The 72,089-nt window shown below is 35.4% G+C and overlaps 2 protein-coding genes, 1 long non-coding RNA gene, 3 other non-coding genes and 1 pseudogene across 7 annotated transcripts; 3 read left to right on the plus strand and 4 right to left on the minus strand.

The window, feature by feature from the left end:
* Positions 1–7,926: 7,926 nt before the first annotated feature.
* LOC140037354 (uncharacterized) lies at positions 7,927–9,916 on the plus strand. Its single transcript, XR_011841283.1, has 2 exons — positions 7,927–7,956; positions 9,746–9,916. It is a non-coding gene; the product is annotated as an uncharacterized lncRNA (long non-coding RNA).
* A 5,378-nt stretch (positions 9,917–15,294) lies between these two features.
* On the minus strand, positions 15,295–15,400 carry LOC113733520 (small nucleolar RNA R71). Its single transcript, XR_003459032.1, has one exon. It is a non-coding gene; the product is annotated as a small nucleolar RNA R71 (small nucleolar RNA).
* Positions 15,401–18,855: 3,455 nt separating this feature from the next.
* On the minus strand, positions 18,856–24,721 carry LOC113732732 (mediator of RNA polymerase II transcription subunit 15a-like). Of its 2 annotated transcripts, XM_027258669.2 has the most exons (5): positions 24,470–24,721; positions 23,302–23,413; positions 23,015–23,135; positions 19,782–19,841; positions 18,856–19,056 (listed from the first exon to the last, which is right to left on the minus strand). In XM_027258669.2, the coding sequence occupies exons 1-4, from the start codon at positions 24,652–24,654 to the stop codon at positions 19,789–19,791; spliced, it is 471 nt and encodes a 156-aa protein (XP_027114470.2). In that variant the 5' UTR covers positions 24,655–24,721; the 3' UTR covers positions 18,856–19,056; positions 19,782–19,788. The 2 variants fall into 2 exon arrangements, with proteins under 2 accessions (XP_027114470.2, XP_027114472.2); XM_027258671.2 differs by lacking the exon at positions 19,782–19,841 and having other exon boundaries at positions 24,470–24,719.
* Positions 24,722–25,190: 469 nt separating this feature from the next.
* On the minus strand, positions 25,191–26,761 carry LOC113729354 (large ribosomal subunit protein uL16-like; annotated as a pseudogene).
* A 128-nt stretch (positions 26,762–26,889) lies between these two features.
* Positions 26,890–26,996, minus strand: LOC113733508 (small nucleolar RNA R71). The gene has a single exon (XR_003459021.1). It is a non-coding gene; the product is annotated as a small nucleolar RNA R71 (small nucleolar RNA).
* A 32,264-nt stretch (positions 26,997–59,260) lies between these two features.
* LOC140037414 (small nucleolar RNA R71) lies at positions 59,261–59,367 on the plus strand. Its single transcript, XR_011841319.1, has one exon. It is a non-coding gene; the product is annotated as a small nucleolar RNA R71 (small nucleolar RNA).
* A 5,037-nt stretch (positions 59,368–64,404) lies between these two features.
* On the plus strand, positions 64,405–66,577 carry LOC113732733 (GDSL lipase). The gene is given in 5 exon segments (XM_027258672.2): positions 64,405–64,745; positions 64,862–64,986; positions 65,077–65,304; positions 65,388–65,649; positions 65,933–66,577. Coding segments are annotated over 5 exon segments (1,167 nt in total). The 5' UTR covers positions 64,405–64,441; the 3' UTR covers positions 66,181–66,577.
* The last annotated feature ends 5,512 nt before the right edge of the window (positions 66,578–72,089 follow it).

Raw genomic sequence — 72,089 nt, forward strand, 5'->3', positions numbered from 1 at the left:
ACTGCTTAATCACCACAGTCAGTTGAGGAGGAAGAGTCACTACAAGAAAATTGGTCATCAGTGACAACTTTTCTCTGTGACGAAACAAAGTTGTCACAAAAGGGGATCCTTTATTGACGACTTTCTAACTCGTCACAAACCTCTAATGGGAGCCAACTCATTTGTGACGACTTAGAAAAGTCGTCACTAGTAAATTCCCGCCAAGATTTAACAAGAGCGCGGGAGTGTTTAGAACACACAATAGTGACGACATTAGGAACATCATCACTATTGCTTGGCCTATTTACGGACGACTTTTTGTTGTCGTCACTGATCACCAAAAAAAAGAGTTATTAGTGACAACATTTTTTAGTGATGACAATAAGTCGTCACAAAAGGAGCTTCTTTAGTCGCGACACTTAAAGTTGTCACAATTACATCAAAGCAACTAAATATTTAGTGACGACCCGTTATTTTCGTCACAAACTACACTGCAAGAAATATGGTCATTAGTGACAACATTTTCTAGTGACGACAAAAGTCATCACAAAACGTGGTTTTTTAGTGACGACAAGTATAGTTGTCATAATTGATCAAAGCAACTAAGTCTTCAGTGACGACCTTGAAAAACGTTGTCACTAAAATGATCTATATAGTGACAACTTGTAATATCGTCACTGTCACTCTACCGATTCGGATTTAGTGACAAGAATTAATCGTCACTGTTTAAAGTACTTATTTCTAAGTCACTTTCAATAATTCTACTGTGCCACCCTAACTTTTGCGATGTAGTCCCAAATGTTGTAAAAAATTCCATTCATTCCATTGTGATATCTTAACTTTTACAATTTAGCCCCATATGTAGTACACCGATCTCTTTAATTCTATTATTACTCCCTAACTTTTGTAATTTAGCCTCATATGTAATTCACCAATTTCATTAATTCTACTATGGCACTCTAACTTTTGCAATTTAACCCCTATATGTAATACACCAATTTTATTATTTCTATTATGGCACCCTAGCTTTTACAATTTAGCCCCTATTTTTTATTAGGAAATTGCGAATGGTATCTTGATAAACTATGCATAAATATTTTATAATTTTCTCAAACTTAAGTAATAATTTGTTATAAACTCTAAAGATATATCTTTCATTACAATAGTTATAAGGCAGCCAGGTCTTTTTATCAATTGAATAAGAAATTTATGCCAGATTTATCCTTTGTACTACGTGCCAAGTAGTATTAGCAAAGGAATAACAAAGTACTACAAAGTAATTAACAAAATAGCCTTCAGGGAGTGTAGTTTATGGGCAAATGAGCATTATCTATTCAAAGTACCAACTTTTTATGGGCATTTTACTCTCAAACATATAATTTATGATAAATTTATAAATGTTTGTAAGTAAAATTCAAAAAGTGTTACATTGATTTCTTACAAAACGAAAACTGGCAGGTTATCTTTTCAACATAAATTAAATTTTTTTAAAAAAAGAAATGGCCCATAAAGTACCAACTCTTTGTGGGTTTCCTCCATTACATGAACAAATATTCTGCTCTTTATGGGCATTTCACTCTGAATCATTTAATTTATGTTAAATACATAAATGTTTGTAAGTAAATTTCAAAAAGTGTTGCACTAATATTTTTATGAAAGGGAAACTAGTAGGTTTTGTATTTAACATAAATTAAATATGTGAAAGCAAAAAAAAAAAAAAGAAATTACCCATAAATCTATGTCTTGCAAATCTATACTAGTAAAATAGTTTCAAACAAAATTAAACATTAAAATAAACTGTAATTTATACACATTAAAATATCTGTAATTTATACACATTTTGCAACTACTATTTTGTGTTTTCTCTGTAATGAATTTTTTAACTATTGAGAACTTAAGTTTTGTCATGCAAATCTATACTAGTACAATAGTTTTAAACAAAATTAAACATTAAAATAAATGTTTGAAAAAGAACAAAAGTACATTTATCACTTGTAGTAATGTAACAAAAATTTCTCAACCATTATCAATATTTTCACAAAAGGATTAAAAACTAGCAATTGACAATATTAAAAACTAGCAATTTAATTAGTGCATCTTTTCTTGTCATTATAATCTTGAATAAATTAGTGATAACATTATGTCATCACTAAATTTTCTTTGATTTTGACTTAACAATAATGTCTTATTAATAGCATTTGATTATTTTTAATGAAAGTCTGTTATAACCATAGAATTTGACTTTCGTTATTTTCAATTAATGATGTACTTTAGTGCTGGAATTATAAAAAATTGCAGGGCTAAAATATTTGCAAATTATAAAAGTATATTTTCACTTATATGTAATTAACAAATTTTGCCACCTATATTGATGAAAATTTGTGTTTTTGTAATAAAAAATAAAGAATAATACTATAGCAATAAAATCTATGCTTCAAACCAAATTAAAAATAAAAAAAAAGCATGATGATTGGTTTCAAATGTTGGGAAAATGATTATTTTTATTGAAACTATGTTATAACCATATAATTTGAGTTTAATTATTTTCAATTACAAGATGTTCTTTAGTGCTGCAATTATAAGAAATTAGTATAAAATATTAGCAAATTATAAAAGTACATTTTCAATTATATGAAATTAACAATTTTTGCCACCTATGTTGATGAAAATTTTTATTTTTTGCTAAAAAATAAAGAATAATACTATAGCATTAAAATCTATGGTTCAAACCATATTACAAATCTAGAAAAAAAAATGATTTTTGGTATCAAATGGAGGGAAAATGAGTGAAGTCAAAATTTTGATCAAATCATAGTGAAAGTGCCGCGCAACAAAAACAATATCCAAAGCAAAGCAAAGACCAAAGCAAGGATAGAGGTTCAGAAAACAAAAGCAACGGAACACTTGAGACAAACTTTCACCGAGCTGAAGTAAACAAAAGCTTCTGCACTAAGCACCAAAACAGAGCTTCCGCACGGCCTGATACTTTCACCCACACAACAAATCCGTTCTCTGGCTTCTCACTAGCATCACCATGGCTGTCCAGCATTAAAGTACAAGGTTTTCATTGGAAAGGTTCGTTTTTCTCTCTCCTATACATTTTCCCCAATTTTTCCAAATCCCTAATATGTAAGATCCTTTTTGTTATCGCTACTGAGTCGCCTGGATTAAGCTGTGTAGCTACTTGTTTTAGCTTCAATATTTCGGGTTATCTGACCACATGTTAGGGTAGTTTAGGATGGTCCGAGGAGCCAGTGCTCCTTATTTTCTGGAATGCATTAAAGAGGGAGGAGACAGAATTGTTGAAAATTGGAATGGAAGCCTATGTTGGGCATTCCGAGAGAAGGGATCGAGTTTTGTTTAAATAACTGGCCAATTAGGTGAGTAGTTCAAGGTTATTTCATTGACAGCGCAATTAATTTTTGTAGGCTTACCCAGTAAGCGAAGTTTTGAGCTTCCATGGTTTTGGTTTGCTGTCGTTGGAAATACTGATATATTAAATTTTTGTGGCCCTATTGCTAATTACGTAATACATGTCTTGGTTGAGAGTTAGGTGTAACCGTGACCAAAATCTTTTTCGTTTTCTTGGGTATATATCCCCTTATCCGATAAGGTTGCCATGAAAGGGGACAGAAATTGAGGGAATGGACGAAGGAATCATTTATGTCCACTGCCCAGTTCTTGTGAATTAGCAGCAACCAAGACTCTAGTCTCAGTGGGTCTATTTTGTCTAATATTTTCAGTTGCATTGCAATAAATTCTGGTATTGTTTTTTTAAAAAGAAAATTCTGGTTTAATGCCCTACTCGGTGCTTTAACCTTACCTCAACTGAGATAAAATGCCATGCCCAAAACCCCTAAAGATGGCTTTCAGGTGTTCTACTATTTTTTAATTCCCCTAAAGATGGCTATCAGATGTTATATCATTTTGTCTTATTAGTAATTTCTAGTCTTATGAATCAGGTTCATCCCTGCATCTTTGTGTCAAACCTCTTTTATATGGCTCTGCCCTTTTTTGAATTGTTCTCCATTTAACTCTCTGCAAATCACTTTCTAACTCACTGCCAGAACTATAACTCTTTGGAAATCACTTTCTAACTCACTGCCAGAACTAGTTCTTTGGCAACTCCGTTACCTCAGAATATCCAGTTCCATTTCAAAGTAAGGGCCAGCCCTTGCCTTTTTAAAACCCTATTAGCTACATAACTGCCTTTACGCCTCAGGTCCAGATGAATCTGAGGACAGACATCTACCTAAGTTAGTCATCTCTAATGAAAGTTTTCCATGCTTTGATGCTTGGTTAACCGCAAACCTTCTTAGACAAGTATTGGTTTAGCCATGAATTGTTTCTTGGAAAATTTTTGATCAAATACTAAAAGTTAGAATTGTTTTTGGAGCATTTTACTGGACATGTTCGTGGAAGTTAAATAACCAGTGGACAACCAGAATGAGGCCAAATATGCACCTTACATTGCACGAGCATAAATTTAACTTTGATAAAACATTGTTATGATGAGTGTTGCTGAATACCTAAGACACAATAATTTTCTGTTGCTCCTAAGATGCTTTTGCCTTAAGACCTGAGCCATTGTTTGAGTCCCCAGGCCGAAGGAGCTGTCTGATTCATGTGTTTCAAGCTATGTAAGCCACTGCAGTTAGTATCAGGAATCTTATTGCAATGCTTAAAAATGAAGCTCTCTGTGGAATAGTTGATATAATATAGTCTTTAACATTTGTTAGTAGTAAATTGATGTGAACTAATGGCAAAAATAATGTAACTTCCATTATAGAAGGGCACGGAGAGTTTTTGCAGAAATGCTACTTAATTTCAGGTTTTTTGTTTCAAGCATATCTGCTTGGGACTGGTTTCTTATTGCTGCTAGATGAGATTTCTAAGTTTTCCCTTAATCTGCATTTTGACAGTTCTTGCGAGCTTCAGGATTACCTTAAGTTTACTTCCCTTTCTTGATTGTATTGGCTGCCTCGCAGAAGAAAAGAGAAAGGGTACAATGGGTGGGATAGATTTTCTAAGGCACCAAATATAATAGGGAAGAGTTCAGTCATTACTGCCATTAACAAAATCACATACTAAGGCTCTTCCAATGAAAATTCGCAACAGTCATGGCCATTCTAATTTATTTTTGAGTTGATAATATACTTCTAGATTATATAGTAGTGAATATACTTCCAGATTATATAGTAGTGAATATACTTCTCTCATGCGCACATAATGTGTGGACCTAATTTCTTCCCTTGTACTTATATTTTTTGGCTGTTGGCTGATGGATGATGGCTAGTCAAATAGTAACATTTGACAAAGCTAGACTATAACAGGTTGCTTATAGTTTCTAAAAGGAGAGAAATGGTGGTTATGTTTCTTCTTACTCATTTGAAGAATTGAAAACCTGAATCTGGATATGAGAGCAGGTGGATGATAATGTTCAATTTGGCGAACAAATTGTTCCTTCAACTTTTGTAACTTTATGATAGTTATTCTGCTTTAAAATAGTGATTCTATGATACTTATGTTTCTTAAGTGTACAAACATGTAATGACTGCTAAAACATCTTGTTGGTCGTTTAGATCCTCAGTTATCTGTATGAGGTTTCATGGGTTGAGTTGTTCATTCATTTTCATTGCTGAATTATGGTACCATTCGACTTCATTACCAGCTACTAGTTCCTTATTTCCTGCCAGTTGTCAGTGCATGAATCAATGTTAATGAGTTTTTTTTTCTGTTACTTTCTTTTCTGGGCCAGTAGATTACAGGCGATACTTCCCATTATGATGCTGTAGCAAATTCAGCTGCATCTGGAGTACAGTCTGCAGGCCTTAATTCTGGTTAGTCGATGTTAATGCAGGCAAGCACAATAAGAAATGATGAAATACTATTTGCATATTTAACCGAAGGGTTAAATTAACACCCTATATCTGAAATCTGCACTTTTGATGGCTTAATAAGTAGCATAGTTATATTGATTATGTACAGCACTTTTGTCTGTTATGATTTACTATATATATCACAAGCTCGTTTTACTTGTAAAGATGGTGAATGTCATTATAATCATGGATAAAAGAACAAAAAAATCCAAAAAAAAAAAAGAGGAAAGAATCCAAAATGTCGTACAAGAATTAGACTTGCCTGTTTAGAGAAAGCAACCCTCAGTCAATACTCGTTTTGAGGGAGGGCAAGCTCAGCCACTTTGAATCCTTAATACTATTAAAGTCTGGCTGCCTTCTAGGCTCTTTTTTTTTTTTTTTTTTTTTGAGCAATAGTCTGCCTTCTAGATTAATTTGCTACAATTCCAAAGCATTCTTGTGCTACATATACCATCAATCACACAAATCTATATGTATATACAGATTGACATAGCATATGTTCAGCAGTTTAATCAACCATAAAAAACAATGTTAATTTGATCCTAAGATTCCAGTGGCTCTACAGCATGTTAAGAGCAGAACAGGAGTTAATAACAAGCTAAAATTCCAAGTCTTTGTTACATTGAGGGTTTTCTTTTCATGAACTTTAGTATTATAGGCTACAAGTCCCATTTCAGTTTTATGGAATTTAGTATGCAGTAGCACCCAAACTAACCTTAATTTTCAAAAATCGAAAAAAAGAAGAAGAAGAAAGATACAGAACTGGGTAATCTTGGCTTGTAGTGGTGTATTAACTTCTTGTGCAGATATTGTCCGGCCGCAAGATTTCATGATATCATAAAAATGAATGAGCACAAGAAGGAAGGCTCAACATATTAAGATCCAATTTCCAAAAAATATACTTAAATTGAGTAGATATTAACAGCACTTTGACATATATAGTTTTCTGTATATATATATATACATATATACATACATACACACACATATATATATATATAGCTTCAAAGGACATGTAACTTGCATCATAAGTGAACCTAGCTATGACAAGTTTAAAGAATATGTAATAACTAGAAAGGCAGACATGAACCAAAAAATGCTTTGTACATAGAATAATGATGTGGACAAAATTTTTTAAAACTTATTTGGTAACCAAAACAGCATAGAATTGATATGGTGTTGTGACATGAAATATAGGAGCCAATTTTACAGATTCGGGTTTGAAGACATGACACCATTTATGTTGGGCGCTAGCTAGCTAATGGAGTGGAGATACTTTGACAATATTCTATGCTCCTCTTAAGCTAGAGTACATTATTTAGTGTACAATGAAGCAAAATTTGAGGACTGGTTTTCTATTGCACAACTTCAAACATGTCTGTTATGGCTTTATCTTTTGTTTGCCAAACTTTTGCATGTATACTGTGGCTGCAGATTCTATTTAGTTTGTTGCCTTACTAATGCATTTGTACTTGAGATGGTTGATTTTTGCTAAAAATGTGTTTTACACCTTGGATCCCATTGCTGGTATTTGAGGAGTTTAAATTTAGTTCATATTACATTGCATTTGTTTTCTATATAATGTGGCGGTCATATTCTTTATGGTAGGATAAAGGGCTGCAACAATATGGACAGGAGTTGGATGTCTATTAAGAACTACCTAGACCCCAAGTATTTAGATGGAGTTGATGAATTTATTAAGTTTGCTTTTCTAGGCAAGGATCCTAATTGTAAACTGCCATGTCCTTGCAAAGTATGCAATAATTTTGAGGATCAAACTAAGGAAGTCATGGCCAATCACTTGTGTCGAGGAATTGTTGATAGTTATACTAGGTGGATATATCATGGCGAAGGGTTTGAATCTGATGATGAGGATGATGACATAGAAATAAATGACAACGATAGTGACTTTGACAGTATGGAGGAGCTGTTAAATGATGTAGGAGTTGCTAACTTTGGTGAGAGTTGGAGACATTCACCGGAACTTGATACGGGTGCTTGTACCGAGAAAGAAGGAGAAGCAAGTAGGTTTCTCAGATTATTATCGAAGGCTGAAAAATCTCTATACCAATGGAAATGCATCTGGTAGTAATAGCTGGTAATGCATTCTTCTCATACGAATAATTGAATTACAATACTAATGTGAACTGTTGCTATTCTGATCCTTTAACTTATTGATTTTGGGGCTGATGTTATGCATCATTGTGGACTGTTTTTGATAATAACATTTTTTGGGGCTGATGTGACCTGTTTTTGGGTAACTTGTGGTCACTGTGGACTGTTTTTTGGTAATAGCTGGTAATAGCATTTTTTGGGGCTGATGTTATGCATCATTGTGGACTATTTTTTGTTATAGTTGTGTAGTTTATGGTTATGGTTATGGCTGATCTGTAGTTTTTGGTAACTTGTGGTCACTGTGGACTGTTTTTTGGTAATAGCTAGTAATAGCATTTTTTGGGGCTGATGTTATGCAGCATTGTGGACTGTTTTTTGTTATGATTGTGTAGTTTATGGTTATGGTTATGGCTGATGTGTAGTTTTTGGTAACTTGTGGTCATTGTGGACTGTTTTTAGAGAGCTCTTAGTTGAGCTTATTGTTTTTGCTGTTGCTGTTGCTGTTGGAAACAAAAGACTAAGTCGCACTTTTTCAGTGGGGCTATAGCACACCTCTTCCTTTTCTTCCGTACTCCGTCCACTGACTCGTCTGTTTGGAACTCCAAATTAATTTTTTTTCTGTGATGAAGGAGATGAGAAATCTCTTTTAGTCAGGAGAAAGTCAAATATAGAGGGAACACTTGGGATCGGATTCCTAGTCAATTGAAAATTCTTTAATAGAACTGTCAACCAGCTGCCAATTCGTGACCTGTTTGGGCAGCGCAATATTATAATACTCGTGGACTAAAACATTTAGCTAACTTCATAAATTTGATGGAACCTCACTTTGGGACTGGGGAGGATTGAGAGAGACGTTGGAAAGAGTGGAGCCAATCAAGTGGATTCCACTGCCTCTTTGCCTCCATGGGATGGGATGGCGGATACCAAATGCTGAGGCTGTTAATTTGTGGTCCGAATCTGTTTGCTACTGGGATAGGCAGTTTTGCGAAAATGGTGGTACGTTGGCTATTATTTAGTGCAGTTTTGAAACCCCTTTGGTCCCCTCCTCTACTCTACCTGGGGTGGTGCAGTCAGTGGCCCAAAAGCTTGCTTTTGCGTACCTGATATGCAAAATGTGACCTATTTAAAACGAGTACCAGCCGTAGCTTAGATCGAGAGGTGGTTGAATTATTGAATACTCCTATCATTTTTTGGGCTGGCTAGCTTTCTATTTTCCTGCACCCTTTCTCTAATCCACATCATGGAGTTGCTGGCACTCTGTTTTGTCCAGCACCAACCGATCATTATTGGAGGATTCCACATCATGGAGTTGTCTTGATTCAATTTGGTACTGACCATTTGTTTCCTCTCGGAGAAGGCATTAGAAAGATTTTTTTTTTTTTTTTACAAAAACACACCAGTAGTAATTTGTGTTCAAATTCCTATGCGATCTGATGTCTGCCGCTCGTAATTAGAAGCCATTGTGCTCCACAAATTTAAAGGCATTGTACTGAAGAAAGTTTCGATCAAGTTACATTTAGCCTAAAGGTAGAATACGGACAAGAGGACTTATGCAGTGTTGTAGAGAGCTCTTTAGTTGAGCTTATGCAGTGTTGTATTTGTATAGATTGGACTGTGATTTCTAATTTCTTGTTGGTGTTGTAATATGTGGGCCCAAATTATATGAGGTTCTTAATGAATTGTAATTTTTGTCTTAATAATCTAAGTCTCATTACTTGTTCTTTATTATTGTACTCCTCCCCTTACCTACTTCTTTTACTCTTTTATGACAGATAAATGCTATTCATACTAGCTTTTGGAAGATATCTATGGTTATGGTTGAAGAACGTTGAAGACAAAATTGCCTTTTGCTCATGGAGTGGTTCATTTAGATGTTTTTCAATTTCTTAAACTGTGATTGCTTTTGTACTTGTACCTTATGTATAAGTGATATTTTGGACAAATGTTATTTTTGTAGGCATTAGTTGGGTAATGTACACTTGAATTTGGCATTTGAGAATGCTATATTATTACCATGTAATCTAATGCAAATACTTTTGGTTATCAATCGTTCATGTTTATTTGTATGGTTTGTTTAAAATCAATGATTTAGCAATGATTACAGGCCAAATTATGACTATTAAGCTATTGAGAAATTATCTAATGACAAAAAAAAGTTGTCACAAAATAGAAAATAAAAACTCCTTGTCACAACAGAGACTGTCACTAAATCTAATCTACATTTGTGACGACAATTGTTATCAGTAAAATAGTTATATACAATGGCTTTCGGTGCTTTTTAGTGACGACTTTAAGTAGAGCATTTTTGACAAAAGGTCAAGTCGTCAATAAAACACTTCCGGATTGTTGTCACTAATGACAACTATTTAGTGACGACATTTCAGGTCGTCACAAAAGAGTTGTCATTAGTGACAACAATCCGGAAGTGTTTTATTGACGACTTGACCTTTTGTCAAAAATGCTCTACTTAAAGTCGTCACTAATGAGAACTATTTAGTGACGAAATTTTAGGTCGTCACTGTTTACTTTTACCGACGGGGATTTAGTGACGACTTTGTGACGATCAAAAAGTCGTCAATAAAAGGTATTTGTGACGATATTTGTATGTTCTGTGATGACTTTGTGTTGTCACTGATGAACAATTTTCTTGTAGTGAGTATATGATATGGGTTCCCTATTTCTAATGCAGTCAGCAGTGTTATGTATGCAATAGTTTGTACTTGTCCAGATATCGCACAAGAGTTAGTGTGAGTAGTAGATATACGTCTTACCCTAGAAAAACACATTGATAGACTGTAAAGTTGATTCTCATATACTTGCGAGGAACTTCAAACTATTGTTTGGAATTTGGAAGAAATAATAACAATTTGGTTGATTTTGTAGACTCTGATTATGCCGGAGATCTTGACAGGAGAATATCACTTTCAGATTATGTATTCTATATTGGTGGTTATGCAATTAATTAAAAAAGTACTTTACAATCTGTTGTAACTTTATCTACTATGGAGGTAGAATATATGGTTGTGACCGAGGCAATCAAAAAAATGTTGTGGTTGAAGAGTTTGTTTGGCGCATTCAATTTGCATCAAGGTGTTACTACTATTTACTATGATAGTCAAAGTGCTATTCATTTGACTAAAGACCAGATGTATCATGAGAGGGCGAAACACATTGATGTGAAATTTCATTTCATTCGAGATATTATTGTTGAGAGAAAAACCCTTGTTCAGAAAATCAGTACTAAGGAGAATTCTGCTGACATTTCACGAAACCTCTTCCAGTTTGCATGTTCAAACAATGCTTAGGTTTGGTTGTTGTTCATTGTTATGTAGAAAAAGGTGGAGCAGATTCGCTATTATCGATGTTAGGCACACGCCAAGGTAGAGATTTGTTAAAATGGTTTTGTCCCACATTGTCTTTTGTATAAGGAAATTTTTCTCTTAGTTGTCTATACATATAGTGGGCCTGTGATGGAATTAAGTGCACCAAACCACGAGAGTTTTAGTAAATTATATGGATCTTTTGGTCATTAAACCTTTTGTTTAGTAAGATATATTTGGATTCTCTTATGTTTCAAGTATTAGGTATTTTAGGTCTAGAAACACCTTCCTAAAACATTTTGAATTCTCTTCTTTATAGTGAAATTTTACTTCTCCTCCGTTCGTGGATGTAGGTCAATTTGACCAAATCACGTAAATTGTTATATTCCTATTTTATTTATTTTTATTTTGTTATTTGTCTTTTGGAGTTACCAAAAATCCTTTTGTCAATTTCTTAGGGTTAGACCTAACATGAAAGAAACCATACATAGTGAAATACAAAAATTTCATCCTCCAATAATGGTTAAGATAATGGAATAAATTCTACATAATAGAATCTTGGTTCTCTTGGATCCTTAAATTATCAAACTTAGCTTACTCAACTACATTGCAGCCCATTATGAAACGTGGATTACCCAAAGATAAAATAGTCATCCTCTACTACATGGCCATGACTAAGTACTTTCAGTTTCGTAGTTCTATTATGTTCTTTTACTAAAATATGTTTCTATCTTAGTGAAGATAAAGTAGTCATAGTCATCTTCTATTGCATGCCATTATAAGATCTTTTTGCCACTAAGTACCTTCACTTTTTTTTTCTTTTTTTTCATTACATTAATTACTTTTAGTTTTCATAATTTCTTTATGTAATTTGCATAAAGTAGTCATCTTCCTTTGCATAGCTATGACAATATTTCTTTAGTACAATGCTTCTTTCAATAAAAAAAAATTTCTTTCATTAAAATAGTTGTTGCAGTTACATGTAGTTATCTATCAGTTTTTCATGTAGGTTAAGATATCTCATTACTTAAGCATTTTTCATACAATAATTAATTCAAGTTTATTATATACCCTTTAGACTTCTAAAGGTTTTATGAAGCACTTAAGTAAATCGGTATAATTTCCTTTTACTTATAAAATATATGAATATTTGGATTTAGATAATTCTAAACTCAGTGTAAATGAACTAATAGACAAGTATTTGCTAACAAGAGTTAGCTATATTTGTTGAACTAATTTTGATTATTTCATTTGCATTTAGTCCTTGGAATCAATTTTAATGTTGCACATTATGCGCCAGTAGACAAATTTTCCTTTTGACGCTCATACATCAAGAGTCAAGACTGACTAAGCTGAATTTCGTTTAGTAAAATTAATACTCACATGCAATGCATATGGACATAACTAGTGTTATATATGTGTATATATATATACATATATGTATGTATGTATATGTATGATATTGGTCACCAAAAACAGAACATAAATGTGCTTATTTCATCATATCGTTTCACAAGTAAATCAAAATAAACTATTTGATTGAGGAGGATCTTTGTTTTTTGTTTCAATCTTTACACAATAGTTGTAACTATAATCCCCCTATTTTCTTCAATTTTATCTTCTTAGAATATTTTTAGGCACATAATTAATAAGTGATAGGGCATAAATTCTAGTGCATTTATATGTATAAGTTACTAGTTAACTATGTTATTTGAGCTTTAATTCAAAGAAAACTACTTAATTTTTCTCTTATATTGTTCTAATAGGTGAAGAACTCAATTGAAGAGAAAGCAGACAAAAAATGTGGCATGATGAAGAAATGGAAGAAGAAAACGTGAAGATGAAGGGGTTTGGTAGAGTTTACTTGTTTCAGAGTTTCGACAATAACTTTAACTACAAAATTTGGATTGAGATGGTTCTTGATTAATTCTGAAACTAAGAGAATGTTGTACAATTCTTATGAGACATTAAAGTTTAGTTATCATGTTTTCATAGTCAAAAATCCAAATTATTGAAATATAGTTTCGCTACAATACTTTTCTTACCAGTTCTCAGTATTTTGAGTATATCTCAGCATCTAAACCTCCAAATGATATGATTCTTGTAGCATTAAAAACCTAATGCAAAGGCTACAATTTTCATGTTTCGAATAGGAGTTTATTCGACCTTGCTGATAGAGTTTTTTTGCTTTAAATAGGATCGGCGTGCAGATATGCGGATCCATAGTGATCCGCTCATGGATCCGTAATGACTAGCACCATTTATCAATTTGGTCCCCACGTCAGAGGGTTAATAACTAGTATCAAAGTTTGGGTCGGTCTTTGGGCTAATCGCCATGCATAGAAACACTCTTTTTCATTTCCAATGAGCTCAATCTAACCCCATTTAGGATACTATTTTAAGAAACTACAAATAGGGGGTGTTCTGGGTCATTTTTAAAGGGGAAAAAACATTATCCTAGTTTGGTTTTGACATCTTTTCTTAGTTTATTTTTGAGAAATCAGTATCCAATGTAAGAGAATCAAGGAGTGCGCAAGGAGAGGACTGGAGCAAGTAATTGAGAAGTTTTCTTACTCTTTTTCTTACTTTTGGAGCAACTCATTGAATTCGTAGTTTTAATTTTCAAATTATGTTGAACTAAATTTATTTCTAGAGTTTGGGTTTTTATAAAGGAATTTGATTAATTTTTCTAGTTTAATTTCTTGTCTTTTGCTATGATTTATCTATCTTGATTTTAGTTACGTGTTTATGTCTAATTACGATAGACATGATCTTTGGATTTGTATCAAACTGAGAAGCAAGATACAGCCATGCACTAGATAGATAAATATAGTTAACCTAATTACGAGAGTAGGTTAGTGTTTGTATGATGCACTTATATCGCCAAAGTTCTTAAAAAGTTTAATTAAATACTTGTGATCTCGAGAGAGATGTAGAATTTAATTAAACACATTTTAGATGTATCGAGAGAAAATCTAAAATATAATTGTGTGATACGTTCATGATTTGTTAAGAAATTAACTAAATAGCTAACTCAAATTCTAGGTAAAACCTAGAACCCTAGACTTGCATTTATTGTTTTCTCACAATTACTTTATTTGATTTGATTATTATTTTACTGCTTAGTTAGAAATTACAACTCCTTCGAATTTAATTTGTTATTTTTGTTAGGATAATAAAAGTAGAAAATTAACTCATCCCAGTAGGTTTAACTCCTAGAATACTCCTAGTGAATTATTACTATGGCCGACCCTGTACAGTTGCAAGAATTCGTTAATCGAGTTTTTGACACCGTTACGAGGGACGATGCTTAATTTTTCTACTTTAGTTACTTTTGTTTTATTTTATATCTTATTTTACTTTTAGTTCTTCACTTTTAGTATTGATTTTTTTTTTCTTAAGTGCTTGGTGTATCACTCAATCTCAAAAAGGTGACTTGGAATTTGACTTGGAAGTTGAGAGAATAGCAAATTATTTGAGGAAGCAAATTTGTCTGCAAAAACAGACTTTGCGACCATCGTCACTAGATTTCATATTGCCTTAGAGATAGCTGAGTTTGGTAGTTTAGATGAATCCGAGATGACAGAAGAAATAGAAGTAATAGCAATAATCAACAGGAGGTATCACCATAGGCTCCAACTATAGGACTTCATCTTCGAGACATTCAACGTCCTGCTATTGCAACGTCCCTGCACTGTATCAAGCTAAGTGAAGAAGTAAGAAATTATGAGCTTAAAATAGTACATTTTAGCATCCTGCCTATTTTCCATGGCTTAGCTAATGAAAACTCACTCTCTTTCGTATGGAAATTTTATTCAATGGTGCAAACTTTTCCATTAAATTGTGTGTTAGAATTCGATCGAAGAATGAGGTGCTTCTCTTATTGTCTCAAGGATCATGCAAAGTCTTAGCTACTTCATCTACCTGAAGGATCTTTGAGGACATGGAAAGATGTTTATAACATCTTTATGACCAAATACTATTCATCTTAGAAGATCATTGACTTAACAAACAAGATTGCACATTTTCATAGATGGAAGGTGAACCAATTCATGAAGCATGGGAGTCCTTTAAGCTACTTCTCTCTTAATGTCCTCACCATCAATATTCTCTGCACCGCAAGCTCAATTTTTTATGATAGATTGACCTTAACAACCCAGAATATGATAGATATTGTAGCTTGAGGATACATTAGGGATAAGATTCTAAAGGAATTGGTTGGACTTTATGAGCTACTCTCTAGTAACTCTCAGCAAAAGGCAATCCAGGGTAAAAGAGTAGGAGTACATGAAATGAATATGCCACGGGATTTGGATTCACAGGTTGCTGAGATGAGTCATCAAATACAATTGCTATTACATTGGGTAACTCAATCTCCAGAACCATGTGCTTATTGTCCTATGTATGGGCATTCTGTTGTTGATTACTATAATAGAGAGCCTCTTAACTTGATTGAAGATGTCAATTTCATTGGAGCATGTGGTGGACAGAAATTTAGCCAAAGAATAATCCTTTTTCCAATACATATAGTGAAAGATGGAGAAGCCATCCTAATCTTTCTTGGAAGAATCAAGGGGTCAATTCTTTGGAACCAACTAGATTCCAACATCAACAGCCGACCTCTCAATATCCTCCCCAACCTACTCAAGAAAAGAAGCCCAACCCTAAAGAGTTGATGTAGCAATATATGCAAAAGGTGGACCAAAAGATGGATCAAACTGATCATCTTGTACAATCTCAACAAACATCAATTCAAAATCTTAAGAGGCAAGTTGATCAGCTAGCAAAGGTAGTAGCTGAGAAGGAACCAGGTAAATTGCTCAGCAATACTGAAGTGAACCTTAAGGAAACTACTATGGTTGTGACTCTTTGTTCGGGCAAAGTATTGGATGATCCCATCATTAAGTCTAAGGCTAAACCAAATGAAAAGCAAGATGAGAGTGGAATTGCTAATGAAAGTGAAAGAGCTAGAGATGCGAGAAATGGTTCTAGTAGAAGGAGTTTAGAAGATAATCAACATATGAAGGTGCCTAAAGTGAAACCTTATGTGGCCCATCTCCTTCCCTCAAAGGCTACAAAAAAAGGCAATTAACGAGCAATATCAAAATTTGGTGGAAATGCTCGAGAAATTTCAAGTGATTTTCCAAAGTTCTTGCTAATATACCTGTGTTTGCAAAGTTCTTGAACAGAGTGGTGTCTACTAAGAAGTTGGAGGACTTTGCAATGATGTCACTCACTGAAGAGTGTAGTACGGTGGTTCAAAATCATCTTCCTGTTAAGATAACGGATCCAGGGAGTTTTATTGTGTCTTGTCAATTTGAAAATATTTTTGTTGATAAATGTTTATGTAATCTTGGGTCAGTGTTAATCTAATACCTATACCGGCTTTTGGGGTTCCCTCGGGGTTTAGGTTTGTAAAAATTGACGTAAGCTCTTTGGACTTCGAAAGAAAGTTTGCCAACCTTATGCCTACACGTGTGATGCTACAACTGGTTTATCATTCAGTGTCTCATCCTGTTGGCATTGTAGATGATCTGTTGGTTAAAGCCGATAAATTTTATTTTCCTTTAGATTTTCTTATTTTTGAAATGGAAGAAGATATTTCTATGTCTATTATTCTTGTTAGAGGATTTTTATCCATGGAAGGGGCTAATATAAATTTATTAGAAGGAAAATTGACTCTAAGGGTCGGTAAGAAAAAGAATAATTTAATATTTTTGAACTCCTAAATTACCCTTCTTATGAATCTTATTCGTATCTTGATGCTATTGACAATTTAACTGGTGAAAAGTATGTTACAAAGAAAGACTTGGAGTTGATGCCCAGGCCAAATATTCCTCTTCAGCTGTTCGAAAGCGATCTTTTAAGGATCAATGGTATAAAAAATCCCATGTGCATGCGCTAAATGGAATGAAATTATTTGAGACACTTCATCCGTCATAATTGCATTTGCCCCATCTAGCCGAAAATGTTAAACTTTGCACTTCTCGGGAGGCAATCCGACTTTTTTTTAATTTTATTTAATATTTTCTTTATTTTAGGGGATTAGTGGTGGTGTTTGTTTCATTAAAATTTTATTCCTTTCCAGTTTGGCCTATTGGGTGGTGTGTTTAACTCCTATTTATAGTGTTTATTCTTTTATTTTGGCAAGATGTCACTACGGGTTTAACTATTTGATGGTAACTGGCAATTTCCCTCTTACTCCACTTCATCTTTGGTACTTCATGTTATCAGGGAAGTTTTACTTTCATCTCTCTTTATGCTTATAGTTTTTTTTTTTATTTTTTTTCTTCTCCAATATTGAGGACAATGTTGTTTTAAATGTGGGGGAGTTAGTTAGGGGTAAATAGATGAAGTGAGATTTTTGAATTTTTGGTTAAAATTTTTCAAACTTTTGTTGATTCTCCGATGGGCAATGGCTTATATTTCGAGTATTATTATTGTTAAAGCATTATATTTATGAATATGTTTAAGTCAAATAGTATTGTCTCAAAAAAAATTTTGGTGAATATTTGGTATTTTGAAACTTTTTCAATTTTCGGATAACTTTTTTAGGTATTGTAAATGTTTTTCTAACAATTTTCTTGTGGATTGGGACTAATTATTAATCTTAATTCTCTATATTATTGAGATATGAAACAGGATTTTGTATTCTAATTTGTTTGTGCTTATATGCTTATTTTGTTGAGTTGAGCTATACTCCCCTGGTTGTCGTTGCCGAATAACGGGGGTCTTTATTTAGTAAATTTCAACTTTCGCATCACAAGGTGGTGATAGTGATGATTATGTGATTTTTAAATAGTGAAAAATTGAGTAATCGAGCCCCTTCATTTAGGAGATGTTGGGAGCAGAGAAACTCCGGTGTGAAGACCAAATGCGTAGAAATATTGGTTTTCAACTCCAATAAACCTAATCCAACCTCGTTTGAGATACTACTTTAAGAAACTATAAATAAGGGTGTTCTAGATCATTTTTAAGGAGCAGAAAAATATTAGCCTAACTTAGTTCTAACATCTTTTGATAGTTTATTTTTGAGAAATCAAGATCAAACATAGAGAATCAAGGAGTGCGCAAGGAGAGGACTGGAATGAGCAATTAAGAGGTTTCTTACTCTTTTTTGTCTAATCTTTGTAGCAACTCTTGAATTCATGGTTTTAATTTTTGAATTATGTTGAACTAAATATATTTCTAAGGTTAACATTTTTATGAAGGAATTTTGATTAGTTTTTTGAGTTTAATTTCTTGTCTTTTGTTATGATTTATCTATCATGATTTAGTTACGTGTTTGTGTTTGATCACCATATACATGATCTTTGGATTTGTATCAAATTGAGAAGCGTGCATTTGATAAATAAACATATTTAGCCTAATTGAGAAAGTATGTTAAGAGTTTATATTATGCACTTATATAGGTAAAGTTCTTAAAGAGTTTAATTGAATACTTGCAATTTCGAGAGATGTGACGACCCCACCTCTCCCCTAGGGCGTACCCTAATGTTTGGCAGACCATCCACCAACTCTCGCTAGGTCTCACGTACAAGTCCCAACACAATACAAGAATCGCGATAATAAAAGCAATAGCAAATTCGAAATTTAGATATATACATTCGTGGTCATCAAATTCCCATATAGACCCATAATATAATAAGAGATTCAAGTTCAAGTCAAACCGCTAAAACTAGAAGAGAACACTAGAACAAAAGACGAGGGACCTAGACCAAAGCGCCAACCTTCTCCAACTCACACGCCCATGTTCTTGCCCCCTATAAAGAAAACAAACTAATGGGGTGAGTTATCACCAAGCAAGATATCAAGACAACATGCAAATGAAATAGCAAGTTGGTAGTTACATATATCACAATCTTAAAACAAAGAAAGTAAACATTCACAAGATAAGTCATTAACATTTCAAATAAACAATTCAGATAAGCAATTAACACTTTCACGCATAAGGATACAATTTGCTCTTGCGAACTAGATCGACAGTAGTTTGAACAGGATCCGTTGACACTCCGTCAACCATGGGAATATAGTAACAAATCTAGTAGAGCACTGCTTATCTCCCATCTCCATCCACCGATCAACCCCCTACTGGGCTCGAACTCCAAAAATAATAGTAGTAGCACTCGAGTATACCGAGTCCAATGGATCGAATTCAGTGAAATAAACAACAAACAGTATCCATGGTTCGTCAATCTCCTCGACTAAGTCCTTACTGGTTCGATTCAACTAACTAACCCAGGGATTTGAGATCCCAGGCAGTTACTTTCAAGTTATGCACATGAACATCAATTCATTTGCAAATAGTGCACAACAGTTTAGTCCAATTAGGGCAAGTGCGATAAGTACACACTCGCCTAACCAAAACAAGTTAAAAGCATAGTAATAACATTCACTCAATCACAATTTCATTTCAAGTATTGCTCATTCATATCAAAAGAGCATTTCAAGCAAGTAGCAAGTTTTACCATGCAATTGGTACACTCACCAACTAATTAAGGCCTATCAATGACAAGCTCAGACTCTACTTCCTGGCCACTCTCAAAATCTGTGATTAGATAAAATATAACAAGAAATCAAACTTCCACCATAGCTATTCAAAAATCACACCTTGTACTTGTGAAAATCAATGGAAAAAGTACGTAAGTGTAGCTCGCTACCATAGGCACAGCATATATGGACCAAAAATATATTAAGTGTAGACACAACTTTTTGAAGAAAAGTGATAAAAATCTCGAGTTTAAAACTGGACACTTACAACTATAAAACATTTTTAGGGCAAACAACATTTTCCGCCTCTTAAATCGTTTTGCTTTAGCTCAAAACCAACTATATGTGAAAATCAAGGTGTTTGCAAGTAACTCAAGAAAAGTAGGTCAAAATCACCCTTAACTTACACCGCAACTCTCACTCTTTCACTTGACCAACCAAGAAAGAATTTGCAGCAACATAGCCCCAAATTCCTCAAGTTAACCATCAAAGTTTCAACCCTATTTGCATGGCAAAACCACTATCAATCAAGATAACATCTCATTAGGTGTATGAAACATCTTTTTGGCAACCAAATCCATTAATATTTCACATATATAAAGTTCTAAACTAAACTAAATATATCTTGAACCAAAACTAGAAATTTCAATAAAACTTGACAAAAACATGAAATCTTCCATAAACATCCTCCTTTTAGCTTTTATCACTACATATATCGGATAAATTTCAAGATAAAAGAAGAAAGATATGGTTCCTAGCACTTTTACCTCAAACCCTAAGATGGAAAGCAAATCAAGAGCTTCCTTTTTTCAAAAGCTTCACCAAAGGCTTCCTTCCGCACTTGCTTCAAAGATCTATGGAGTAGATTAGGATTTCTCATTGGGGTTCTCACTAATCAAGCAACAATCAAGCTAGAACTTGAGGTGTTTTTTCTCTCCCTTTTCTCTCTCTATTTTCGGCCAACAAGAAGAAAAAAGAAGGGTTTTGGTGCTAAATTGGAAGATAAATACAAAACTTCTCTTGGTCAAATGGTTTATTAGATTGTCAACACTTGGCAAAGCATGGTTTCATGCCTATCTCGGTGTCTCTCTTTTGTCTCTAGTCACTAACATATCTTGTGCTCCTCCAATTAACTATTAACACTTTTTGTCACACAATCCCCTTTGCACAAAACTCCTTGTCTACCAAATTTATTACACACACTTTACAAGTTGGTCACACTAGCATAATACACTACGAAACTCAACATGCACCAAATTAAATAAGGAAAAGGATAAATATCATGACTCAACCATTAAAGCAACCAAGAAATTAAGGCAGGCCTAGAAAGATACTGACAAATCCAAGCAAGCTTAATTAGTGGGTGTAAAGTGAGTGGATTTTGAATCACCCATTTAGATCCAATTAAGACAATAAGATCATATGAGAGAGAGAGATTAGTATGCCACTGGATTTTTGGCAATACTCTCTGAAGATCAGGATGTGCAAAAACAGCAATTAAACATTGATTGTGTGGACATCAGATAAAACAGTATTCTGGATAAAAGAAGATATTGATAACAAAACTCCAGGTACCACTGCTAACTATTTGGCATCATAAGAAAGCTAGATTGCATTTCATAAACTTCAAAAGACACTAAAGAACAGATGAGCTTACGTGAAGTTGAGTCAGTAATATGTTGACTAGATTTAACTCTTATTTCTCATATGGGATAATATCCTTCAATCATACAATTAATTAGGGTCAAATCTTACAAGATTTCCCAATCTGACTCTAAGACAAGATGCTGAAGTACTAAACACAAAATATAAAATCCTACGGAAAAAGGGCTAACTTACGAAAATGCCTATCAAAAACAAAAAAGGAACAACTGAACGCATGATACCAAAATTCCTGCTAAACATGCTTGGCTGGAGACTCCTAATTAAGATACTATTGTGTTGGTTACCTGGAATCTTCATTCACCCCGGGCAGGACGGGATGTGCACCTGACACAGTCAAAAGCTTTTGGGTATGTCAACTGTTGTGATGCGATGTTGATGGCCAAGGAGGAGAGATGGGCAAGAAGTCTCATGAGATGGGAAGAGAATGGAAGAGGAAGAAGGGTGGTTCTGTGGAGGGAGGAGAAAAGAGGGGAAAGCCAAAGCCACTCAAGTTTCCAAAGAAAAATACGCACATCCCGTGGTGTATTTTCACTTCAGACATAAGGGCGGCTTCTTTCGTTGGAGGACGATGTGAAATCGTGGCATCTGAGAGTAAGAGAGGCTATAATAAATTGAAAAGAGGCGCTCTGTTTTGATGTGACGGCAGTACAGAATGACTAAGATAGAGATAGGGTTTGACAACAATATCTACTTTGCCCCACTATTTCAACTTTAATTAATGAATAAGTAACTCAAAGCTTCTGCAATTTTTCCCTTTTCAATAATAATTCATCCCCTCCTACTTAAATATGTTGTTGCTTATGTTTCCTTTCAATTTAATCGCACATCTAATTGATCTTTTTCTTAGCATATACTTTAAACAAGTTTTGGATATTTTAGAATGATTTGTGTTTAAATATCTTATGTAAATGAGTATAAGAGATGCAACCACACACCTGTACCCAAAATTGGGCAAATATCCCTGGATCCTGTAATTTTCAAATACGGAAATCTGACACTTCAACATGCAACCGCACCCAGACACCACCCAAGTCCATGTAACGTAACTCTAAAAAAGTCTTCCTATTTTCCAAAGTGAGCTGATTAAAGCCTGAGAGAAATTCTGGAAATCATTTACTGTTGTTTTGATAGACCACATGACAATTTTATATGGCTAGTCAAGCTAGCAACCTTTTGCAGGACCAAAACATAGATGCACTTGGACCGCATGGCACGTTGGGTTTTGTTAATACAGGTAAGATACCTATTCATATAGTTCTGTCAGTTCCTCACAAATATCCATGCCTGCCCACTGAAGACAACATCTTTTAAACTTCGTAGAAACAACAATGCCACTGGATCCAAAGGTTCATAATTAATTCATCTAAGTATGGCACAAAAACATCATAGGTCATGAAAGCTACTGATTAGCCATGAAGCAAAAAGTAAGAAGGCATCAGCACAGGCAAATATCAGAGAACATTAGCAGCACCAACTCCTATTACATTCAAAAAAGAAAGATGACAGATCAAAAAGTTGAGGGGATCAATACCACAATCCAAGAAAGTGAATATGCCATCCAAATACCTTGGTCTGGAGGATTTTTGCTTGCATTGGCAGCATTAGCTTGTAGAGGATTAGCCATGGGATTTTGGGATTTAGTGTCAATTGTCAGCATCTTCAATGATATCTTTCTCAAATAATCTGACTGCAAAAAATAAATCATGTCCAGAAGAAAAAATTAATAACCAAATAACGAGAAACAAGAGTAAGTTAATAAAATGGACCAACAGCAAAATTCCGTGCAGGATCAATGGAAAAAGGATGCAAGTGATACATTAAGACCATAACATGCTGCAGAATTGCATGGCTACCTGGCTAGTTGCTGCACTATAAATCTTTTCCTCAAACCTCACAGCAATTTTCTTAAGTTCTCGCAGTCCCTCTTCTCCAGCGAATGGCAGATGCCTCTTCAAAATCTCCATTCTGCACATGTGAGCACATCTGAACATTAAACTAAAAGCTGCTTACGACCTTACAGAAGTACGTCAACAACAGGAAACAAAATCATAAACCAGCTCCACAGTTGCATACTACCATGCAAAATCAACTTCGGAAAAAAAGCATCTTAAAGTCAATAAAGGAAAGCCAATAGCATGTAAACCTACAAGAGTTTAGAAACAATATTAAATGCACAGTCTTCTAAATTTCAGTTTTCAACATCATGGCTACCCAAAAAAAAAATTGTGTTAATCAGGAAAGGCATAAAAGTACTGTAGAAGTAGCGTGTGAATTAAAAGAGGAAGTGTAACAAGAAGTGGAAGAAGTGAAGGAGGAAAGGCAGAAGAGAGCTTGGTCTTGAAACACAAAGACATGAGGATTTCATTCTTGAAACTTTTTTCAACTCCATGTATATAACTTGAAACACAAAGACACGAGGATTTCATTCTTCATCATATTAACTCTCTCAAGTCGGTATTTTCTAATCTCACCAAGGAGTCCTTCAACGGAATCCATGCATTTGAAAAATCAGAAGAGGAAAATTCTGGCAAAGATAAGTTCAAAGCTACACATTCTCGGTAAAAGATGTAGTAGTGCAACAAATATAAGAATTCCACACATACAACACATTATCCAAACGACATATTGCAGTAAAATACACTTCCTCTGGAATAAGACAGAGCCCATGAAGCATTGGAAGCTCCAAGAAGCTTCCAATTCTTCCTCAACTCCATTCCCAATAATACCATAAAATCATCCAGAATCTCAAACATATTAGTCTCCCACATCCAATGAAATTAATTATTCATACTGTAAAAAAAAATTATCAACACCAACTAAACAAATAATACATTTTTCTAGTATTACATTAAATAAGAAAAATCACAATTTTAACCCAGGTAAGAGCCTTCAAGAAAGTCCAGAAAAAAATTTTTTTTTACCAGTTTCCAAACCAGATATCAATCTAAAAAATTTTTAAAAAATTGCATACATATATAATCCAAAGTAAAGAGACAAAGCAAAAAGAAAACGAGGGGTTACATCTTATTAACGATTCCTTGACGATAATCAGCTTGGAGTTGAGTCCTCCAATCGCCGCTGTCAATAGTAGCCGGCGGAGCTGCATTTGGGACAGCCGATACTTGTCCACTGCCGCCTACTTGACCACCTTGAGGCGGACCCTGAGCCATCTGGCTTTGAGGCGCCCTCCAACTGTTGCTGTCCATTGCCTGATCAAACACAATTGGTCGACAGAAATAAATCGAAAACCTTGAAACCCAATAAAACAATTCAGAAATTTACCCGTGAGCATTAAATCTAGGGATAATTTTCAGAAACCTCCCTGAGGTTTCTAACAATTTCATTGATCTCCCCTGAGGTTTCCACAATTACTTGACCTCCTTGAAGTTTAGGATTTTGTAACAAAATCAGCCCATGATATCAAAAGTGAACATAAAAAAGTGTTTTTAGCAAAGAGAGGGAAATTTGTTCACATAAATGCCCCTGAGTTAAGTGTGCAAGTTATATTAGTGAAATAATGAAAACTAATACGAGAAATAAATTAGAAAAAGTGAGGGAATGTTAGTGAAATAAGGAAAAATAGTCACTGACCATTTACTTGCACAAAGTTATAGTAACGACTACTGCTATCTTTTGCAATGTTGAAGAATTGTTGAAGAATTATTATGAACTATCTAAGTTATGCTATCCAATAGGTGTACATGATCCAACAGTGCTAGAGATAAAATGCTAATGAAGTAAACTAAAAAGTTGCTTGTAAAAACGCTCTTCCAAATTGACGGTTAGCCAATGGTTCATGGCAACCAAGGAGCTGCAAGATTTGAACAAAATCAAGTTAGCACTAGCCTTACAACCAAAAGCCAAGAGTACAATCAAAGAATAGCAATACAACCAAAGACAGCTCTAAATCAAACAAAGATAACAGCAACAAACCTTGGCATTAACACCATCTGGAGCAATACGATTCTCTTGCTTCCATTTGACATAGTCTATGCTGCTAAATTTGGTGAATCCCCTGAAATTCCGGCCAAAAAAATGTGACAAGACCAAAAACAAACAAAACTTCATGTAAAGAGCAACAGAGCAGCCTCAAGTGCTTCATTGGATACATTCTCCCTTCTTTTCTCAACTAACCAAGTGGACACAGAATGGGAACTCAGTAGAGTAAGTTATGAATTATTCTTTATATGTATCATGTTCATGCCAAAATACTAATTATGATCCGTAATTGTTATGTTTTAGTATTTCATATGACAAATAGGCTAGTAATTGGTTGTCCCCTTTTATGAATCCTTAGGGGGAATTGTAGTGTTAATTAGATGATTGTCATCAATTTCAGTTGATTCTTAGTTTCTAAAACTATTATCAAATTAATTTGAAATTGCGTCAATACCTAGATATTTGATAATATGAATACAACTAGAGTACGTCATTCTAATTATTAAATTTAGAGAATTTGTCAGTTACTACAGACGTCCAAGGTAACTTAGGCCGAATGATTAATTAAGAGATAAACCTTTAAGAGTTAATGATCAATCAACGTAGAACCCTTCATGTTCTTGGCTTGACTTTCATTTATTGATTATATTATTTACTTTTAACATTGCTTTCTTAATTTTGTTTCCTTTTTATTTCTTTCACTACATTTCATTGATTCAAGTTTGAAAAATAAAAAGTTTCATTGTTCCCTGTGGGTTCAATCTAGACTCCCAATACTATAGCTCTAGCAATTCAGTAAATAATTTTTGACACTTACGAAAAGTGCCTAAAATTTTGGCACAGTTGCTCGGGAATGGTCTTATCCTTTTTTTTATTTGTTAGTTTTTGTTAAATTTTGTTGCTGATTTAAATACTTTGGTTATTTACAGTTTTTTCAGGTTTATGACCCAGTCTTCTAACTCAGGAGATTTGAAATTTGATCTAAAATAGAGAAGGCAGCGAAAAGGCAAAGGAAGCAAAAGATAATTCAATCTCAGTTATCCAAGGATTCATCATCAGGTATCCATATAGTTGTGGAATTAGAGATTAACAATTGGAACAGTGAGACAGAAGAAATAATGGCTAATGCTAACCCGACTCTGAAGGAATTATCAACTCCCGATATTAATCATCAATCATTGTGTATTGAGTATCCACCTTTGGATGCTAATACAACATTTGAGTTGAAGTCTGGATTTATTCAGCTATTGCCTACCTACCATGGATTATTTGGAGAGGATCCTCATAAGCACCTGAAGGAGTTTCACATAATTTGTGCAATTTTCAGACCTCAAGGAGTGTCTGAAGATCAAGTGAAGTTGAGGGTGTTTCCATTTTTCATTGAGAGATGCAACAAAGGATTAGTTGTATGATTTACCTTTCAAGTCAATCACTCAATCACCACTTGGAATACCATGAAGAAGCAGTTCTTACAGAAGTACTTTCCAACATCAAGAACAGTAAATATAAGAAACGAAATTTGTGGTATTCGTCAATTTGATGGAAAAACTCTCTATGATTAATGGAAGCATTTTAAAAAGTTGTGTAACAATTGCCCTTACCATCAAATAAGTAAACAAATATTGATTCAGTATTTCTACGAAGGATTATTGGAAGTGCAAAGGAATATAATTAATGCTACAAGTGGTGGAACTTTGGTAGATAAGACACCGCAAGAGGTTAGAATATTAATTTCTAATATCACTGAAAATTCTTGACAATTTGGAGGTCGAGCAATCCACCGAGTAGGGCATGTTAATGAAATTAGTACTTTAGAGTTACAAAGACAAATTTTGAAACTGGCATCAATGTTCCATCAATTCGGTGTCGGGAATACACAATTGACAAGGATTTGTGGAGTCTATTCTTCAGCAACACATCCTACATACATGTGTCTAACACTTCATGAGGACAAGCTAGAGCAAGTTCAAGTAATTAGGGGATGCAAGGTCCATCTCAAAGGAGATTCAATCCATACTCAAATACTTATAATTTGGGGTGGAGAGATCACCCCAATTTTAGTTATAGTGGTCGACAAACTTAAGGTTCATACAGGCTCCCACAACCACAGCATCAACAAACAATTTAGCCATGAATTTTGAATAATCTAGCTCCTAGTGCAAGCTTGTCTTTGGAGGATATGGTGAAGACTATAGCTAATTCAACTGCAGAATTTAAGAAAGAAATGATGCAATTTAAGCATGAAACAATACAATTCCAACGTTCAAACTAGGCAAGCATTCAAGGTTTGAAGACTCAAATAAACTAATTGGCCACATCTGTAGCTGAATTGAGAGCTCAAAATTCTAGAAATTTTTGGTCTCAACTCATTTTGAATCTAAGGGAAAACGCAAGTATTGTGACTTTAAGAAGTGGAAAGCAGTTAGAGCCATTAGATGAATCAAATTCACATCAAAGGTTAAGTAAATTGAGTTGAATGAGAAAATGGAGGTTTGAAAAGCAAGCAACAAAAGAAAGGTTGAGGTTTTTAAACCTAACGTCATTATTCCTCCACTCTTTCTCAGTAGATTGGCAAAGTCTAATAATGATGTGAAGGAGCAAGAAGTTTTAGATATCATTTGCAAGGTGAAATTGGACATCCAATTACTTGAGGCGATTAAGCAAATTTCAAGGTATACAAAATTTTTCAAAGAGTTGTGTACTACAAAGAGGAAGTTCAAGGGGAATGAATAGGTGATTGTCAACAATAATGTCTCTGCCATGATCCAAAAGAAGTTGCCTCCAAAGTGCAAGGACTCAAGTATATTCACAATTTCTTGTACTATTGGTAATGCTTGAATTTTTTTTTTTTTTTGATAGAGGAGTGTAAAAGTTTTTATTAAGATGGAATGAGGTCCGCCTGTAGTGCGGATAATACAAAAGACGGGGGTGAAAGATTCCACAAATAGTCATTCAAGGCAGTACAAGCATTCCTAGCAAAGCTATGAGCTGCGCTGTTCAAAGAACGCGGTATCCATGTGGTTTCCCACTTGGCGAAACTTCTCAGGAGCTGCAGGACATCTTCGACCAATACGCCACATGCCGAATCATCAGAGTCACAAAGCTGGAGCATTTTGATAACCTTGAGGTTGTCACCTTCAAGAGCCACGTGACTATAGCCCAGCTCAACCAGCAGTTTCGTTCCAAATTTTGCAGCATACGCTTCAATCACGTCAGGGGCCAAAACACCGGGGATCTTCTTGGTCAACCCCGCTATGAAATTGCCTGCGTCATCACGCACTACCACCCCAATACCAGAGAAACCTTCTGACGGAAAGATGGCCCCGTCAAAGTTTGCTTTGACAAAACCCATCCGAGGCTTAGTCCAATGCGTTCGAGTGGCTTGGTAGTGGGTAGAGGTTATTGACCCGTGTGTTGGGTTTGAAATAGCATCACGATATTGATGCAAAAAATTCATTGAAAGTGAAGCCAGGCTAAGGGGGTCTCTATAGGAACCAGCAAAGGTAGCTCCATTACGATTATTCCAGAGATTCCACAGTATGATAGCCACCAGTTCCATGTCTTCTCGTGGTAGATGATGTAGGAGATTCGGAAGCCAAATTGTGACTTGCTGGGCCTTATTCAATCGAACTTTTGTAGATAAATGGCTGAGTGCCCACGATTGAATAGCCACTGGACAAGAAAGGAAGGTGTGATTCATGTCATCAGATGGGGCGCTACAAATAACACAGGATGTCTCCAGCAATACTCCTCGTGTGTGAAGCTTGACTTTGGTTGGCAAAGTGTCCGTGCAACATCTCCATAGAAAAATTTTAATTTTGGTTGGCAGACTCAACTTCCATAATCTCCCCCATGTATTCGTCCCCATACTATTGCTGCACGAAGCTACATTCTGCCAGTCCTGGGATTGTTGTTTGATCAGGTGGTAGGCCAATTTGACAGTGAAGAAACCATTTGTTGTGTAATGCCAGATAAGTTTATCTGGGTTATGAGAGTCTCCTATTGGAATACTCTTAATCAAGTCAACTTCGTCTGGCCAGAAAAGGTCGTGCAAAAGATCCAAATCCCAAGCTCTTGTAGCACCGTCAATTAAGCAAGCTACAGTAGAGTCATCAGGCAATAAAGTTGAGTGAGATATCACTTTAAAAGTAGAAGGGCGAGGTAGCCACCGGTCATGCCAGATTTTGATGTTGGTTCCATCCCCGACCCGCCATCGGCTACCAGCAACTATATATTTGCGCACTCCACAGATTCCTCTCCAGGTCCAGGAGGGGCGTGAACCTTCAGTTGCCTGAAAGAAATCAGAGTTGGGGAAGTATTTAGCTTTATAGACGTGATGTAGAAGTGTGGAGGTTTGTGTTGCAATGCGCCAAGCCTGCTTTGCTAGCAACGCGAGATTAAAAGACTTAAGCTGCCTGAACCCCATTCCTCCGTCCGTTTTAATGGTGCAAAGCTTGTCCCAGCTAACCCAATGAATAGGTCTTCCTGTTTTTCCATCACCCCACCAAAAGTCACTTATCATCGACTGAATCTCTCCAAGTTGGGAGTCTGGGAATTTGAAACAAGACATAGAGTACGTTGGGATAGCCTGGACTACAGCCTTGATCAGTACTTCCTTCCCTGCCCTTGATAACCGCTGCTCATTCCAGCCATGGATCTTTCGCCATATTCTATCTTTGATTGATGAGAAAACTGCCCTTTTGGAGCAACCAATGACTGTTGGGAGACCCAGATATTTGTCATGTGCTGCAGTCTCTCTGATGCCAAGAAAGTTAGTAATGCTCTGCCTCACCTCGGAGCTAGTATTTCTGCTAAAAACTATAGCAGATTTGTCCAAGTTTATTTCCTGTCCAGATGCAGATTTGTAAAGTTGCAAGATGGACTTGATATGCTGAGCCTCACGGAGCGTTGCTTTGCCGAACGACAAGGTGTCATCTGCAAACAAAAGGTGAGAAATCCTTGGTCCATCAGCTCCTGCTTGGACCCCAGAAATGTTACCACAGCGTTCTGCCTCCTGTAACAAACAAGAAAAAGCCTCCGCACAAATGAGAAATAGGTAAGGAGAGAGAGGGTCCCCTTGCCGAATGCCACGTTGGGGCTTTAGATGACCAAACTGCTGGCCATTGAGGAGGAAAGAGTATGAAACTGTGGAAATACATCGATAGAGAAGATTAACAAAATCAAGATGAAAGCCTAGGGCTAACAGCATTTCCCGGAGAAAAGACCATTCAACCTTGTCAAAAGCTTTGCTCATGTCCAGTTTGATAGACATGGATCCTTCCTTGCCATCAGTCTTTAGCTTTAGGGAATGATTGATCTCAAAGGCAATGAGAATGTTGTCAGTAATAGGTAATGCTTGAATTAAATAAGCTACTTTAGACCTAGGAGCATCTATCAATGTCATGTCTTTGTCAATCTATTCTTCTTTGAATTTGAATCCTTTAAAAGAGACTGCAGTTACTATTTAGTTGGCAGATAGATCTAATGAATATCTGGAATGCGGTATTAGAAGATGTTCTTGTGCAGGTTGAAGGGTTGATTTTTTCAACTAATTTTTACATAGTGAATATAAAGAATGACAAAAAATCAAGTCCAACACCTATATTACTTGGAAGACCATTTTTGAAAATAGCCAAGACAAAAATTGATGTGTCCAATGGTATACTAACCAAGAATTTTGATGGTGAAATTGTTAAATTTAATATTTTTGACACCATAAAATATCCAGTTGATTATAATTTTGTTCTCTCTGTTGACATTATAGATGACTTAACTCAAAAAACTTTTGATGTCAGTAGGAGAGATGCATTAAAAGTGGTTATTAATAATGGTTTACGGAGCGATAGTGAGTGTTTGCAGCTTAACAATGAAATTGAAGAGTTTATTAGTGCTTTGTACTCTTTGCCTCGAATGTTAGATAGGTATGATCTTAAGCAAATAGACGTAAATTCTTACACAAGATTATTACCTTCTATGGCGTAGGTACCAGTGCTAGAGCTTAAGTCCCTTATAACTCATCTTATATTTGCTTATTTGGGAGAGGGTGAAACATTGCCAGCGATTATATCTAACACATTGATAAGGGTGTAGGATGAGAAACTGATCTGAATGTTACAGGGTCATAAAATAGTAATTGGATGGATAGTTGCTGTTATAAAAGGGATTAGCCCTTCTATTTGTATGCACAGGATTTTGTTAGAAGAAGGATCAAAACTTGTTCAAGAAGCTTAGAGAAGATTTAATCCCGTAATGATGGAGACAGTGAAGAAGAAAATAATTAATTTGCTATGTGCATGAATAATATATCCAATATTTGATAGCAAGTGGATGAGTCCATAATAGGTGGTACCCAAGAAAATTCGAGTGATAGTGGTAAAAAATCAAAATGATGAATGGATACCAATTCGAGTCCTTAATAATTGGAGGGTATGCATTGATTATTGAAAACTCAATGCTGTGAACAGGAAGGATCATTTCACTTTACATTTCATTATCAATTATTAGAACGATTAGTTAATAAAGCTTTTTACTAATTTCTTGATTGCTACTCAGGATACAACTAGATCGTGATTATGCTAAAGGACCAAGAGAAGACAACATTTATTTATCCATTCGAAACATTTGCATATTGATAGATGCCATTTGGGCTATGCAATGCACCTGCCACCTTCCAACGGTGTATGATAAGCATAGTTTTCGATTTTATTGAAAAGTGCATTAAGGTGTTCATGGACAATTTTACAATATATAGCGATTCATTTGATCATTGTTTAGACAAATTGGCAAGTGTCCTTATCAGGTCCATTGAAACTAATTTAGTTATACATTATGAATAATGTCACTTTGTGGTTGAGCAACGTGTAGTGTTAGGACATGGAGTATCTACTAAGGGGATACAAGTAGATAAGGTAAAAATAGATTTGGTCAAGAGCTTAACTTACCCTGCAAATGTGCGAGAAGTCCATTTTTTTCTTGGCCATGCAGGGTTTTATCGCAGGTTCATCAAAGATTTTTCAAAGGTTGTGTTGCCAATGTGTAAGTTGTTATAGCAAGATGTGCTATTCAACTTTGATGATGAATGTAAAGAGGCGTTTGATAAGTTGAAAAGTTTGTTGACTTCTGCACTAATTATTTAGGCCTAATTAGAATTTGCCAGTCGAGATCATATATGATGCCAACAATTATGCAATGGAGTAGTGTTATGGCGACAAGTTGGAAAGTAGGCTTATGTTGTGCATTACACTTCTAAGACTCTTAATCTAAGTAGTGCAATTACACTAAGACTGAAAAAGAACTCTTGGCCATAGTTTTTGCTTTAGATAATATTTGATCTTATTTACTTGGATCTAAAGTGACTGTTTATTGTGATTATGCAGTCTTGAAATACCTTCTAGCAAAGAAAGAAGCGAAGTCAAGGCTTATCAGATGGATTCTAGTCGTTCAAAAGTTTAACCTGGAGATTGGATAAGAACGGAGCAGAAAATTATATAGCTGATCATTTGAGCAGAATTATTAAGGAGGAGGATTCTATACTAATTCAAGAGTCTTTTTCTGATGAACAATTGTTTGAGATGTAAGTTATAGACCCTGGTATGTGGACATCGATCAATTATTTGGTCACTAATCAAGTGCTATGTCGTTTTAAAAAAGCTCAAAGAGATAAGTTGAAGAGTAAGTCAAGATACTATGTGTGGGATGAACCGTATTCATGGCATTGTTGCTCTGATCAAGTTGTTAGAAGATGCATTTCTTAGTTAGAATTTTGTTCTATTCTTAAATTCTATCATCAATACGCTTGTGGAGGTCAATTTGATTCTAAACAAACTGCTAGGAAAGCGTTAAATAATGGATTTTATTGGCTTACCTTATTTCGGGATGCTTATGAATTTTATAAAAGTTGTGGATCTTGTCAAAGGATAGGAAATTTTTTCCAAAGGAATGAAATGTTTCAAACACCTATGATTGTTTATGAAATGTTTGATATTTGGGGTATGGATTCTATGGGTCCTTTTCCTTCGTCTATTGGATTTATATTTATTTATTGATAGTCGATTATGTATCGAAGGGGATGAAAGCCAAACTCACTAGGACTGATGATTATAAAGTGGTTGTAGACTTTCTTAAATCTAACATTTTCATTAGGTTTGATGTACCCAAGGCTATAATAAGTGACCAAGGATCTCATTTTTGCAATCATATGATGGAGGCATTAGTGAAGAAAAATGGAGTTTTTCACAAGAATTATACTACATACCACTCACAGACAAATTGACAAGATGAAGTCTCCAACCATGAGATTAAGAATTTTTTTGGAGAAGACTGTTAACCCTACAAGAAAGGACTGCAGTTCATGTTTGAAAGATATATTATAGGTCTATAGAGCAACCTATAAAACTCCTATAGGGATGTCTCCTTATAAGTTAGTTTTTAAAAAATGTTGTCATATTGGGCAATAAGGAAATGTAATTTGGATTTACAAAGAATTGGTGAAGCGAGAAAATTGAAGCTACAAGAGCTAGAGGAGATCCAAGTTGAAGCTTATGGTAATGCAAGTTTATACTAGTATTGCTATATAACAAAATGATTCTGAGGAAATCTTTTGTGGAGGGACAAAAAGCATTGCTATATAATTCAAGGTTCAAGCTTATGCCATGTAAGTTGCATTCATGTTGGATTCGTCTATTTGAGATTAAAAAAGTTTTTCCTTATGGTGCAGTTGAAATAAAAAGGTTGGAAACAAATCAAGTATTTAAAGTGAATGATCATAGATTGAAACATTTTTATGATGGGTTCAAGGAGCAAATAGTGGAAGAGTTGCAATTGATGGAGCCAGTTTACTATGACTGAGTAACCAATGGCCATGACAAGCCAACAACATTAACCAAAGACATTTGTTGGGAGGCAACTCAAACTTTTGATGTTTTAGTAATTTACTTGAGACAATTTATTTGGCATTTCTCTTAATAATTGTTATATTTTTATTATTTTATTTGGTTGCAGGACATCAATGGAATAGAATTGAAAAGATTTGGCTATGTCAGGTGCCAGTTGTTAAATCGGATAAAGCAATTGTTAGAGTATGTAAATAGCCTTATATTTGGCTAGTTGATTGGTGCTTGACATGAAACAAAAAGGTCTAGACTAACAGTATATGATGGGCTTTGGAATGGGTCTTAAGTTGGGCACCCATCATAGATAACTTTAGAAGAATCACTTGGTCCTACTTCTTGCTAAATTTTTTTTTCCTCTTCCTTGTTAGCTTTTGTTTCTTATACAACTCCACGATTCTACTTCTAACTCCACGTTACTTAGTAGTTTTCTTTCCTTTCCTCAAACTTCAAGGCTTTCTAAGGATTAAACTCCAAGGGTCTCCAAGTTTCATCAATTTTCAATCTCTTTTGTGCTGCTCTTCTCTTTCAAGTCACTACCAACTTGCATCTTAGGAAATTTTCAAGAAGCAAGAAAGATAAAGACAAGCTTTGAATGGCCAACCCGAACTATTCAATTGTTGTGCATGGACATCAATCTCACCAACTAATTTGGAGCTTTTGCTGGGTTTATCAAGGAGAGTAAGTTTGCATTAAACTTTGGCTTTTTAATCATTGGTATCTTACTTCAAATAAAATTGCAACTAGGTGTTCTTGGTGTAGTATATGTTGATTTTTTGAAAGAATTTTTGAACAAATTTTTGCTACTTTTTTTGGTGATTCTTCCAAGTTGGATGGTGCTATTATTGTTGTTTTAGCGGATTTAATTCATTATTTTCACCTAGTTTGACTTGATGATGATATTATTTGAGTAAATTTGTCAATCATCTAATTTGTTTGTTTTGCTTATTTGAGCACTTGTGGTTGTTTAGCTTTACTTGCAACATGCCTCCAAGAAGTAGGAAATTTAGTGATACACCTGTTCTACCTAAGAGAGTTAGGGGTAATTGGGATCCTCAATTTGACAATTTTTTATTCTCAAATGTGGAATATGCACAATGGTATCAAACCCACATTGGTAATAAAGTGATGGCAGAAAAGACTCTAGGCAATGAAGTTGAGGCAAAATTCCATATTAGTGAATCTTTTCACTCCTTTGGATGGGAACTTATTCTAGATTTGCCTTTTGTTTATTATCCTCAACTAGTTCAATAGTTTTATGCTAATATTATTGACAAGCAATCTTGAGAATCTCATTCTATTGTAAGTTATGTAAAAGGTGTTCGAATAGAGGTTACTTAGGATCGCTTAACTAATCGGTTGCAAGTATCTAACATTCGCCATAATTTTGCAATGAAAAGATATTTTGCTATGAATGATGTGAACTAGGATGCTTTCATAGCTATACAAAGGCTCGGCCTTAGTCACATTGGGAAGATTGGTCGTGAGGTCTATTTGGCAAAGCTTCTCAATGTTAAGAGATGCCTTTTTCTTTATTTCCTTTGTCATAATGTCTTGCCTAAGGAGAATAACAAGAATGCCCTTTGCTTTAGTTATATATACTTCATTGATAAGATAGAGCAAAAATTTGGTCCTCCTATGAATGGTATTCCATTTGCTTGTGTCATCATTTGGGGAATGCGGGATACTATTAGAACTAATAAAAAATTGAGGGCATTTGGTCATGCTCGTGTTCTTACTTGTATTTTTTGAGCATGTGACGTGGATCTCATAGGGGAAGAGTACATAATGTCTTATTTGCAGAGCATGTTTCTATAACCACACTTGCTAAACTCAACTATGAACTTGTTGGTTGCGTTCGGAGAAATACAAATTACTATCCTTTAGGACCAAATAAGAGCGTGGATGTCATTCTAGGATGATTATCGACAGCTAGGTGGGTTTCTTCTACTGATTCAGATGATCTTAATGAATTCGGAGATGATGGTAAAACAGCTTCTAGTACCCGACCTCATGTTCTTGGTAGCAACTTTGGTGTTTCTTCAACATCGACTCATGCCATGCTAGCCATGTTGCAGGATTTGTGTCTTGATGTTCAAGCTGATACTCAAGCTTTGCATCGTTTAGAGGAGCGCGTAATTACTTTTGATGCATGACTGCAACATTTGGAGACTTGATTTGATGAGTGGGGTCAACGGTGGCAGCCTCCTTCTCAACCATGAATTTTTTTTCTTTCTTTCTTTTTATCTTTCTTTTCATTTCATTTCTTTATTAAGGAATTTCTGGTGGAGTTACTTATGTCCTTTGTTTTTATTCTTGTCTTTATTAGGTTTCTTCATTGGTGTGTTTTTCTAACTTCATCTTCTCATGGCCATGCCTCTTCACATTCCCTCGAGGGAGTTACCCTTTTATTTGCCTTGATCATTGAGGACAATGTTTACTTTAGGTGTGAGAGGGATGTTTGGTGAAGTTTGCTATATCCTTCAGTTGCGTTGTTTATGTTCTTTATTTGTTTTGTTTTAGTTGTCATAATAGTGTGGCAATCATGTCTAATACTGAATACAATATTGAGGTGGTGTATTTGCAATATTGAATTAATTGACGCAGTGGATGTTTCTTGTATGGAGTTGGCCTAGTGTGATAGATGATACCCTTGTGAGTTTTTGGGCCTGAAGATTGAGTTTCTTTGTCAATCTATTCTTTTTTGTTATGTGATCTCGTTCATAAATTTGCTGCTCTAGGACTTGCTTAGCATTTTCCCAAAGTTGTCTTGGAATATCCATGCATGAAGGTGGTTAAGGCCATCTTCGTTTAGCCATTTTGACTTGATTAAATATGCCAACCCATTGTTTTGACCCTTAATTTAACTTGTTGAGCCATGTGACCCTGTCTTTTGGTTCTCTATTTGTGTTTACCTTTCATCAATTTTAACTTTCTAATCTTTCATATCTTTAGTAACTGGTAGAGCATTATTACATTGAGGGTTTGGGATGTGTTGGTTAAGTTGAGTTTTGTTATTGAAGGCAAATTATGTTGAGATGATGGGTAAGATTGTGGTGCTTTAAATCAAGGGGATTCTGTTTAAAGTTGATAAGGATTCCCAAAAAAAATGAAAAAACCAAAAAAAAAAAGAAAAAATTTGACAAAAAATTAAAAAATGGAAATTTAAAAAAATTAGAAATGAATTTTTCATCATTGTTGTTATTCCCTTGATGTTACTGGAGTTGTCGTATTGTGTTGTCAATCGAAAAGGTTTAGGGTGGAAGAATGATTCCACGTTGGAAAGGATATGCTGGTTGGGTTGTGAAAAGTTTTAAAGAGTGATTTATTCAATCTTCTCAGCAAAGGGGAGGGAGAGCATCTTTGGTAGAGGATTACTAAGATGCTCTATTAGTTCTAAGGATTATTGGCATTAGATTTTCTATAATTTTACCTTAAATTTTGACTTCTTGTACCCAAATTTAAAGTCCTTATAGTTCATGTTATGCATGTTTTAGGGAGATTAAGGATTAGATTCTTTGCAAATTTATGTTAGTGCACTTTTATGTAATGAACTTGAGTGAAATTTTGCCCTCTTTGTGTGATTATTGCATATGTTTGAGGTTGTGAGGCTTAATCTGTGCATTCCATCACTTAGGTTGACTCTGTGTGAGGTGTATTTATTGTGTTAAGAGGTTCTCGATTGTACGATATGTCACTCAATGTTGTGTTTTGGCATTTGGTACTTTGATTGTTAAGTTGAGTGAGTTGAGTGAGTTAGTCATTTGGATTTGATTTTAGACTTTCTAATTGAGTTTGCTCGAGGGACGTGCAAAGATTTAGTTTGGGAAAGCTTGATGTGTTGTGTTTGATATATTTTTATGTTCCTCTATCACTATGATTTTATGCATGTTTCATCTTTAAAATGGTTGGGTGTGTTTTTGTAATTGGACAGGGTAGAAGGCACTTGTGGTAAAAATGATGCAAAAAGAACTTGTGGTAAAAATGATGCAAAAAGAAATTAATTAGTAGAAAAATGTTGATCCGAGAAGTCAACAGCTAGTGGGTGCTATAATAGGGGCCAAACACAAGACCCATTCAGGCTTGAAACTGATTTTTGTCAAATTAACAAGTTATGACGAGTACCCGTCTCACAACCCAACTCAAGACTTGATATGGTCTAAACAAACTATCCCTAATTTTAAGTGGACTACTTGATTCCACCATAAAAACACTACTTGAGGGGGCCTTATAAATAAGTGCAGTAAGAGCCATCAAAGGGAGCCGTCAAGAGATGAAGCAACAAACTTTTCTCCGCAATTTTTTGTTTCCTAGAATAAGCGTAGTATAGTTTAGGAATTAGTTTCTTTATTCACTGATGAACATCTCTCTTGCGCTTGCAATGATAATGTCTTGCTAGTTCCTTTATTCAATGCAAGGATAGAAGTGTTGAATCCTAGTATTGTGAAACCAATTTGATCTTTCCAACTTTTAATTAACTATCTGTAATTCCTTGATCTCTATTTTGTGTTTATGCATGTGTCATAGAGTAAGTCGCAAATTATTCTCTATATGTGTCATATTCATGTCAAAATACTAATTATGATGCGAACTCGATTCTCCGAGGACTGCTTGAGAAGAAATCGAATCGATTAGACAGCGGAAGGATCTATGTTGATCAGGTTATGGATACAAAACATGGAAAAATCCTGCCCTCTAACCCCCGAGGTGTGAACCTTGAATTTAATCTCAAACCACAACCTAACGAATTAGCGAACAAAGATTTGTTGGTAGAATGGTGCCACAATTCAACGTGGTCTTGAATTGATAAGCCAAAACTTGAACAAAGGAGACATGACTCACTTTGTATCAAGGAACGTTCTCAAAGGAACAAAAAAGAGAAAACTTTCAAATTTTATTCATAATTGTTTTACTACTGAAAATATCATAAGTTTGGCCATTTATAGCCTTACAAGACTCAAAAACCTAATCTAAGTTGGAAACAATACAACTTTCCGTATTTGACTTTGGAAGCAATTAACTACTTTCCTAAAACTCTAACTCAACTAGAATAGCAAATTAACTAATTCAAATTGGCTTAACTATGGTCAACATGACCTTAGCCTTTATTCCCCTTATTAAGAACTCAAAAATAACTCAAGACTAACTCTAATTAACTAACAATTATTGCTGAAAACTTAATTAAATAAATAACAAGAAATAGTTATGACACAAGTTCGGATCTTCAATGACTCTTGAGCCCTATTGCATCATCAACCATCAAATGAATTTCCTTAAACTTGAAGGGAATCCAAATCTTCATGTTCTCATCATTCCTCTCCTCTTGAAATATGATTTGTCCTCAAATCGAGTGCTTGCTTACAAAGGAGTAACTCGGAGAATGTCTTGATATATGCAATCTAAGAAGCATGTCGCCAACTCAACTTGATTATCAACATGAACCATTGCATATGCTCCATTTGTCAAAGAATAGCTTTAATATCTTCACCCAATTGTACTTGGCTAGAATTTGGAAGTTCAATTTGGTTGACTCTTGGATTCACTTTTGGAAAACAAATTGCTACTTTAAGAAGTTTTTCTAAGTGTATATTTGGATTTTAGCAGCTGATAATATGAGCCAATCTCAACAAGAATTAGAAATCAAGAATTTGGAAACAAGGGTCCCGTTTGGAAGGTGAGTTTTTTGGGTGTTTGTCTAAAACTTTACTGTAGATTACTGTAGAAGTTGTAAGAAAAATTTTTAGGTTGAAAAACTTTTTTAGGTTGAAAAACTTTTTTCTTTCTTTCTTTTTTCTTTTCTTTTCTTTCTTCTTCTTCTCCCTTCCCCCTTCCCCGGCACCTCTCTTCCTTTCTCCCGCTGCACCAGTTGCCCTTTGCCCCTCTTTTTCTCTCCCTTCCCCCTCCCCCCAGCACCTCTGCCCCTTCCTCCCTCTCCCTCTCTGCCCCTCTTTTTCTCTCCCTTGGCACCTCTCTCGTCCCCCTCCCCCGGCACTTCTACCCTCTTCCCCTCCCTCTCCCTCTCCTCTCCCTTCCCCCTCGCCCTTCGACGCCAGAGTTGTTGCAGCCATGAATTTTTTTTTTAACTTTGTCTCTCCCCCTCTCCTCCCCTCCCCTGCCACCGTGGAGCGGCTTTTTGCAAAAAGAGGAGGCCCAAGTCCAATCCGAATAAGCTGTGGATTGGCTTTCTCTCTTGATCTACGATATTGGACTGCCCGAAGAGATTTGGATTGGTGAGTGAGCTGTCACTTCTACTTTCTTGTGTTAGCCTTTGCCGCTCACCTTCCATAGAAGTCTTAGCGCCTGGTGGCTGGTGGAGAGGACTCGTAAAGAGCCTTTGAAGCTGCCTTGTTCGATGCTTGGGTGGGAACCCTATCAATAAAAGATACTCGCGATTTCTCCTAGAAGAATGCCCAAAAGAGAGTAAACTCCCAGTCAGTCAGCAGCCCCCGCCCATAGGACATCTTCTGCGCGACCAGATCGCAGCTAGCGAGAAGGAGAAAGTGGCAGGAGAGACAGAGGGGAGGGGGGAGGGAGAAAGAAAAAAAGGAAAAAAGAGACATACACCAACAGATCGGTCAAATGGGGAGGGGAGAGGAGGAGAGGGGGTAAGGGAGAGGGAGAGAAAAAAAAAAAGAGAAAGACGGGCAACAACAACCGGAATAGTGACCGGCGCCGGAAGCGGTGATGGAGGTGGTGGCCGGCAACGGAGGACGTGGTGGGGTGGGTTGGGGAGGAAAGGGAAAATTGCACAAATCGTTCCTCACATATTAACGATGTGAAAATTTAGTCCCTCAGAACGAAAACGAGCATTTTTAGTCTATTACAAACAAAAAATGATCAATTTTGGTCCCTGTTAGCTTTTCCGTGTGAATTCTTGACGGACCCAGTCATGGGAACATCACGTGACCAACTTTTGAGGAACAAAAAGGGCAATTCACTCAGATGTTGACCAAAATGTAGAGGACCAGTATCTTTCTTCCTTCACACAACTCCAAATCCCTAAATTTCTTGCAAGCTGCCATGGGAGAACCACCAAACTGTAGCTGCGGTAAGTGAAGACTTCGTGGACAGCTGAGAACCCAGGAAAGAAATTCTATGAATGTGCCTATTATGAAATAAGTTTTTGCTTCAGAATATTTTGTTTTCCTTTTTTGGAGAATCTGAGCTCTTAAGTTGAACAAAATGGTTCTCCATGACCAGCATAATAATGGCGGAGGCGGCTGTGGGTACTTCAAGTGGCATGAAACAAGCGGCTGTGAGAGGTGCGATAAACTGGTGAGGCACACACGGAGGTTAACAAAGAAGGTGAAAGATTTGGAGACTGATGTGGAGAAAAGAAAACACAAAGAGCGCAGAATGAATCTGATGCTATTCATGGCCATTGTTACTGTAATGTATCAATGGCTTTGGAAAGAGTAATTTGGCACTGGTTGCATATGTTTGTCTGGGTTGTGAATTAGGGGCCTCTGGCGTAGTAGCTATTAGGTAATGTATGAAGATAATGTAAGGGATTTAGATAACTAATGAATGTATTGTTAAAGTAGCATTGGAATATAATGCTGTGTTTAGCAATCTCCTGAGAACGAACTTGTTTGCAATGTTGCATGTGTTGTCCAAATTGATTACTTTTATTGCTTTATCAGCATTATTTTAGACCTTTAGTGATTATTTCCTAATTGTTGTGCCTTATAAAGATAGTCCTTTTTATCGATAGATAATTTCTGAACATAAAATCTGGACTTTAGTTATACAATTACAAAAAATTTTCTCCTTGTATTAACTTGGTCAATCCCAATTGGAATATAATGTTGTGTTTAGCAATCTCCTGAGAACGAACTTGTTTGCAATGTTGCATGTGTTGTCCAAATTGATTACTTTTATTGCTTTATCATCATTATTTTAGACCTTTAGTGATTATTTCCTAATTGTTGTGCCTTATAAAGATAGTCCTTTTTATCAATAGATAATTTCTGAACATAAAATTTGGACTTTAGTTATACAATTACAAAAAATTTTCTCCTCGTATTAACTTGGTCAATCCCAATTTAGTCATTGCATAAAGCACTTCTAAAGGGCCAGCTTAATAATGTCAAAAGATGCTTTTTAAACACAATTGGTCAGTCGCCAACATTTGAGATCTTATTAATAAAATGCATCGACTAATTAAATTGAAACATCTTCCAATCAAACTAAAATAGAACTTTAGACGATGCAATGTTGATAATGTGGATTCAAGCTTTAGTAAAATTGCTCATAGAATTACTTCAGAATTCATTGGAAATCTAAGCATGAACATTAAAAAACCAAGTCCATTGCTGTAACAAAAACTGAGCCAGCAAAACAGGTGACATAATTACCCAACAATTACTTGCATTTGTCCATGTCTTTCATAAAATATAAGTCAAAAGTTGAAAAAAGTCTCCTGAGATCATTTTCCAACAAAACTGAACCAAAAACCAAGTCACATAATTCCCAACAAAACTGAACCAGCAAAACAAGTCTCAATAAAAGACAGCAAAAACTGAACCAGCAAAACAGGTCACATAATTACCCAACAAAACTGAACCAGCAAAACAGGTCCCAATAAAATACAGCAAAAACTGAACCAGCAAAACAGGTCACATAATTACCCAACAATTACTTCCCATCAATCCATGTCTTTCATAAAATACAAGTCAAAAGTTGAACATAGTCTCCTGAAATCATTCCATTGCTGTAATAACAAAAACTGAACCAGCAAAACAAGACATAATTGTTCCCAAAAACCAAAAAGTAGTTATGCAGCTGTGATTGTTCCCAAAAACAGGATATAATTCCATCACATAATTGTTCCCAAAAACTTAAAAGTGAACGACACAAAACGACATGAGGGCTCTGATTATGCAGCAGCAGCTTTCTTTGTAGCAGAATCATTCAAGCCTTCTTTGCAGCAGTTCTTGCATTCTTATGTCTCTGAACATAAAAAATGAAAAATCAACTATGAAAAAAAGACAACCGGATACAATAAAAAATGTGAAGTTTAATGGTTAGGCAACAAATAGAACATACAGCCAAACCACGTGGTTCATAAAGGGCCCTTTTATAAAGAGCAGCCAGGGTAGAGTCACAATTACTTCGAGTGTGTCCGAATTTTTGACATACCCCACATCTGTACTTCACTTTCTTACTCTAACCATGATCAAGAAGTAAGGAAAAAACAACTAACATTAGTTAATAACCCAATAAATCTACAAACTGAATTGGTACAAAGAGAAAGAGTGTTAACTGGAGAGGGGCCAGTCTCGGCTCTAGGTGGTTGAGTAGATGGCTGACTCCTTGCTGGTTGACCAGGTATTTGATTAATGAGATCAAGCAGAACCTCGTCAGTCAAGCAGGCACTTGTTCCACCCATTGCTTCAGTTGTGAAACAAATACTTGCGTCTGTACCAACAGTAGAAAATTGAGGCTGGTATACACTTTCTTCTTCTTGTGGCTGAAGCTGTTCATTTCGTGGACCACTTGCTGCCTCATATGTGTTTACAGCAGCTCTTTGTTGTGTAGCTTCCTGCTCATGTGGATTAACAGTGACGTGTGTACTTTCTACTGCTCTTCTATTGCTATTTGCTGCATCTGCATTTTCTGGACACTTTCTGCTGTTGTGGCCTAATTTTTTGCACTTTCGGCATTTATACTCCATCAACCCAGCTCTAGACAGCTTTTTAAGTTGCCCTCAACCACTTGTTGAAGCTGGGGGCTCATCAGGCTCTCTCCTTCGAACTTTCTTTAGCCTACCTGGAAGCTTGATATGCTCAGGGGGTAGTACAGGCCCCTTTTTCAAATCTTTCCATAGGTGCTCACCATTAAGAGGATATATGATAGGCTCATATGCCCTCATATATGCCTCCTTGGAGTAACATTCATGCACAAAACTCTCTAGAGGTTCATTTGTCAATGCAATAGCACTCATTGCATGGGAGCAAGGAATGCCATTAAGTTCCCACCTCCTACAACTATATGTCCTACTAGCCAAATTAACAGAGTATCTATCCCCATACATGCACCTCACCTCATAAAACCAGTTGCCCGAGGGTGTAGCTATACAACCACTTGCTGCATTTTTACTTTTTCAAGTTTTTTTAAAATTTTTGGGCACACACTTCCACTATACTTTCTCATCCACTCCCTTTTGGTCTCCATTCTAGTCATTAAATATAGCCTAATAGTTTCCAACATGCCAAGTATGGCCTCTCTCGTGCTTCTAAAATGCTAGAATTAAAACTCTCGCAGAGGTTGTTTAATAAAATGTCACACTTAGGAGAAGTGCGGAAGTATGCTCTAGCCCAATGAGTAGGCGTTGTATTAGCAACTAACCATTTAAAGGCCCCTTCATCGAATTCCCTTAAAGCCTCCATCAATGCAACAAACAGATTCTTGTAGGGTGCTCTTGCAAGCAACTAAATTCTATCCTTCAGTGCCAATCCACTATGTTGTTTCTTGAAATTGTTGTACATGTGTCGTACACACATTCTATGCTCCACATCTGGAAGAATCTCATGTAAAGCTTGGATCAGCCCCTTCAAGAATAAAACATAACATGATTATTAAAAGACAGCTTTGTATTAAAAAATTGACAAAACATATAGCCACATAAAAATCAGCTTAGTAGTTCACCTTCTGCTTATCATAAAGGTCCATTTGTCCTCATCCTTTATGTCAAGGTCAGACACCAATTCAGATACAAACCACTTCCAAGTAAACTTATTTTCAACTTCATCCACAGCAAATGCAATAGGATATAACTGATCATTTGGGTCGATTCCCACTGCTGCAAGTAAAACACCTTTATGGGGATGTCTTAAATGACAACCATCTAATCCAATAATAGGCCGACAACCAGCTAGAAAACCTTTCTTGCATGCTGAAAGGCACACATATAGTCTCTCAAACCTATCCTCTCCCTCATCATCTTCAGTTACAGTCATGAACACATTTGATCTGGGTTTGCACTTTTGACCTCTCTACAGTGGTTCCACAGCTTATTATATTGATTTGCATAATCTCCTTCAATCAGTTTCTCTGCCTTTTTCTTTGTCCTATATGCTTGCCATCTAGAGATGTTAACATTTATATCATTTTGTACCTTATCTTTCAGATTACTTATCTTCATATCAGGAATAAAGGAGAGCTCCTTTTGGTATCTTTCAACTGGAAAAGTAGAGTTTGCAAGTCCATGATCGAAGGTTCTCCCACATGTATGTCCAACTCGCATGCTTTTCACTTGAAATGTCATTTTGTCAGGCATAATTGCAGTGGAAACTTTCCAACTGCAGTCTTTGCAATATGTTGTAACTCTCCTGACATCATTTTTGCTGAACTTTATTTTTCTTCCATGAGCCACCCCATGGCTCTTACATGCCTTGATGAATAGCTTTTTTGAAGTAAATGTCTGACCAACCTGAAATTTGGGGTCTTGCATGTCCGTATTAGAATTGAACCTTGGATACTTGACCCTCTGCCTTGGCTGCATTTTCTCTTCTTCTGAATCGCAGGCACTGTCAAAATCTTCTGATTCAGTAGCATCTTCATCAAATTCAGCTCCCACCATTTCAGGTTGACTGCTTGTCCCCTTAATGGATCCACTGTTTCCCGCAATTTTGTCCCACTCAGCTTTTTTGAGTCTGACTTGTTTCACTATGTGCTCCTCATCACTAAATTGATAATCACTATCAATAAACCCATCGTCTTCACTTCATTCCTCCTTATTTTCAGCACATGTGTTCTTGTTGCTTCTCTTCTTTGTCCCTTGCTTCCTAGTTGCTGCTTTTGGTGGTGTTCTTTTACTTGTTGTTTTGGTTGGTGTTTTTTTGCTTGCCACTGTCACCTTCGCTGTTTTTTCCTTTCTTGAATTGCCAGATGAAGCTATATTCTCCCCTCCTAATTCAGCTACATTTTCATGATCACATGTCCCTTTATTCTGCAGGTCCAAGTTTGTTTCTGCTGTTTCTGCAGTACAACGCAAGTTCTCTAGACCTGGATCTGCTGCATTCTTGTGCCCATCAGCTCCAAGATTAGTAGTATCTCTGTCAACAACTTCACTGTCAACTTGAGTTTGACTAGCTGGAATATTTGTCAACACTATTTCTTCTACACTAGGAGACCCTTGCTTGTTTTTTGCAATGTCATCCGTATTTCCCTTATATGGATCAGGTTCACAACCACTAATGCAGTACAACTTAAGGTGCACAACAAATACATCAACCATCCCATATTTTACTCCATTTCTAGCCAAATCTTGAGCAACATCTTCACACAAAACATAAATTAACCCATCTTCCATCATCATCCCCGGCCTTACGTAATAGTAACTCGCAGCAAACTCAGCAAAACCTAACTTTTCTGTTATCCTATCTAAAGTACAAATTGACCACATATCTGGATTACAATAGTCAACAATCTTGACTTGCCCTCCAACATATTTTTTGGTCGGCAAATCAGTGAATTCGCCTCCATAGTGGACTCTAATTGAAAATAGATTACTATTACCTGCCAACCATTTAGGCGACAATCATCAACCAACAAAACAAAGAAAAGGACCCAACACAAAAAATGACCCAACCAACACAGAAAAGGATCCAAAAACGACAACACACATGAGGGACCACAGCTACTAGCATGTATAAAAACCATTTCAGCAACCCTAATAAACATATAATAACACTTCTTACATGCGCTAATCATGATTATTATTATTTTATTCACTGTATTAAAACATATTTTTCAATCGATTAACAAACACCGTATCCTAGGGTTCAGAGATACTCACCATAATCCGGGATTTGATGGTCGTCCTCTCCACTCATTATCAAGTATATCTTCTTCGATCACTGATTTGCTTCGTCACCTTTGTTTGCTACTAGATTTGCGATTGGATTTGGTTTCGATTGAAAGCATTTGGTTTATCTTTGGTCCCTCATTTTTTTGTTTCTAATCTGTGTAATTTCAAGGAAGAAAGATACTGGTCCTCTACATTTTGGTCAACATATGAGTGACTTGCCCTTTTTGTCCCTCAAAAGTTGGTCACGTGATGTTCCCATGACTGGGTCCGTCAAGAATTCACACGAAAAAGCTAACAGGGACCAAAATTGATCATTTTTTATTTGTAATAGACTAAAAATGCTCGTTTTCGTTCTGAGAGACTAAATTTTCACATCGTTAATATGTGAGAGACGATTTGTGCAATTTTCCCGGGAGGAAAAAGAAGAAAAGTCGAAGGGAAAGTTTTTAGTGTATTATTTTGAAGTGTGTAGGTTAAAAACTTTGATAAGTTTTTTGGGGTTCCCGTAGCAAAAGTTGTTAAAAAACTAGTATTATACAAACTTGCTAAAAACTTGAGGTTCCAAACAGGCCCAAGATTCCAAATCCCTCTCAGTTTCCAAATCCAACGCAAGGCTGCCTTTTTTTTCCCTTCTTTCTTCTTTTTTTTTTTCTAACTTGCCAATTCAAGAAAACAAGGTAGCCGCACTTCAAGATTCAAGGGGTGACTTTTAGGGTTTTCAAAATATCAAGATTTTTTCAAGAACTCACCAATGCAACCCAAGAACTTCAAGAAATTACCAAACCAACTACAAGAAGCAAGAACAACAAGAAACAAACACAAGGTATGGAAAAAAAAAATTTTGGATGAACAGTACTGCTACAGTATCGATAAATAGTACCCCCGAATTTTTTTTGACGACTCAATACAAATTACTACGAATAGATTTTGACAAACAACGACACAAATGAATCGGTGGAAATTCAAACCCTAAGGTGACAATTTTTTTTTGAATTGGGAAGGGTTTGGTAGAAGAATAAAGGAGAAAACAAGAAAAGAAAAGAATATCAACCTAGATCAAGAGCCGAAACTCTGATACCAGATGATGCGAACTCGATTCTCCAAGGACCGCTCGAGAAGAAATCGAATCAATCAGGCAACGGAAGGATCTATCTTGATTAGGTTATGGATACAAAAGATGGAAAAAACTTGACCCTTCTAACCCCCGAGGTGTGAACATTGAATTTAATTTCAACCCACAACCTAACGAATTAGCGAACAAATATTTGTTGATAGAATGGCGCCACAATTCAACGTGATCTTGAATTGATAAATCAAAATTTGAACGAAGGAAACATGATTCACTTTGTATCAAGGAACGTTCCCAAAGGAACAAGAAAGAGAAAATTCTCAAATTTTATTCATAATTGTCTTACTACTGAAAATATCATAAGTTTGGCTATTAATAGCCTTACAAGACTCAAAAACCTAATCTAACTTGGAAACAATACAAGTTTCCTTATTTGACTTGGCTTCTAAACTTGACACAATTTCCTAAACAAATTTAGAAGTAATTAACTATTTTGCTAAAACTCTAGCTCAACTAGAATAACCAATTAACTAACTCAAATTGGTTTAACTATGGTCAACATGACCTTAGCCTTTATTCCCCTTATTAAGGACTCAAAAATAACTCAAGACTAACTCTAATTAACTAACAATTATTGCTAAAAACTTAATTAAATAAATAACAAGAAATAGTCATGATACAAGTTCGGATCTTCAATGATTCTTGAGTCCGATTGCACCATCAACCATCAAACAAATTTCTTTGAACTTAAAGGGAATCCAAATCTTCATGTTCTCATCAAATTGTGATCCGTAATTGTCATTTTAAGTACTAAAACCGGTTCCACAATACTAGGAGTCAGCACTTCTATCCTTGGTTTGAATAAAGGAACTAGCAAGACATTGTCATTGCAAGAGCAAAAGAGATGTTCATAAGTGAATAAAGAAACTAATTCCTAAACTATACTTTACTTATTCTAGGAAATGAAAAATTACATAGAAAAGTTGTTGCTTCTTCCCTTGACGGCTCTTGCTTCATGTGTTTATAGGGGCCTCTTGATGAGGATTTTAGGATAGAATCAAGTAGTCCACTTAAATTAGGAATAGTTCGTGCAGACCATATTGAGTCTTGAGTTAGGTTGTAAGACGGAACCCATCATAGCTTAACCCGTTAATCTGACAAAAATCAGCTTCAACTTCAAACGGGTGTTGTGTTTGGCTCCCATTATAGTGCCCATTAGCTGCTAACTTCTCGGATTGAACATTTTCCTGCTAATTGATCTGTTTTTACATTATTTTTACCACAAGTGCTTTCTACTCGTCCAATCACAAAAACACACCTAAGTAACGATTTTAAAGATGAAATATCCATAAAATTATAGTGATAGAGAAACATAAAAATATATTAAACACAACACATCTAAACTTGGAATACTTATGGATTCATTTATTTGATAGAAAGTATCAACACTTGAAATCTATCATTTACAATCTAATGATAGTATTTTCTTTCATTTTTCTTGAAAGACCAAATACTATATTGTGTTTTGTTTCCATGTGGATAAAAGAAAGGCAAACGCAGCTCTATACTGACCATTAGCCCCCTTCCGTTTTATCGAAAGAAGGCATTTTAACATCAATTGAAATCATTTTCCAAGCTAGGATGACAAAAAGGCAAGACATCAACTATATATAGCATATCGAGGAAAATTGATGCCAGATTTGAACCCCAAGTTTCTTCTACAATTCACACACTAAGTCAATACTAGTTTATTCGGGTCTCATGCAATGCATGAAGGTACCCAATTTTTGGTGAAATTGTTAGTTGTGTATGTGGAGTTACGAGTGGGTGTGTGCAAATTTGATGATGGAAAAGTGATGGTTCAGTATATTACCAAAAACTGGTCATTATACAATAGAAAATTCAGACAAAGAGCCGTAGACAAAAGCATTATTTACATTAGCAAAAGTAGGTGGTTGCATGGTAAAAAACTAATGTCAACAGTTATTGCAAAACTATAGGTGGCAAACAAAACTATCTAGCTAAATTTACCTATACCCGCTCATGAATAGATGGATATGGGTATTTTAAAATTTTAGATATGGATATAAATGAGTTGCCCAATAATACCCATTTATTAATAGATCACCCAATAATATCCATTTATTAAATGGGTGAAGGAAGAAACATTGATGGTGAAGAAAGGGAAACCAAAAAGCATGGAGATATTTGATGGTATAAATTTAGCAAGTGATTCAAGAGTCAAGAAAAAAGGTGGAGTCCAATATCGATTTTGAATATGAATTGGTGGAGACTTTCTCACAACTCCAAATGATTGATACTTAATACCGAATGGTTGTTAGATTCGGATTATGTTCTTTGAGTGGTGTGACACATGTCCCAAAGAAGCAAAGAAATCTAATTTTCAAGTGCCAGAGGACTCTGATAGTTACGAGCTTTTCATTGTAAGTGGAGTTTTAAAAATTACACATGGCGAGATAATTCTAAGGATGGGAAGAAATATGGTGGTTTTATCACTTGGTTACCTCAATAGTTAGAAACAAAACTCACAAAAGAAAATCTCGAGTTGCAAATGGAGATGAGAAGAAATCTACGAAGAGAGATGGTGAATTGAGACACCTTCTCGCGAATCAACTGAAAGTTAGATTCATGGATTCAAGATAACTATACATGCTCATTTGCTAATTGAATCAATTGGATGTTAGGACTATATTGATTCGGATGTGTAATTCGGTACCATATGATTTAGCAGTTGAAGGCAAATGGTTACTAAAAGAAACATTCATCAAGGTGGAGATTTGTTAGAAAATTGGTTTAATTTCTTTTAGGCATGTTTTTTGTTTTGTGTGAAAGTAACTAGTTTCTTAATTGATTTTAGTTACTTGAAATTGTAGCAAAAAAATTTTCTATTTGTATGAATTTAAGAATTAGAAATTATTTCCTATTCCGTATGAGATTAGAAGTTAGTAGTTATTTCCTATTATTATTCGGATATTGGCCAAGTAATGTAGTTTATAAATAGAGAAAATTAGCATACTACAAAGTGACACACAAATAGTGACATGTAGCCTTATACATAGGATAGAAAAAAGGGTTCTTGAAAAATGAGAAATAATATACAAGAGTTGGGTTTGGATTCAAATTATATTTTTGTATAGAGTTTTTCTCAGATAATAAAGAACGGATTTTTCTACATGGACGTAGATTCAATAATGGAGTCGAATTATATTAAATCTTATATGTGTTTATCTTTTATGCTTGTAACTTGTTTCTCATTAAATTATTGTGTGCTTGATGCCTCAATAGTCGTTTGGTCTACGCATGTATCCCAACAGTATATAATAAACATTTTTTACAACTAGCAATTGCTTAATTTTGTTTATTATATGATTTCCTAGTCAATATTAACAGAAAAGGTTTACAACTACTGAAATTAATAAAAATTTGTTGTATCCAAATCATAATATTTAGAATGTATTGTGCTCAGATTTTGATAGAACACATAAATTTTCCTCTTCTTATTGTCACAATCCAAATAAAATATGCAACAACTTAATTTAGATGTGATAATCTTGCAACTTCCGAGTTCAATAAACTTTTAATTGTTTTGTATATAATAAACATTTTCTACAACTAGCAATAGCTTAATTTTGTTTATTATACGGTTTCTTAGTCAAAATATTATACCAACAACTTAGTTTAAATATGATAATCTTTTATTTTCAGAGTTTTTATAACTGTAAAATACATAATAAACTTTTAATTGTTTTGTACATAACAAACATTTTGTACAATTATTAATTGCTTAATTTTGTTCATTATATAGTTTTTTAATTTATATTATGTAACAATCAAAGTTTTGTACAAAAATTTAATATATTAAAGGTTTTATATTTTTAAAAAATATATCCAAGTGCAAAGCACGTGAATTATTATTAGTCAAATAAAAAAATTTTAAAGCAGTGAGGAGTGCACGCTGCGGCAGTGGCCCTTTTCGAAGAGCTCGCAACTGCAGCTATGTGACAATCCACAAGACTCTTTGTTTTTTGACTCCAATCATCCAACTCAAGCAGCCAACCAGCAATTCGCGGAGCTCATGTGGGCTGAACCCTCCAATATTACTAGGCATTATAATTTCAAGTCACATTTTCAGATTTCATTGAAACGTGATCAAGTCACGTTTTCCAATATTACTAGGCATTATAATCTCAAGTCACATTTTTAGATGTAGTGCATTTGGGAGTTGAGATTTCAGCAAAAACGAAGAGAAAGGAAGAGAAAGTTGCCTTTTTTTATGTTTGGGAACTGGAAGTGAAACCGAAGAAGAAAAGAAGCAAACGAATTTTGAAGGATTCCAAGTGCTACAGTGTAATTTTATCTTGATGGGAAAAAAGTCTTAATAACCCTCTAACTGTTAGTCAGGTGAACTTTTAGTCCCCCAACAGTTAAGAGTAAATCTTTGGACCTCGATCTATCGAAAGTGCAAAATTTTGGACCTTCTGTCAAGTTCGGTCGTTAAGATTGACGGAAAATAACACCACATGAAACGTATGCTAAAATATGAAGGGCATTTTAGTCTGTCCAACAGTTTTCTATTCGGTAAAAAGGGATTTCTTCCCCAATAAAAAGCTTTAGGAAGAAAATCTCCATGGCAGCTGAAGAGCTTCTAGTCAAGTTTTTTGTTCCATTTGGTTGCAGATAATTGATTCTTTTTCTTTTTCTTCTTTGTTTTCTCATCCAAAAGGAATTTCCAATTTAGCATCAAGAGCCACCATTAGGTTAACTCTGGGTGAAAGGGATTGATTATTAAGATTTATAAACACTTGAGCCAAATTTTCCTGGGTAAGAAGGGTGCATCAAGTTCATATCTGCTGTATCATCCGAGATTGTGATACTCCCAGAAACTATCAAGTGATGAGTGGACAAAAGGCCTCAGGAGTGCATTTTTACAGCGTGGTAGTGCAATAGACAACTAATTGGAACCCCACCCCAAAAAAAAAGGAGAAAAAGGGAGGATCTCACAAGTATCTGATATAGTATTTGATCTTCAAAAGAGATGACAATCATTTGCTTTTCATAGCGTGAAGTGGAGAACCCAGTCAGGCACTTCAAATCATAAAGGGACTACCAATTCACATGTTTGAATCAATATATAGCTGCTGCTAGGAGGATGATTGCTAATCAAACTACAACCGGTGCCTAACATACAACTATCCTTGATTAGTTTTTCTATGCAGCTCATTTACGGGAAAGAGGATCTGGTTGGGTACCTGTAATTTCCCAGTGGAAGTTTCAAGAGATGTGCACTGGTGATGATGGTCGACGAATTGCAGGAGCTTCCAACCACTTGCGGTAGAGGGAGAGAGAATGGTAAAAGGCAACAATTAAGTTAAACTGATTTGTACTCCTTTTTACTGAGTGGATGATAGCTTGAACTAAAATGCCCCTAGATTTCGGCATACATCACATGCATCTCACGTGGTGTTGGTTTTGACAGGTGCCGAACCTGTGCAATAATAATTACTAAAAAGTCCTAATTACCACCACAATTAATTATAGAACAAATTCAAGTACTGGAGCAGGAACCCTAGGTGTGTAATGGGTTACTTGATTCACCCTGTTCCCGAAGAGTTTACTTGATCCGATATACCAGAATTGTCTATAAAAATATTAGATTTGCATACAATAGCAAGTAGGATCGATTCCACAGGGAACAGAGAGGAAGTTGTTTCTTTCCAAATCAATAGAACAAAATTGGGGGATATTTAATGGAGTGAAAATGAAATTAAAATAAACAAAATTCAAAAGCTAACTCACCAAGTACAATTTACTAAAAATAGCAATTAATAAAATTCTACCCAAAAGATCAACTTTTCAAGCATGGTCCAATTAAATGATCATCGATGCAAAGATATTCCATTCATTCGTCACTAGGTTGGTTATAACTATCAACAAACTCTGACAGCCAGTTCTTCCTTACTTTTTCGATAGTCAAGGTACGACCATTGACTGCTTTTCTAACCAGAGAACAACCCTAGGTACGACCGTAGGAATTTAATTATCCAGTTGCATTAAACCTAGAAAAATCCAACCCTAATCAATAAACACGCTACGAGGGTTTATTTAAACTAGATGTTACGTTTCCCCAATATAAAACCAATTATGGTGGTTGTCACTAGTTGTCAACTAAACGAACAATTACGGATTCAATTTAGTTAACATAACAGTAGGCAATTAAATTAAATTAAATATCCGACCGTTGATACTCAACTGATAAAATAGCCATAAACAATTAATCCAGGAAACACACGAATAGTAACGAATTGGAGGAAATAGTGAAAGTTTGATTAGATCTCACAGATGTTATGGACTGCGCCTTCGCGTCGACCTTTGGGTAGACAAGAAACCTAGTCGCTTCTCATCATATCAATCTCGTGTGATTTAGTTGATATCATCTAATTAATTACCAAAAGGTTGTGAAAAGGAGAAATAACGAGGAGGCAGGCGAAAAGGTGTTGTCTCTTTTTGGGTTTCGTCTCCGTACTGGAGCCGAAATTACAAAACAAAAGCTAACGAAAAATTGTCCAGAGCAAGAGTAAAAACCAAGGAGTCAAAATCGTACAAAGCCAAAAGCTAGAGAGAGGTCTCCAACGTCTGACAGATGGGAAAAGGAAAACTCAAACTAATCTATTCCACGTGAATCTGGTTTTTTAGCCAATTCACTCACAATAGCCGCCGAAAAGAAAGGAAGAAACGTCCCAGAGTAGAGCAAAAGCTAATCTCCTTATATGACGTGAATCTGGCTTCGTTTCTATTGGCCGCCGAAAAGCAAGGAAGAGGACTCCGCACTTTACTTCTTTTTCGAAAAGAGTTTTGATCCTCTGCACCTCCGCGGCCCACGAACCTCCTTTTGGTTTCCCAATTTTTCACTTGGTTTGCCAATCTCGCGGGGTCCATTTTTTAGGTGTATCTCCTCAATCTCTGGCATGTGTACATCTTGAAATAAAGGATCTTTTGAAAATTTGCCTCAAAAGATCACTTTTAACACCAACCACCTACAATTTATACAAATATGAAATATGAGCGAAATCTCAATACTTAGCACAGTAAGTAGCCAAAATTAGAACAAAATAACAGTGCAAAATGTGCCCAATAATTGTTCTATCAAATCCCCCTACACCTAGACAATGCTTGTCCTCAAGCATTTCGAAGTTCAGAAGTACAATCAAGATAGCAACGGTTCCGTAGTGGTCTATACAAACATAAGCATCCCGCATTCCTGACAATGCCGCCAAAATTAGAACATACCGGACAGGTGGTTATCCAAAGAATATGAACAGTAATACACGTCACCTTCAAGAAAATGTATAAATACTAGGAACGCTTAAATCAACATCACGGAATGGAATTACCATAGGCTTGCACATTTATCACATCTCTACCACTCAAAAGTGAACTAAATACACAAATCAAAGGGGCTTTAATAGGGTTGTAATGGGGCTTAGGTAAAAGGCGGGATAAGAAAGTAAAAACAGGGTGTAATGTGTCAAAAAAATGTCTGATATCCACTATATAACCACAACACTTTACCGGAAAAATTTCACAAGTAAGGCGTTTCCATTTGCTATATCCACTGTGCAAGTGTTGGAACTCTTTTTGTATTTTCTCTATCTCTTTTTTTTTTGAAGAGCGTCTTGCAGGGCGTGGGCATGCCCTGTAAGCCAGAGTCTTCTGTTCACCAGCTTGTCGATAGCTTTTTTTATTCTTTCTCTTCTTTTTCTTTTTTTTTTCTTCTTTTCCGATCTCAGATGCACAGAACTGGCACCATACAACTTCTATTACGATAACATTTGTGACCCTAGATTTATTTGCCTTGCACAAGCAATGAAATTCAGACATCTCTTAACGACACAAGGTTGAACAAGAAAGTCTAAAAAGGTCTTAGGTTATTAAACACGGCTAACATACAAAAGAGAAGGATAAAAGCTCAAATCGGTTCACTATTAGGAGACAAGATGAAGGCATGGTTTGTAGAAAGCTAAAGAAGGTTAAATCTTAAATGCCCTTATCATTTCAAATGCATTCACTTCAACAAAATGTGGCCTCGACATGTACAAAATAGCAAGTTCTAGAATGTCAATACCATGTGTGATACCCATTCAACAACACAAACGAAGCAAACAAGAATAGTGTGCTCGTGCATGGCTCAAAAGCTCCCAAAAGTTTCAAGAATGGGTCAAGTCCAGCATATTCAACATTCAACGATATTGCCAAGGAAAACCAAAATGCAAAACTAGCATATATGACCACATACACGTGCATCTTGATTGTATAATTCATCATAGCAAAATGCTCTAGCAAAAAGTGAACTAACTACACAATTTTTCCTTTTTTTTTCTTTTTTTTTCTCGTTGTCTGTTTGTTTCATTTTTCCTCTTTTTTTTTTCTTTTCTCTTTCGAGCAACAAGAAATGATAGAAACAAAAATAAATAAAAGAAAGAAATCACCCTCCCACACCTAAAACCTACAGTGTTCTCAATGTAGTAAAGACAAATAAAGTGCGAGAATAAAGGGGCGAAACTTCCCTGACTACCGAAAGGGTGCAGCGAGACACTAAGGGGGATGAGGATGAGAAGGCTGGAATCCAATATGAGCAAAGAAAACTGTAGGATAAGGCGCGCGATGGGAGAATGGAGCGGCGTGCGGTGGCAGCGATGTGCGGTGCGATGGAAGAGAAAGAGAAGGGCGGCGACGCGGCGGTGGTGCGGGCTAGAGAGCGGCGGCGGACGAACAGGAAAAAGGGAAAAGTAGAAATTGAGACTAAGACAGAACAACAGAAAGTGAAAAATAGAAACTAAGATAAAAAAAAATTGAAAAGACCAAACAAAACAAGAAGAGAGGAAGGTAGAAAAGTAGGGTTAGAGATGGTCCTGGTTGCGTTTGACTTTCGTTGTCGCAAAGATTGGAAGGCGTGGGCATGCCTTGGAAGGTGAGGTTTTCTTATCACCAAGTTTTACAAATGTCCATGCCCTGTGAACACAAGGCGCGAGCACGCCTTGTAACATGAAGTTTTCTGCCCACGAATTTGTGCCCTCAACCCAGAATAAAACTGCACAGAAACACCCATGACCTACAATAAAGATTGTTTGTCAATAGGAACCTAAACCCACTGATCTTGAACACACAAATATGAAATAAAATACAATTGAAATCCTTGGATTGCCTTCCAAGTAACGTCTTTTTTTAATGTTTTTGGCTAGACACATTACACCACTCTTCAGTCTGGATGTAATTTAATTTTTCTTGTAATCGGTGGCCCTCTTTCGGGATTCAAATAGCCATTGAGTGTAACATTTTTCCTTAATTTTTTACCCATTTTCACCTCATGAATTGCTTTCATTTCATAATACTTGTTCGCAGCAATTTTGAATTTACCCCTACAAGCAAATTCAGAAAATTCTTGCACAGAGGGATTAGTGACATAAATAGCAAATACAGAATGAGAGTTAACAGGATGTTTCATTGTATAAAAAATATTAAAGTGGACTATTTCTCCATCAAATTCCATTGTGAGAGTACCCTTACTAACATCAATCTTAGTTTAGGCAGTACTCAAGAATGGCCTTCCTAATATAATGGGTGATGAATTTGGGGCACTTCTATCATCCATGTAAAGCATATAAAAATCAGTTGAAAAAATTAATCCATCTACTTGCACTAAAACATTCTCTACTATCCCATCTGAATAAGCAAATGTACGATCAGCCAATTGAATTATTATCCCTGTTTCTTTTAAGGGTCCTAAATTTAGAGAATCATAGATTGATTTAGGTATCACATTAATAGAAGCCCCTAAATCTAGCATGGCATTTTTGATATTAGAATGGCCAATCTTACAGGGGATAGTAAACATACCTGAATCCCCGCATTTGGGTGGGAGTTTCATTTGAAGTACAGCTGATACATTCTCTCCTACCATCACTCTCTCATCACCCCTTAGCTTCCTTTTGTTAACGCACAAGTCCTTCAGGAACTTTGCATATTTGGGCACCTGTTTGATCGCGTCAAATAGGAGGATGTTTACTTGCACTTTGCGGAGCACGTCCAGAATTTATTTTTCATTCTCCGCCTTCTTTGTCTTTTCCAACCTGCAAGGAAAAGGCGGTAAGTTAGATTTAATAGGAATTGAAGGAGTGAGCGTTACCTTAGGGCCTTCGCGAATGCGCCATTCTTCTTCAATCTCATTTTCTGTCTCCTCCTCAATTTTGCTTTTCGAATTCGTCAACTTAGATTCCTCCACTTCCTTGCCACTTCTCAGTGTCATAGCACTTATATTTTTAGGATTTGTTTCGGGTTGCGATGGCAATTTCTCAAAAATATGAGACTCCAAACGATTAATGGCAGTTGCCATTTGGCTCATTCGAATCTCCATATCTTTCATGCCTGATCTATTTTCCTGCTGGAATTGAGCAGTACTTGTGACCAAGGATCTAGTTTCTTACTGGAGTTGAGTAGTAATCGTGGCCAGACTCTTGACAATATCCTCCAAAGAGCCTCCTAAATTGGCGTACGAATGTTGAGGCTTTAGTTGCCATGGTTGCTGAAATCCTGGTGGATAATTTGAGAATGAATTCTGTGGTATGTTCCCATAGCTGAAGTTGGGGTGGTCTCTCCAACCCGGATTGTACGTGTTCGAGTATGGATTGTACTGCCTACTGGGCGTGGGCACGCCTCCAGCCATGTTTACTTGTTCAGTCTCATCCTCTTGCAAAATAGGGCATGAGTCAGTGGGGTGGCCCACGTTTGTGCAAATTTCATAGACCTTTGATTGATGCACGTTCCCCACAACTAATTGCCAAACAAAAGATGTTAGCTCCGATAGCTGCTGCTGAATGAATGTCGTCTCCACCTCATTAACCCTACGGGTAGGGCTACTCTCACGAAAGCCAAATTGTTGAGAATTCTCTGTCATTGCTTCAATAAGCAGCCACGCTTCTCTCGGTGTCTTATTTGCCAGTGCTCCCCCACTCGCAGTATCAATGATACTTCTGTCAGATGACCGAAGTCCCTCATAGAAGTATTGGATCAATAGTTGCTCACTAATTTGATGCTGTGGGCATCTAGTGCACAACTTATTGAACCTTTCCTAATAGTCATATAGGGATTCCCCAGGATACTACTTAATGCTGCATATCTCTTTTCTCAGACTTGCACCCCGGGATGCAGGGAAGAATTTTTTTAAAAATTTCTTTTTTAGTTGGGCCCATGTTGTGATACTACCTGCAGGTAGGTAGTATAACCAATCCTTCGCTGCATCCTTTAGGGAGAAAGGGAATGCTCTAAATTTAATCTGCTCCTCAGTAATTCCTGAAAGTTTTATACTGGAGCATACCACATCGAACTCTTGGATGTGTTTATGGGGTTCTTCACCCGAGAGGCCGTGGAACGTGGGTAAAAGGTGAATTAATCCCGACTTCAGTTCGAAGGAGGTATTCTCAGCTAGAGTTGGAAATGTGATGCACAATAGCTGCTGGGACAATTTAGGAGCAGCCAACTCCCTTAGTGTTCTTGCATTCGCCATAGGGATTTCCTCTTGACTTGGGTCACTTGAATTATCACCACTTGAATCTGTTGAGTCAATCTCTGGATCCAGTTCCTGAGATGCAATGCTAGATTGCTTCTCTCTTAGTTGTCTAGTCTCTTTTCTAGTTTGGCGCACAGTCATCTCTACTTCCGGGTCGAAAATCAATTCGCATGTACGAGAAGAACGAGTTATAAACTAGAAAAATGCCAGACAAATCCAAAGAGAACAACTTAAAAAGAAACAAAATTAACCAAAACACCGTTCCCCGGCAACGGCGCCAAAAATTGACAGGTGCCGAACCTGTGCAATAATAATTACTAAAAAGTCCTAATTACCACCACAATTAATTATAGAATAAATCCAAGTACTGGAGCAGGGACCCTAGGTGTGCAATGGATTATTTGATTCACCCTGTTCCCGAAAAGTTTGCTTGATCCGATATACTACAATTGTCTATAAAAGTATTAGATTTGCATACAATGGCAAGTAGGATCGATTCCACAGGGAACGGAGAGGAAGTTGTTTCTTTCCAAATTAATAGAACAAAATTGGGGGATATTTAACGGAGTGAAAATGAAATTAAAATAAACAAAATTTAAAATCTAACTCACCAAGTACAATTTACTAAAAATAGCAATTAATAAAATTCTACCCAAAGGATCAACTTTTCAAGCACGGTCCAATTAAATGATCATCGATGCAAAGATATTTCATTCATTCGTCACTAGGTTGGTTATAGCTATCAACAAGCTCTGACAGCCAGTTCTTCCTTACTTTTTCGACAGTCAAAATACGATCATTGACTGCTTCTCTAACCAGAGAACAACCCTAGGTACGACCGTAGGAATTTAATTATCCAGTTGCATTAAACCTATAAAAACCCAACCCTAATCCATAAACACGCTACGAGGGTTTATTTAAATTAGATCTTACGTTTCCCCAACATAAAGCCAATTATGGTGGTTGTCAACTAAACGAACAATTACGGATTCAATTTAGTTAACGTGACAGTAGGCAATTAAATTAAATTAAATATCCGACCGTTGGTACTCAACTGATAAAATAGCCATAAACAATTAATCCAGGAAACGCACGAATAGTAACAAATTGGAGGAAATAGTGAAAGTTCGATTAGATCTCACAGATATTATGGACCACACTTTCGCGTCGACCTTTGGGTAGAGAAGAAACCTAGTCGCTCCTCATCATATCAATCTCGCATGATTTAGTTGATATCATCTAATTAATTACCAAAAGGTTGCGAAAAGGAGAAATAACGAGGAGGCAGGCGAAAAGGCGTTGTCTCTTTATGGGTTTCGTCTCCGTACTGGAGTCGAAATTACAAAACAAAAGCTAACGAAAAATTGTCCAAAGCATGAGTCAAAATCAAGGAGTCAAAATCGTACAAAGCCAAAAGCTAGAGAGAGGTCTCCAATGTCTGACAGATGGGAAAAGGAAAACTCAAACTAATTTATTCCACGTGAATCTGGTTTTTTAGCCAATTCACTCACAATAGCCGCCGAAAAGAAAGGAAGAAACGTCCCAGAGCAGAGGAAAAGCTAATCTCCTTATATGACGTGAATCTGGTTTCGTTTCTATTAGCCGCCGAAAAGCAAGGAAGAGGACTCCGCACTTTACTTCCTCTTTGAAAAGAGTTTTGATCCTCTGCACCTCCACGGCCCACGAGCCTCCTTTTGATTTCCTAATTTTTCACTTGTTTTGCCAATCTCGCGGGATCCGTCTTTTAGGTGTATCTCCTCAATCTCTGGCATGGGCACGTCTTGAAATAAAGGGTCTTCTGAAAATTTGTTTCAAGAGATCACTTTTAACACCAACCACCTACAATTTATACAAATATGAAATATGAGCGAAATCTCAATACTTAGCACAGTAAGTAGCCAAAATTAGGACAAAATAACAGTACAAAATGTGTCCAATAATTGCTCTATCAGATTTTCATTGGTTTTAACGGCTGAACTTGACAGAAGGTTCAACATTTTGCACTTTCGATAGATCGAGGGCCATAAGTTGACTCTTAATTGTTGGAGAGTCAAAAGTTCACCTGGCTAATAGTTAGAGGGGCATTGGGACTTTTTTCCCTATTTCGATCCAAAATGGGCGGAAAGCAAAGGAAAACTAATGAATGCCTCCAAAACTTTCCCAATTTGTCCATTTTATCCTCACAAAACTATTGAATAAAATTTTATTTACTTGTGTATCAAAATCATTCTACTTCCTTCTAAAACTTTAAAACAATACCAAATCTCCTCTTCCTTCCTCTTCTTTTCTTTTGTAACTTAACATTTCTCTTTTTTCTTTTTCTATCTTAAACTCACAAACTAGCCATAAGGGGCCGTTTGTGACATTTATATTTCTTAGTTTCTGCTTTTTCTTCAAAAAGAAAAAAAAACACCTCTTCATATATATTTATACTTTTTTTTGTTGCCAAAAACAAAACATAAATATGCTTGTTTCATCATATAATTTCACAAACAAATCGAAATAAACTGTTTGACGGAGAGGATCTCTGTTTCTTGTTTCAATCTTTCGCTTTTCAGAGCAACGACATCTTTGAAAATACATTACCGTCAATTAAAGTGACATGAAAATTGCCCAACTCCTTTGGGCAATTGGTCAAATCCAGAACGGATATGTTTTTTTTTTTTTTTTTGACAGAAGTAGAAGAAAAGGGAACTGACAAAAAAAAGGACCTTTTCTAAGTTTTAACCTGTGCTTCAAATCGGAATTGGGCTATCTATAATATTTGATTTGCTATCCATCCAAATTTAAGCCCTTAATATCTCGGTCCAAAATTTTCTGTTAATAATAGTGACATGAGCCTTGGAATTCCAATGGTGGAAGTTTCACTTTGCTTGGCTTCAACACGCAAGAAGTGAACCGCTTTGGTTTTTATGTCAAGTCTTCAACAACTGTAAGAAAACACACGCACACCCGGATCTAAGGTAACTCCACCAGTTTATCCAAAAGGCAATTGCTGACTTCTGAATAAACTCACGGACCTTAAATCCAAACACACGCACACCTCTCAAGTCGATGTGGGACAAGAATTTTATGGGTTTATGCCAAAGTCTCTGTCCGCGATCAATACTACCGATGGAAATGGCGAACGGTACGCTACTGAATAATGAAACTGGCATCTAATGTTTGGCTTCTTTTCCGCATGGATAAAAACAAGGATACGTCAATTCTCTCTATCGATTTGCTGACCAAGCCCCAGGGTCATGCTATTAATGAAGAAGACAGTTTAATCCCTTGATTATGTTGGGGCTTTCTTAAGTATCTTCTTTATATATAGGAAAGTCTATTGACTTGGATACAAAAGATTATAAATACACACGCAAATTTTCTTAGATACCTTTATATTTCAAGACTATTTACTTTAATAATTTTTTGAAGGGAAGGGATGTGAATCCATAATCTCTAAATTGTGAAGTTTCAACTTTAGTCATAAGACCGTCGTTTCCCTCAAATTTGAGCATTTTGTCTATCATGCAATGCAAAATTGCTTGTTTGGGTTAGAAATTAATAGATTTTCATTGATTATTCCCTATTTGATGGCAACTTAAAACTTAAATGACCACTACCGCACTTTTCTCAAAATCTTTAATATGATCCATGTTCCAAATATCTGAAAACAAGCATGACAAAAAAGTACGATAGCCTTTTGCTTTGATGAAACCAAATGCTACTGATAGGCTGTCCAGAAGCATTTTCCTTTCCATAACCCGGTACCGTACAGAGTTGATTCTCCTTATACTCTAGCCTTGGATTAGTTATGGATTCATTTATTTGGTAGAAAGTAGAAACACTTGAAATTCCATCACCGACAATCTAATGGTTGTATTTTCTTTCGTTTTTCTTGAAAGACCAAATACCATTATTGTGTTTTGTTTCCACATGGATAAAAGAAAGGCAAAGGTAGCCCTGACCATTAGCAACAATTAGCACACTTCAGCTTTATTGAAAGGAGACATTTAACATCAATTGAAATCATTTTCCGACCTATGATGACGACAAGACAAGACACCTAAAATATAGACGGACCCATACATATATATCCTATCGAACCTTACCTTTCAAGGACTTTGAACTTTGACGCCAGATTTGAACCACAAGTTTCTTCTACAAGTGACACACTATTTCAATATTTAGATCGTTTCCTTGAATTGATACATTATCAGTAAATATGTGAACGAGAATGTGCATCTGGAACGTTTTGCAAAAATGTCGGCTGAAACTTCTTAGCAGTATTACGATGAATGTGCATCTATAGGTTTTCTGATATGTATCCGTTTGGATTAACTGTTTTTTGGGATATTTTTGAAAAACTTTACTGTAGCAGAGTTTTTAGAGTATATTTTAAAATATTTTTAGAAAATATTTTGAAATATTTTTTATTGTGAGATATTTGGTAAAATTTTAAAAAAATTTAAACTAATTTTTAGATTATCTTTTAGAGTACTTTGTTGTAACTTTTATTGTATTTGAAAAACTAATTTGTGAAAAACACTTCAAAAACAGGAGAGCAAACAAAGATTTGATGTATTTTTTTTATTACTACAGATTTATTGAATAAAATTTATTTTTTATCAAAAAAAAATCCTCATAAAAAACCAATATAAAACTTCAATCCAACTTGAACTTTTAAAATAAAAAAACCTGGCAGTCTACCAAGAAGATGACGAAAGAATACAGAATTAAGCTTAACCTGGCTAATTCGTGTATCCAACTCAGCTTAGCAGCAGTATTAGTTGTCCTTGCAAGTCTAACATTCCCATCGGATTGTTTCCATCATGATGGCCATCATCCGGAAATCACCGCTGCCCTCTTCGTTTTTGGTGACTCACTTATTGATCCTGGAAACAACAACTACATCAACACAAGTACTCCTTTCCAGGCCAACTTTCCGCCATACGGAGAATCTTTCTTCAAATATCCGTCAGGGAGGTTTTGCGATGGCCGTGTAATCCCTGACTTTATTGGTAAGTATGTAGGAGGTAGCCAGATTCTATTACGAAAAATCAACAAATGTGCACTGATTTATGTCCTTTCCATATATTCAATAACAAGCTTGCTTTGTTGTAATGACCATTTGCAGCTGAATACGCAAAGCTCCCTTTCATTCAACCTTATCTCCAAATTGGCTACCAATATCAGTTGGCTTATGGTTCAAACTTCGCATCTGCTGGCGCTGGTGCTCTAGTTGAAACCTTTCCCGGATTTGTATGTAATTCACTTATGTAGTGTAATTCAATGATGTAATAGTGCCGTTTCCCAACATATATGGGTTATTGATCTGGAGTCATTTCTCAGGTTATCAACCTTAAACAGCAGTTGTGGTATTTTAACGAGGCTGAAAAATAGTTGAGGTCGAATCTTGGTAAAACAGGAGCAGAGCGAATCTTGTCCAATTCTGTATACTTTTTTAGCATAGGGGGTAATGATTACACGACCGATTCCAGAACTTCCGGCATATATAAGTCATTTACCCCAGAGGATTATGTAGCAATGGTGGTTGGCAACATTACAGCTGCTGTCGAGGTAAATTTTTAATTTTTACTGCTAGACAACAGTCAATTAGCCATTGTAGAGCAAGGCGAAGTGATTATTAGCATGCATAACAGGAAATATACAAGAAAGGTGGGAGAAAATTTGGAGTTCTAAATCTGCCGCCTCTAGGCTGTATACCAGTCTATAGAGCTGCCGATGTGGCTGCTGGAGGGACTGGAGAGTGCAATGGAGAGATCACAGCTTTGGTCAAGTTACACAATGCCTTGCTTTCCAAAAAACTCAAGCACCTGCAGAAGCAGCTCAAAGGCTTTAGATATTCATATTTTGACATCTTCGCTGTTGTTGATGAAATATCCGACAATCCATCAAAATACGGTACGTGCATCAACATTTATTACTTGTTAGCATTAGTAATCCAACTATAGAAATTGAATAACTTTGCAAATATTTGAGTAATTATATAGTGCTTAAATTTGTTCTGCTAATATCTGCATCTATTGTACTAGTACGCACGTTGCAATTAAAATTGACAATTGTACAAACTCTGAATCCAAACTAACTATACCAGTGCTAAACTTTTTCAGCAAACCTGCATTGCATGGTGGAGTAATTAACAATGAGTTTCCATTTTTACACTTTGTTTTTAATTGAACAAAAGGTTTTAAAGAAGTGAAGAGTGGATGCTGCGGCAGTGGCCCTTTTCGAGGAGCTGACAGCTGCGGAGGGAAGAGAGGAATAAAAGAATACGAGCTATGTGACAATCCACAAGATTATTTGTCCTTTGACTCCGGTCATCCAACTCAAGCGGCCAACCAGCTATATGCGAAGCTCATCTGGGCCGGACCCGCCAATATTACTGGGCCTTATAATCTCAAGTCCCTCTTTCAGATTTCATTTGTAACCTGATCTACTCTTGATTGAAGTTCACTAGTAGGGGTCTGTTTTTTTTTTTTTTTTTGTCAACACAGGGGTATCTGGGGGTAGCGGTCTGGGACTGGATACCTGACACCGCCGTTAACCCCAACTAATCCCACTGCGCCTGAGAGAGCGGGCCCCACCGAATCATCAGGAATTTACCCCGGCTGCCCGAGCTCGGAATCGAACCCAGGCCCTTCTCACTCAATGGAGCTACAAGGACCGCCCGAGCAAACCGTGGGGGGCTAGTAGGGGTCTGTTTTTACTTCCAAAATAAGACAAGACAACTGTTCACATATTTTTCTTTTTTTGTTGTCAAAAAACACAACATAAATACGTTTGTTTCATCATATCGTTTCGCAAATAAATCAGAATAAACTGTTTGACAGAGGAGGATCTTTGTTTCTTGTTTCAATCTTTGTACAATATTCGTAATTATATTCTCGCATTTTTCTTCTTAGAGTTTTTCTAGGCAAATTATCAATCAGTAAATAAGCTTGTATAACGTGTTTCAAGACTCAAAATATTAAAAATTCAAGGGAAAATCGTTCAAAACGTCCATCACATTTTATAAAATGACTTTTTTTGTCCCTTACTTTTAAAAGTGTACTTTTACGTCCCTTACAAATTTACATTGGTCAAATATGATCCCTATCTAGGTGTCCGACTAGTTTTTGGCCGGAATTCACTACATGCCTTGCATTTGATCATTTATTAGGGGCAAAATTGTCAAATCAAAATTTACATAATCCATCTATAGTCCCTTACATTTCACAAAATGAATTGTTTCGTCCCTTACATTTCATAAAATAAATTTTTTCATCCCTCGCATTTCACAAAATAAATTTTTTTTATCTCTCATTGACCAAGTGTACGAATAGTTTTTTTTTTTAATTCATGTATATATTTATTTGATTTCATCTAAACAGTACAAATAATATGTAATGTATTTCTATTTGATTCACCAACAGATCGATATATACATGGGTTTAAATATAATAATTTTGTTTTAAACATATATGTGTGTGTGTGTGTGTGTGTGTGATTTCACCATGTGAATCTATTCAATATTTGTAACATTTTCTATTTTAGTAATAATTCATTTATGGAGTTGTTTAATAAGAGTATCTAATTAATAGGTGTTAATTCGAATTTTATAGTCATGTTAACAAATTGCAGTTTAAATCTGAAATTTTTATTCGCTACTTTTAAGACCAACAGTTGAATTTCTTACCTTATAATTATTTTAAAATTTGAAAGTGTCAATTACTTACTTTTTTTTATCATACTTTTCCTTTGTTTATTTTTTCTGTCTAAATTTAATTCGATATAAACACTTGATAATGTTTAGAATTAAATGTCTTCTTTGTTTTCAATTTTCAAGTAAAAGGAATGAACATGAGTGAAAAACTAACAAATTTTTTTAAACTCTTGTTATTTTTTTCGTATTATTCAGGTGAGATCAAATAGATATATACATTAGTTTAAAAAAAAAGTTATTCGTACACATGAATAATGAGGGATGAAAAAATTTATTTTGTGAAATATGAGGGACGAAACAATTCATTTTGTGAAATGTGAGGGACAAAACATTTCATTTTGTAAAATGTGAGAGACTATGGATTGGATGATGTAAATTTTGATGTGACAATTTTGTCCTTAAAAAATGATCACGTGCAAGACACGTGGTGGATTCCGACAAAAAATTAGTCGGAAGCTTAGATAAGGACCAAATTTGATTAATGTGAATTTGTAAGGGACGTAAAAATACATTTTTAAAAGTGAGGGACCAAAAAAGTCATTTTACAAAATATGAGAGACGTTTTGAACGATTTTCCCAAAATTCAATGCTATTGAATACTACATCATGCTGTAGGTAGGTATGATAATACTGTACAAAGAAAGCATGTGAAATTCCCAATTTGCCTTTGTATAAGGTGGCATTCTCTATTGATGCAACAACAAAGCATATTTTCCCTAACAATAGCTCTCACCACACGGTTCCTGGTCTTTCAGAGCTCAAAGACAGTTGCAATAGAGTTAGTCATCTCACATCTGAGCTTGTGAACAATATGTTACTATAAGAGTAGTGCCTATCATACCACACACTGGTGCCAGTTAATAGCTGTTGGCTGATCATAAGAGTACACTTTACCCTAGCTATTCACTATAACATATTCGCTGTTGCCTTCCAGAAAACTCAAATGTAAAGGATGTAGGACGGACAGTTGGTCAGATCTAGAATGGATATGCTTTTTGGATAAAACTAGTAGAAGAGGAACCCAAAAAAGAAAAAAAAACAGAGAACTTTTCTGAGCTTTAGCCTTCGCTTCAAAGCAGAATTGGGATATTTATAAAATTTGGTTCACTACCCATCCAAATTTAAGCCCTTAATCACCAGATTTGTAAATGATAACTCGTTCAAAATTTTTCTATTAATAATGGTGACAAGATCCCTGGAACTCCAAAGGTGAAATTTTCACTTTGGAAAAAATCCACTTTTCATCCTCAAACTTTGTGACGAAGACACATTTGGTCCCCAAACTTTTCGTCGGAACACATTGAGTACATGAATTAATGATTTTTTGCCACATTTAGTCAAAAAACGGGAATTTACTCAATTTGGATGGTGAAGACCACGTGGCCGTTAACAAATGTCCAAAGGGAAAAATCCACTTTTCATCATCAAATTTTGTGACAAAGACACATTTGGTCCCCAAACTTTTCGTCGGAATACATTGAGTACATGAATTAATGATTTTTTGCCACATTTAGTCAAAAAACGGGAATTTACTCAATTTGGACGGTGAAGACCACGTGGCCGTTAACAAATGTCCAAATATCAATTTATAACCAACACAAGTCAGCTTTTTGTGGACATTACACAATTCCTTGAACAAGTTGTCCATTTTGGTATTATTTTAAGTTCTTACTTAATGGGCATTACCTATTCAAAATACTAGCTTTTTGTGGACATTTTACTCTCAAACATTCAATTTATAATAAATATATAAATGTTTTTAAGTAAAATTCAAAAAGTGTTACAGTAATTTCTTACGAAAAAAAACTAGTAGGTTATCTATTTAATATAAATTAAATATTTTTTAAAAAAGAAATATCCCATAAAGTACCAACTCTTTATGGCTTTTCTCTATTACATGAACCAAGTACTAGGTTTTTATGAGCATTTTATTCTGAATCATTTAATATATGTTAAATACATAAATATTTGCAAATAAAATTCAAAAGCCATTACACAAATATTTTTACTAAAGGAAAACTAGCATGTTTTGTATTTAATATAAATGAAGTATTTGAAAGTAAAAAAAAATCGTCCATAACATACCAATTCTTTACGAGTTTCTTCCATTATATGAATAAAGTACTAGCTATTTATGAACATTTTACTTTGAATCATTTAATTTATATTAAATACATAAATGTTTATAAGTGAAATTCAAAAAGTGTTACACTAATATTATTACGAAAGGGAAACCAGTAGCTTTTGTATTTAACATAAATTAAATACGCCCTCAGGGGCTTGGTCTGGTGGTTGAGGGTACTGAAGATGGGGCTTCAGGTCCCTGGTTCGAACCTTGCTGCCAGCAAGTTGTTGAGGGTGGTGAATAGTCTGCGGGGTCCACTCCCTGCGGGACACACCTAAAAAAAAAAAAAAAAAAAAAAAAACATAAATTAAATACGTGAAAATAAAAAAAGAAATTATCCACTTTTTACTAGATATTTACAGGTTTCTTCTATTATATGAATAAAGTACTAGTTATTTATAGGCATTTTACTCTGAATCATATAATTTATGTTAAATACATAAATGTTTGTAAGTAAAATTTAAAAAGTGATATACTAATATTTTTACGAAAGGAAAACTAGTAGGTTTTGTATTTAACATAAATTCAATACGTGAAAGTAAAAAAAAAAAAGAAATTGTCCATAACATATCAGCTCTTTATGGGTTTCCTCTATTACACAAACAAAGTAATAGCTATTTATGAGCATTTTACTCTGAATCATTTTTTTTTTTGTCATACTGGATTATTTTTTTTTTTTACTCTGAATCATTTAATTTATATTAAATATACTGGATTGGAAAATCTTTGTTGAATCACTCCATTAACTCTGCTAATCTCAACCAGCTTTTCACTTCATTAACTCGGTGGGAAAGGGAGAAACTTGGAGAAGAAAAGCAGTGGGTTAGAGAGAGAGTAAAATGTGGACTTGTGTTTGACTTGTGTTGGTTATAAATTGATATTTGGACATTGGGAAAAATCCACTTTTCATCCTCAAACTTTGTGACGAAGACACATTTGGTCCCCAAACTTTTCGTCGGAACATATTGAGTACATGAATTAACGATTTTTTGTCACATTTAGTCAAAAAATGGGAATTTACTCAATTTGGATGGTGAAGACCACGTGGCCGTTAACAAATGTCCAAATATCAATTTATAACCAACACAAGTCAAACACAAGTCCACACTTTACTCTCTCTCTAACCCATTGCTTTTCTTCTCCAAGTTTCCCCCTTTCCCACCGAGTTAATGAAGTGAAAAGCTGCTTGAGATTAGCAGAGTTAATGGAGTGATTCAACAAAGATTTTCCAATCCAGTATATTTAATATAAATTAAATGATTCAGAGTAAAATGCTCATAAATAGCTATTACTTTGTTTGTGTAATAGAGGAAACTCATAAAGAGCTGATATGTTATGGACAATTTTTTTTTTTTTTTTTTTACTTTCACGTATTTAATTTATGTTAAATACAAAACCTACTAGTTTTCCTTTCGTAAAAATATTAGTATATCACTTTTTAAATTTTACTTACAAACATTTATGTATTTAACATAAATTATATGATTCATAGTAAAATGCCTATAAATAGCTAGTACTTTATTCATATAATAGAAGAAACCCGTAAAGAGCTAGTAAAAAGTGGGTAATTTTGTTTTTTACTTTCACGTATTTAATTTATTTTAAATACAAAACCTACTAGTTTCCCTTTCGTAATAATATTAGTGTAACACTTTTTGAATTTCACTTATAAACATTTATGTATTTAATATAAATTAAATGATTCAAAGTAAAATGCTCATAAATAGCTAGTACTTTATTCATATAATGGAAGAAACTCGTAAAGAACTGGTATGTTATGGACAATTTTTTTTACTTTCAAGTACTTCATTTATATTAAATACAAAACATGCTAGTTTTTCTTTAGTAAAAATATTTGTGTAACGGCTTTTGAATTTTATTTGCAAATATTTATGTATTTAACATAAATTAAATGATTCAGAATAAAATGCTCATAAAAACCTGGTACTTGGTTCTTGTAATAGAGAAAAGCCATAAAGAGTTGGTACTTTGTGGGATATTTCTTTTTTAAAAAATATTTAATTTATGTTAAATAGATAACCTATTAGTTTTTTTTCGTAAGAAATTACTGTAACACTTTTTGAATTTTAATTAAAAACATTTATATATTTATTATAAATTGAATGTTTGAGAGTAAAATGTCCACAAAAAGCTAGTATTTTGAATAGGTATTGCCCATTAAATAAGAACTTAAAATAATACCAAAGTGGACAACTGTTCAAGGAATTGTGTAATGTCCACAAAAGGCTGACCTGTGTTGGTTATAAATTGATATTTGGATATTTCTTAACGGCCACGTGGTCTACACCGTCCAAATTGAGTAAATTCCCATTTTTTGACTAAATGTGGCAAAAAATCGTTAATTCATGTACTCAATGTGTTCCGACGAAAAGTTTGGGGACCAAATGTGTCTTTGTCACAAAATTTGAGGATGAAAAGTGGATTTTTCCCTTTTCACTTTGCTTGGCTTCAATCGCAAGAAGTGAACCGCTAATTTGTTTTCTAATTGCAAGT

Source organism: Coffea arabica, chromosome 2e, assembly GCF_036785885.1.
Source record: "Coffea arabica cultivar ET-39 chromosome 2e, Coffea Arabica ET-39 HiFi, whole genome shotgun sequence".
NCBI classification, from domain to species: Eukaryota; Viridiplantae; Streptophyta; class Magnoliopsida; order Gentianales; family Rubiaceae; genus Coffea; species Coffea arabica.

Excerpts from the sequence above, each read along its gene's own strand:
- LOC113732732 (XM_027258669.2), bottom strand. The coding sequence starts at position 24,654 with ATGGACAGCAACAGTTGGAGGGCGCCTCAAAGCCAGATGGCTCAGGGT. Across the intron at positions 23,136-23,301 it reads ATAGTGCAGCAACTAGCCAG|TCAGATTATTTGAGAAAGAT; the intron begins GTAGCCATGCAA and ends TATTTTTTGCAG. Across the intron at positions 19,842-23,014 it reads CAAAAATCCTCCAGACCAAG|ATTTTGAGAGTGGCCAGGAA; the intron begins GTATTTGGATGG and ends ATCTAATCACAG.